General features: G+C 35.2%; 6 protein-coding genes and 2 pseudogenes across 26 annotated transcripts; all 8 read left to right on the top strand.

Moving 5' to 3' along the window:
* The first annotated feature begins 2956 nt into the window (after positions 1–2956).
* Positions 2957–4163, top strand: LOC147569865 (peroxidase 55 pseudogene; annotated as a pseudogene).
* A 3840-nt stretch (positions 4164–8003) lies between these two features.
* Positions 8004–23757, top strand: LOC147569862 (putative cyclic nucleotide-gated ion channel 5). Of its 18 annotated transcripts, none has more exons than XM_086656385.1 (9): positions 8004–8145; positions 18340–18525; positions 18614–18798; positions 19724–20303; positions 20407–20619; positions 20914–21221; positions 21326–21437; positions 22092–22328; positions 22845–23757. In XM_086656385.1, the coding sequence occupies exons 3-9, from the start codon at positions 18740–18742 to the stop codon at positions 23559–23561; spliced, it is 2226 nt and encodes a 741-aa protein (XP_086512511.1). In that variant the 5' UTR covers positions 8004–8145; positions 18340–18525; positions 18614–18739; the 3' UTR covers positions 23562–23757. The 18 variants fall into 18 exon arrangements, with proteins under 18 accessions (XP_086512511.1, XP_086512507.1, XP_086512515.1 ...); XM_086656389.1 differs by having other exon boundaries at positions 8008–8145; positions 18602–18798; XM_086656390.1 differs by having other exon boundaries at positions 8027–8145; positions 18384–18525.
* LOC147569864 (cellulose synthase-like protein D3) lies at positions 10146–11429 on the top strand. 2 transcript variants are annotated; one of them, XM_086656396.1, is made up of 3 exons: positions 10146–10971; positions 11061–11188; positions 11237–11429. In XM_086656396.1, exons 1-2 carry the CDS (start codon positions 10150–10152, stop codon positions 11178–11180), a joined length of 942 nt encoding a protein of 313 aa, XP_086512522.1. In that variant the 5' UTR covers positions 10146–10149; the 3' UTR covers positions 11181–11188; positions 11237–11429. The 2 variants fall into 2 exon arrangements, with proteins under 2 accessions (XP_086512522.1, XP_086512521.1); XM_086656395.1 differs by having other exon boundaries at positions 11061–11429.
* On the top strand, positions 12896–14101 carry LOC147569863 (peroxidase 55 pseudogene; annotated as a pseudogene).
* Positions 23758–24973: 1216 nt separating the features above from the next.
* LOC147569861 (sm-like protein LSM8) lies at positions 24974–27649 on the top strand. 2 transcript variants are annotated; one of them, XM_086656375.1, is made up of 6 exons: positions 24974–25106; positions 25378–25472; positions 25558–25598; positions 25704–25778; positions 27159–27211; positions 27315–27649. In XM_086656375.1, exons 2-6 carry the CDS (start codon positions 25436–25438, stop codon positions 27403–27405), a joined length of 297 nt encoding a protein of 98 aa, XP_086512501.1. In that variant the 5' UTR covers positions 24974–25106; positions 25378–25435; the 3' UTR covers positions 27406–27649. The 2 variants fall into 2 exon arrangements, with proteins under 2 accessions (XP_086512501.1, XP_086512502.1); XM_086656376.1 differs by having other exon boundaries at positions 24998–25106; positions 25356–25472.
* A 2035-nt stretch (positions 27650–29684) lies between these two features.
* Positions 29685–33156, top strand: LOC147569860 (TOM1-like protein 1). The gene is made up of 3 exons (XM_086656374.1): positions 29685–30514; positions 31527–31769; positions 32587–33156. The coding sequence occupies exons 1-3, from the start codon at positions 29993–29995 to the stop codon at positions 33010–33012; spliced, it is 1191 nt and encodes a 396-aa protein (XP_086512500.1). The 5' UTR covers positions 29685–29992; the 3' UTR covers positions 33013–33156.
* A 1988-nt stretch (positions 33157–35144) lies between these two features.
* Positions 35145–41700, top strand: LOC147569859 (inactive poly [ADP-ribose] polymerase RCD1-like). Of its 2 annotated transcripts, XM_086656372.1 has the most exons (8): positions 35145–35407; positions 36009–36077; positions 37872–39164; positions 39640–39881; positions 40226–40323; positions 40665–40829; positions 40922–41020; positions 41347–41700. In XM_086656372.1, exons 3-8 carry the CDS (start codon positions 38026–38028, stop codon positions 41401–41403), a joined length of 1800 nt encoding a protein of 599 aa, XP_086512498.1. In that variant the 5' UTR covers positions 35145–35407; positions 36009–36077; positions 37872–38025; the 3' UTR covers positions 41404–41700. The 2 variants fall into 2 exon arrangements, with proteins under 2 accessions (XP_086512498.1, XP_086512499.1); XM_086656373.1 differs by lacking the exon at positions 36009–36077 and having other exon boundaries at positions 35172–35407.
* A 13052-nt stretch (positions 41701–54752) lies between these two features.
* LOC147569858 (putative transcription factor KAN2) lies at positions 54753–59692 on the top strand. The gene is made up of 6 exons (XM_086656371.1): positions 54753–55793; positions 55911–55987; positions 56568–56613; positions 56752–56920; positions 58074–58134; positions 59208–59692. The coding sequence occupies exons 1-6, from the start codon at positions 55115–55117 to the stop codon at positions 59313–59315; spliced, it is 1140 nt and encodes a 379-aa protein (XP_086512497.1). The 5' UTR covers positions 54753–55114; the 3' UTR covers positions 59316–59692.
* Positions 59693–66527: the final 6835 nt, after the last annotated feature.

Genomic DNA, 66527 nt, shown 5'->3' with positions numbered 1-66527 from the left:
ACCAAAATCTTTTTTTTGTTATAAATTGTTACATGAGACGGATTGAGAAATTTAAGAACCGACAATCAAAAACTAATTTTGAATTAGCCGTGATGGTCGAATCTTTGCCTTCTCAATCCATCTCATGTATCTCAATAGTACATCTTGCTGAATTGAAAATCAACATTAAAACAAAACATTACCAAGCACAAACTACATCATCATAAATGGAATCCTCCCGGAACTGCTCGCCATGCCATTACTTTAACCCGTAGTCTTTTGTTTGTTTTCAATCACATATTTTGCGATTGCTTTGGAAAGCCCATATCTTGCATCGACAGCAACAAGAGAAGCATAACTTTCAGAACCTTCCTTCAGCACAACGCTCACAGTTGATCGAATGATACATGAATTTTCGTCTTTCTCCAAGATCTCAAACTTATCTTCGTAATATAAAAACCCTAGTTCACTAAAACCTGGATGCCCTCGTACCCTTGTCGATTTTCTGGTTGGGGTATCCATCATTTACCCATAAAATGATGGGATTAGTAATGTTTTTTTTTTTGTTGAAAGATGGGACTAGTAATGTTGGCTAACAAAGTAATATGGGGTTTATGTCCTAATTGTCACATATTCTCGTGACAAACCAAAATCTTTTTTTTGTTATAAATTGTTAATAGCGTAAAAAGCATTTTATATTAATAATTGTTAAATAATTTTTATACAGAATTGAAGAAAATGAAAAACTATGTTATCTTACTATAACATTTGTTATACCGGTTAAATCACAGTTTTTTAAAGTATTTACTTAATTATTTTTTTTTTGAAAATGTAAAGAAAATTATGACTTTAACAAAGATATCGTTGATTTGAACTCACCACCTCTTACTTCTAACCAAAAAAAAGTAGAGTTAATTCCTATATGGCCCCCTACTTTGTGACCAGCTTCCTTTATGGCCCCCTTTTTTTCGTAAATTCAAATATGACCCCCTATTTTCAGATAAATGTCATTACTACCCTTCTTAATTCTAAATTTAAAACAATAAAAAAAATTATTTCCACCTCACCCCTCTCTCTCTCCACCTCATCTCTCCCTACACCTCATCTCTCCCTACACCTCACCCCTCTCTCTCTCTCTCTCTCCAACTCTCCTCTCTCTCTCTCCTACTCACCCCTTTCTTCTCCGGCAAGGTGGCCGGCCGGAAAATTTTCCGGCCGGCCACCTTCAAACTTAAAAAAAAAATTCTCTCTCCTCTCTCTCTAATTTTTTTTTTTTTTTTTTAAAAATCTCTCCACTCTCTCTCTCTAAAACTCCGGCGAAGGGGGTTTCCCTTCGCCGGAGATCTGTTCGTGAACAGATCTGCTGTTCACGAAACAAGCTGATTTTGACTCATGGTTTAAGTCTGAGAAACAAACTGTTACCAAGCTCGTGCCCAAACCTCTTTCGCTTACAGAAGAGAGAGAAAATTTCTAGAGAGAGAAAGTGTCCTAGAGGATGAAAAAAAGATCAAAGAAATTCATAAATCCTGATAAAACAACGCTCACTGTTACCAGAAAAAGGTCGATTCTTACAGTTATTAGGGTTTCAGAAGAAGCGTTTCAGAGAATTCTAACCAAACCGAAGTTCCACAACTGATTATGTTTGTTAATTCGTCTTCTTGAAGTTGTTCGAGTTCTGGATTTACGAAAAGTGAAGTGAAAGAGTTGGATATTATAGATCTGTGCGTTAATGGCTTCTTCAGATGTTTCAACAAAGGTTAATTGCAGTAATAGCCGTGGAGATAGTTTAAGTTCAGGTTGTAGTGATCGTAACGATGGAGGAATGACAAAAAATGGAGTTCCAGAAACGCCTAGAAGTCATTCGAATTATCCGATCACAGCTAAAGGTAAAGTACTTCGATTTTTTGCCGGAATGTTAATATTTTTGCCGGAAATGTTAGATTTATGAGGTTGTGTTAGATTATGATGCTGATTTATGAGATTTACTTGTGCTTGTAATGGTTTAGGTATAGAAGATGCTCTTTATACAGAGCTTTGGCATGCTTGTGCTGGTCCTTTGGTGACGGTGCCGCATGAAGGAGAGAGAGTTTTTTATTTTCCTCAAGGTCACATTGAGCAGGTAATCTTCGGTTTAAGTTTTCATGATTCTTTGTTTTGACAGTAATTTAGAGAGAAGGAAACAATCATTTCACGAACAGAGATGTCTTCTGAACAGAAGCTCAGAAGACATCTGAACAAAGAAAATTTAAAAAAAAAAAAAAATTTAGAGAGAGAGAGAGGAGAGAGAATTTTTTTTTTTTTTTTTTTTTTTTTTTAGTTTGAAGGTGGCCGGTCGGAAAATTTTCCGGCCGGCCACCTTGCCGGAGAAGAAAGGGGTGAGTAGGAGAGAGAGGAGAGTTGGAGAGAGAGAGAGGGGTGAGGTGTAGGGAGAGATGAGGTGGAGAGAGAGAGGGGTGAGGTGGAAATAATTTTTTTTTATTGTTTTAAATTTAGAATTAAGAAGGGTAGTAATGACATTTATCTGAAAATAGGGGGCCATATTTGAATTTACGAAAAAAAAGGGACCATAAAGGAAGCTGGTCACAAAGTAGGGGGCCATATAGGAATTAACTCAAAAAAGTATGTCTTTTATTAGTGTTATGAAATATGGCCAACTTTCACTCTCTCATCATCTACCATTTTTACATAAAGCAAAATTACTAAGAAAAGAAACCACTTAATGGTGACAACTATTATTGAAGAGACAATCTCTGACAATCTCTTACTTTTTTTTTTTGTTGAAGCACACAATCTCTTACTTAGCAATGAAGTACTTCCAAACTTTCAAATACTAGTAATTTTCTTTTGTAAACAAGGGGTTGACAATTGGTTTCACAACTCTCAATTTCTGCTTAGTCAGTTCCACTTGTAAATTACTACTACTTCTCAATTTATAGTAAGACTTGTAGAATTATCTATCTCTCTCTTAACAATTTCAATGACATTGCTGTTCCCACAAATCCAATTTGATGGTTTATTGGGTTGTGATGGTTCTATTCTAGTTACATCAACAGGCAAGAATAAAGTCGAAAGGGATGCAGAAATAAGTTTGTCGCTCGCTGGAGACGCTTTTGACATCGTAGAACGAGCAAAGAGAACACTTGAAGAAACATGTCGAGGTGTAGTCTCGTGTTCAGATATCCGTGCTATCTTAGCTCGTGATGTCGTAGTATTGGTAAGACATGTTCATTCATATACACTCTTCACTCTTGTAGTCTTGTAGGCTCAGATGTTAAACTTTAAATGCTAGAAATGAATCAAACTTAATTAAAAAAAATTGTAACCAATTAGTATTAAAAAATGATGGTATGCCTAGCCTAGCAAGTATCTCGGACGAATCCCAACCTGAGAATTTGGGCGGACATGATCTAGTGCGAGAAAGTCAAACGCTTTCTCTCACTAAATCATGCATGTCTAAGTACCCCTGTCGAGATTCTGCCACGAGACAATTGTTGGACATCACCCCTCATTAGTATGTGAGGCAAGTCGAGCCCGTCGGTTTCACAAACTTGACAGGCGTAAGTCTCACACGGTCTAAACATTGTGCAGGTGGATGGCCCACAGTGGGAAGTAGAGAAAGGAAGAAAAGATGGACTAATCTCAGCCGCTGATCAAGCACAACAACTCATTCCACCCGGAGAAACAAACTTGACCAATCTCATCCGTTTATTCAAATCAAAGAAAGTTTCAACCGTTGATTTAGTCACACTATCTGGAGCCCACACTATTGGTTTCTCACATTGTAGTGAATTCGTTAACAGTATAAATAGAAAAGATCCAACGATGGATCCCACATTAAGAAAAGATATGATTGGTGCTTGTCCAATCCCACATATTAATAAAGATGTTGGGTAAGCCCTAGATCAGTATACACCAAACACCTTTGAGAATTTCTTCTTCAAGAGTTTGAGAGACCATAAGGGTTTAATGACGTCCGATCAAGTGTTGTTTTCTAGTTGGGATCATCTCAGCCGTTCGTTGGTTTATAAGTATGCCAAGGATCAAGAGTTGTTTTTCAAGGAATTTGCTAGTTGGGAAGCGTTGGGATTCAAACTGGAAATGAATGAGAGATTAGGCGGGAGTGCATTAGGTACAGTTGGATAATGATCATCGTTAACATCCCCCTGCAAACTCAACATAGGTGAAACAATGTTGAGTTTGGATCGAAGCATAGCAAATCGAGAATAGGATAAAGGTTTTATTAAAATGTCAGCTAGCTGATCATGAGTTGAAACGTGTCGAACTTGAAGCTTTTGGTGTTTAACCATGTCCCTGACAAAGTGAAATGCAATTTCAACATACTTCATAAGATTGTGAAATATTAGAATTGCAGTTAAATAGGTAGCACCCAAATTACCACACCAAAGAATAGGACTAGAGGCAGATGTAATGTGTAATTCATGAAAATTGGATTGAACCCATATAAGCTCAAAAGTTGCATCAGCCAATGCCTTGTACTCAACCTCACTACTCGATCTTGCCACAATGGTATGCTTCTTAGAACACCAAGAGATCAAATTGGAACCCATGAAAACCAAAATACCACCAGTTGATTTTCTATCATCTGGACATCCTGCCCCATCATCATCAGAGAATGCTAGAAGATCATTATCTGAATAACCAGTCAGAGAAAGAGAAGATCTTTTGATGGTGAAAGTACTTAAATAACTTGTAGATAGATGAGGTCAAAGAAGATTTCAGTTTTGTTATAAACCAAGACACTCAACAATAGATGTGTTCTTTTAACAACAAAGAGAATGAAAATGAAAAATCATGTTTATAATGATAACGTACTACAGTTGAGAAAAAAAAAACATGCACCACCGTTCCAGATCTTACGACAATAATAACTTAAAACCATGTAACTTGGGTGTCCAACTTTAAAAAGTTGGCGTTCTTCAGTTTGTTCTTTGAAAAGATCGGAAACTTATACTTCTCACTTAATTCGGTTGGATTGTTTGACGGTCTCTTTTTTCTATAATGCTTGCCACACGTAGTTGAGAAAAGTTCTCTAGAGGTGTCTAATCTCTTCATGTGTTTCAATGCTCCTTATTCTTGCTTTTATAGTTTATTGTTGTAGTTCACAAATCCACGATATATCCATCCCCAAGTAGTTTATCTTTTTCATGCAACAAAAACATGCAGAGCTCGGAATTATAACATCAATCTATGAGCCTCAAACCTACAATGAACTATTTGTACAAGTTGAACATTGACCTTGTTTATCTTGCGAGAGAAAAGTGTGAAATATAAAGGGTAAAGTTGGAAATCAAAATTTAACCGCAATCAAATAAGGGGTCAAATTAACGAGTTGTAATAATTGGGGGCAAGATAAAAATTAACTCTAAGAAATAACGGGGAGAACAATAAAATTACGGTTAAAAGTCGCAATTAAAACCAAGAAAAAGACAAGCCCTTATTAACAGGAGTCAAAAGGATCTATATCTCTTTCTCTCTTGTCTACGAGACGATCTCACTTTTCTTCTTCGAACCCAAGAAAGCAAATCTCATAAGTGTAAGAAACTTTCTCTCTCTAAAATATAAACCCTAGATTATTGGTACTTTTTCATTTTGTTTCGGTGTCACTATTACGTCTCTATTTTTAATTTATTCCGGAATTGTTGTTATTCCATTTTAAAATCTAAACCTTACCAGCAATAACTTTACCTAAAATGAAAACATTTTTTGATCATCTTGTTTTTGGAGATTGATTAGTGTAATTTGGTTGTTGAAATGATTTGATCTTACAGAAATGTAGTCTGAAACCCTAATGTTGTCAGATACTTTTATATTTTTTCCTCTTAGAAAACAGAGAATATAGAGAGATCGGAGGAAAGAAATTTTGAAGAGCTAAAGTAAAATCAAAGAGGGAAAAATTGGTTGAGAAAAATATCTCTTACCTTCTGATTTTAGGGAGAGCTTTCGACAGAGAGAGAGATTGATTGTTGGATACTTCTTTTCAGATTTATATAAGAGGAATAACAGAAATAGTGGACATCATCTATCACCTTGAACAGTGTCTAAAAACAAAATAGAGAGTTATCACCAATCATCACTCGGTTGACATTATCTCTATTACGTACCATCTTCTACCCTGTGTTTCTTTTAGTGAGAGGGAGACTTTAACAGATGTTGTAGAGTGATTAGTAAGAAACAGAGGGTTGATCGTGCATTTAGATTCTTCAATTTTCTTCTTTGTGAGAGAGACAGAGAGTTGAGAAGAGGGAATCATTACAGTGTTATTTTTTGGGTTATTTTCCAAATAGCCCCCAACTCTGTGACCAGCTTCCTGCCTAGCCCCCTACTTTATCAAAAATACCCAGATGACCTCCTTTTTCTGTTGCCGTTATAACTCTGTTAACTAGTCATCACCTCTTGCGCCTCCATCTCATCACCTCTATCTGCCACCTCATCGTCTTCGCCGGGCGAAGGTCTTCGACCGATCAATTTTCCGACCAACAACCTTCAAACATAAAAAAAATTCCTCGTTCTCTCTAAATTTTTTCCTCCCCTCTCTAAACAAATCTAGAGAAGGGAGGTATGGGAAGTGACCAACAATGGTTAGAGGCATTTTCCAAGTTTGAGGGTGTTTATAACCCACCTCATCTTTTTGTATTCTGTCGACTAAGAGTTGACGGCCGGAGTTCAACCGACAACGTTTCTTCTGCTTCTTCTCAATAAGGTATGGGGTTTAGGCTTGTAACTCAACAACTGGAATTAATTATAATTCGTTACATGAAGAAGTCAAACACAAAGGTGGATTCAATGGTTTATGAAGAACCACCATTACATTCTTCAAAATTTTACCAACAGTACAGTGGAAATGATGGAAGAGAAAATTTTGAAGTTTTTTCTCCAATGGACTTCTTTCTGTCAAATTTTTTATGATTATGGTAATCGGCGATCTCAGGTTGACCCTTCCTCATGTCCTCCTCCACCGCAAGTCTCTGGGCCAGACTCCGCAGGAGCTTTGGTAACCACCTTTGTCGTTCGAGATTATACTTCGATTGAAGATTCTGGTACTATTAAGAAAGCTATGATGATTTTAGCAGTCCCAGTAGCTGCACTTAAAGCATAACAAGTTGATCTTACCCTTGTTGTAAATACTTCTGCTGGAAGAACAAGTGTTGACTATAGAAAGCTATGTCTAGTGAAAACCAAGTACTAGTTGTTCACATAATGTGTCGACGAAAGATCTCTTTAGATAATAATGGGTAATCGTTAAACCGATATTAATTTAGATAACTTGTAGATAGATGAGGTCAAAGAAGACTCAAGTTGAACATTTCAGTTTTGTTATAAACCAAGACGCTCAACAATAGATGTTTCTTTTAACAACAAAGAGAGTGAAAATGAAAAGTCATGTTTATAATGATAACATGCTATAACTGAGGAAAAAACAGACACTACCGTTTCAGATCTTACGACAATAATACCATAAAACCATGTAACCTGTGTGTCCCAGCTTCAGGAAGTTGTGTTGTTTTTCATTCTGTTCTTTGAAAAGATAGGAAACTTATACTTCTTACGTGATTGGGTTGGTTTATTTGATAGTCTTTTTTTTTTGTAATGTTTGACACACGCAGTTAGGAAAGTTCTTTGAAGGTGTCTAATCTCTTCATGTGTTTCTATACTATCTGAAATTGCACCTTGTTCTTGCTTTTGTAGTTTATTGTCGTAGTTCACGGATCCACGATATATCCATCCCCATGTAGTATATTTTTTTTCCGGCAACAAAACACAAGGAGAGCTTGGAATTATAACATCAATCTATGAGCCTCAAAACTACAATGAAATATTTGTACAAGTTGAACATTGACCTTGTTTCTCTTGCAAAGGAAAAATATGAAATATAAAGGATAAAGTTGGAAATCAAAATTAAGCCGCAAAGCAATTGAATATGGGGTCAAATTAACGAGTTCTAAGAAAATTGGGGCGAGATAAGAATTAACTCTAACAAATAACCTAAAAAACATTAAAATTACAGTTAAAAGTCTCAATTAAAACCAAGAAAAAGACAAGACCTTATTAACGGGAGTCAAAAGGATCTATATCCCTCTCTCTCTCTCTCGTCTACGAGACGATCTCACTGTTGTTCTTCGAACCCAAGAAAGCAAATCTCTAAGTGTAATAAATTGAATTAGGAGAATCTTTGAGAAGGCAAAAGCTTATTGGAGTTATTGTCAAAATGCATATTGTGATGGACATGTGACTAAATTTTAATTTTATTCCATTCCTTTTCTTAATTAAGGATGACCTCCTCAAATGAAACACCCTCTAACACTCAATGACAATATTGTGATGGACATGTGATGGACAACTATTTTCGGGTCCGGCATAAGTCAATTATATTTGGCTTAATTGATTTTAATTTATTAAGGGGACAACTCCGTAATGTCTTAAATATTAAGAGTAATTATTCCGAGGACCATTAAGAAAACACAATGATCAAAAATAAGAACCTAACTATCATTCATATTCTTCATCTTCTTCGGGTGATATCCTTCTCATCTTTTTTTTTTTTCTTTTTTTGAAACATCCATCTTGTTCACAAATGAAACACGGATGTGGAGAATAATATCATTATGAGAAGTAGAGAGAGAGCGAGAGAGAGGAGAAAACTAGATGGATAAGAAGGAATTAAACCCCTCTTGATGGAACATCTGTTTGGTTGTGCCTGTCTAAATATTCTTATGAAGACATTATTACTCAAGTGATGAAATTCACATTTATCACTTTAGGTTAAAAAGTTACACCTGCCTTTAATGACGAAGGAATGTCTAAGCAAAACAAAATGGGTGACTTGCCTCTATCCAGTGCTCTCCCATCACGTGTACAAAGTGATCTTTTTCACCCTGTTTCGGGGAAAACACTGGAAACCGAAACAGTAGCAGTTTCGAAAACCCTCCATCAGCAGATCAATGCTAGTCTTTCCTGAGAAAAATCCACGAACTGTAGCTGCATTGTTCAAGTATTCATAGCCTCATAGGTGTTAGTTTGGCGATTGTTATTTGTTGCAAAAAAATCAAATCTCTTGATTTTGTTTTTCGATTTCAAAGAGTTCTGCTATTAATGATTTAATGAAGATGACTAAATCTGCTATAGATTAGATTAAGTTAAGTTTGTCCAACAACTCATATGTGGTGCAGGTTCTTTAATAATTTTGTTTGATTGTTTTGGGGGTAATGATCAAAAATGCCTTTCCAAAATTTCTAGTTCTACAAGTTTGTAGGTGATGAAGAAGTAGGAGAACAAGAAGACTAAAGTTTAGGGTTTATGAAAAAAATGAGTTAAAATAAAAGTTCTAATTCTTTTGAGGACTTGAGTGGAAAATAATAAAGTGATGTTCCCTTAAAAGTTGTTGTCCATATAAATTTTTTAATTTTTTTAGTTATCCACATAAAATAGTTGTCCATATAACAAAATTGGTTGTCTATATATTGGCTATCTTGATTTATACTCAAAGTTTATACTATGGTCATCACCACGACTATAAGTATGCCCAACCAGCTTGTACTCAAAGAATGGATTTTTTTGGATAATTGTAGAATGTTGAGTACACATTACTTAATTATTCTAGAACAAAACCATAAATAAATATCTTATGTAATAAATTTCAGTAATTCTAAGAAGAATCCATTTAAACATCTCCAAAATAAGGCAAAGCATTCCTTTTTTATTCACCTAAAGAATAATGCAAGTATATAAACTAAACGTCTTATGAGATGGACCAGATGGTACAGAGAAAAGAGAAGTGGAAGACATGATTGGAAAGACAAAGGTACCACTCCTTCACATGAAAGTTGAAACGAACAAAAGACGCTTTAAAATAAAGTAGTTATAAATTTGTAACATAGAAATTTATTTATGGTTTTGTTCTAGACTAATTAAGTAATGTGTACTCCTTCAACAAAAAAATAATAAAAAATAATGTGTACTCAACTTTCTACATATTAAGACCAACCAACTTTGTAAGGGTTGTGTCACGCAATGCATATGGGGTAATTGGTATATTCTTCTTTCCCTTCCTGTCATTCTTATACATATTAAGACCAACCAACTTTATTGCATGTTTTATCTTTGTGGTTGCTACATCTTTTTCACCCATAAACATCAGAATTTGGAGAGTTCATGAATTATACAGTTCATATACCTCCTACTCCTGATAATCAACCAATGGATCCATCGATTTCACAGAAAGTTGAAGAACAGTACGTTTCAAATTCGTTATTTACCGGTGGTTTTAACAACGTTACTAGAGCTCATCTGATGGATAAGGTGATTGAATCTGAAATCAATCATCCACAGATGGCTGGTTCAAAAGGATCTTCATGTGCAGTTCCTGGTTGTGATGGTAAAGTTATGAGTGATGAACGTGGATTAGATATTCTTCCTTGTGAATGTGATTTCAAGATCTGTAGGGATTGTTATGTTGATGCTGTTAAAACTGGAAATGGAATTTGTCCTGGTTGTAAGGAACCTTATCAGAACACTGATCTGGATGAATTAGCTAGGGATTCTGGCAGGCCACTTCCATTGCCACCACCAGGAGCTGGTGGGATCTCACTATCAAGAGATGATCTAGATAGTGAGATCGGAAGTGGAGAATTCATGAATTATGAGAGATCAGGGAGAATTCCAAAATCAGTGCAATTGAGATCTGGGTTTTTGGGGAGATTGAATGATGAAGAAGATGATGACCCATTTGCAGAAGAACATAAGAGAGCTAAGTTCAACACTTCAACTGTTCTTCAATGGTTAAGTCTATATTTGATTTTGGGTGCCCTACTTTCTACTTTAACCACCCAGCTCCTAGTCTTCATAAGCTCTCAGCTTCTTCTGGTTGCTTTCATCTTGAGGAACACCTGCAAAACGGTGTTTGAGGGAATCTTCTTCTTATTTGTAATGCATCCTTTTGATGTCGGCGATCTATGCGAAATAGAGGGCGTCCAGGTACAAACTTACAATATATGTATACAAGATAGATAGATAGATAGATGTAATATTTTGGTTAGTCCTAATCTCACTTATGTGGATTTCAGATGATTGTGGAAGAGATGAACATCCTTGATACAGTTTTTCTGAGCTTCGACAACCAGAAGATCATATACCCAAACAACGTTCTATCCACTAAGCCAATTAGAAAGTTTCTATTATTATGAAAGCTATTGCATCAAACTCTTATTTATAATTATCATTTCTTAGAGAGAGAGCTCAGAGTTAGTTATAGTAAGAGAGAGAGAGAGGAAATCTGTTATAACATAAAGGTCAAAATAGAAAGACTGACCGGAAGTTTATTATTGTTCACTTTTATCTATTTAACTTAGTTTATATTCCATTATTGTCTCTAACTTTGCTTTACTGATACTGAGCTCATAGAATATGATTTCAAATAAATTTGATATCCCAAATCAAGAGTCTAAATTAACAATAAATATAATTGCGATATATATGTTTGAAAATTCTTTAGCTATAGTAAGACCACAGAGAGTCATTAGGCGGTCATGTTATTTCCAATGGAGGATTGAGACATTATTTCACTATTATAATCATAACTGATACAATATAATTCAAAATAACTAGAAGAACGATAAAGGAGTTGACAGACCCATAAGTCCATGTCGAGATACTTGATACATGAGACGGATTGAGAAATTTAAGAACCGACAATCAAAACTAATTTTGAATTAGTCGTGATGGTCGAATCTTTGCCTTCTCAATCCATCTCATGTATCTCAATAGTACATCTTGCTGAACTGAAAATCAACATTAAAACAAAACATTACCAAGCACAAACTACATCATCATAAATGGAATCCTCCCGGAACTGCTCGCCATGCCATTACTTTAACCCGTAGTCTTTTGTTTGTTTTCAATCACATATTTTGTGATTGCTTTGGAAAGCCCATATCTTGCATCGACAGCAACAAGAGAAGCATAACTTTCAGAACCTTCCTTCAGCACAACGCTCACAGTTGATCGAATGATACATGAATTTTCGTCTTTCTCCAAGATCTCAAACTTATCTTCGTAATATAAAAACCCTAGTTCACTAAAACCTGGATGCCCTCGTACCCTTGCCGATTTTCTGGTTGGGGTATCCATCATTTACCCATAAAATGATGGGATTAGTAATGTTTTTTTTTTGTTGAAAGATGGGACTAGTAATGTTGGCTAACAAAGTAATATGGGGTTTATGTCCTAGTTGTCACATATTCTCGTGACAAACCAAAATCTTTTTTTTGTTATAAATTGTTAATAGCGTAAAAAACATTTTATATTAATAATTGTTAAATAATTTTTATACAGAATTGAAGAAAATGAAAAACTATGTTATCTTACTATAACATTTGTTATACCGGTTAAATCACAGTTTTTTAAAGTATTTACTTAACTATTTTTTTTTTAAAATGTAAAGAGAATTATGACTTTAACAAAGATATCGTTGATTTGAACTCACGACCTCTTACTTTTAACCAAAAAAAAGTATGTCTTTTATTAGTGTTATGAAATATCGCCAACTTTCACTCTCTCATCATCTACCATTTTTACATAAAGCAAAATTACTAAGAAAAGAAACCACTTAATGGTGACAACTATTATTGATATGACAATCTCTGACAATCTCTTACTTTTTTTTTGTTGAAGAGACAATCTCTTACTCTTTTTATTTTTTTGATGAGCACACAATCTCTTACTTAGCAATGAAGTACTTCCAAACTTTCAAATACTAGTAATTTTCTTTTGTAAACAAGGGGTTGACAATTGGTTTCACAACTCTCAATTTCTGCTTAGTCAGTTCCACTTGTAAATTACTACTACTTCTCAATTTATAGTAAGACTTGTAGAATTATCTATCTCTCTCTTAACAATTTCAATGACATTGCTGTTCCCACAAATCCAATTTGATGGTTTATTGGGTTGTGATGGTTCTATTCTAGTTACATCAACAGGCAAGAATAAAGTCGAAAGGGATGCAGAAATAAGTTTGTCGCTCGCTGGAGACGCTTTTGACATCGTAGAACGAGCAAAGAGAACACTTGAAGAAACATGTCGAGGTGTAGTCTCGTGTTCAGATATCCGTGCTATCTTAGCTCGTGATGTCGTAGTATTGGTAAGACATGTTCATTCATATACACTCTTCACTCTTGTAGTCTTGTAGGCTCAGATGTTAAACTTTAAATGCTAGAAATGAATCAAACTTAATTAAAAAAATTGAAACCAATTAGTATTAAAAAATGATGGTATGCCTAGCCTAGCAAGTATCTCGGACGAATCCCAACCTGAGAATTTGGGCGGACATGATCTAGTGCGAGAAAGTCAAACGCTTTCTCTCACTAAATCATGCATGTCTAAGTACCCCTGTCGAGATTCTGCCACGAGACAATTGTTGGACATCACCCCTCATTAGTATGTGAGGCAAGTCGAGCCCGTCGGTTCCACAAACTTGACAGGCGTAAGTCTCACACGGTCTAAACATTGTGCAGGTGGATGGCCCACAGTGGGAAGTAGAGAAAGGAAGAAAAGATGGACTAATCTCAGCCGCTGATCAAGCACAACAACTAATTCCACCCGGAGAAACACACTTGACCAATCTCATCCGTTTATTCAAATCAAAGAAAGTTTCAACCGTTGATTTAGTCACACTATCTGGAGCCCACACTATTGGTTTCTCACATTGTAGTGAATTCGTTAACAGTATAAATAGAAAAGATCCAACGATGGATCCCACATTAAGAAAAGATATGATTGGTGCTTGTCCAATCCCACATATTAATAAAGATGTTGGGTAAGCCCTAGATCAGTATACACCAAACACCTTTGAGAATTTCTTCTTCAAGAGTTTGAGAGACCATAAGGGTTTAATGACGTCCGATCAAGTGTTGTTTTCTAGTTGGGATCATCTCAGCCGTTCGTTGGTTTATAAGTATGCCAAGGATCAAGAGTTGTTTTTCAAGGAATTTGCTAGTTGGGAAGCGTTGGGGTTCAAACTGGAAATGAATGAGAGATTAGGCGGGAGTGCATTAGGTACAGTTGGATAATGATCATCCTTAACATCCCCCTGCAAACTCAACATAGGTGAAACAATGTTGAGTTTGGATCGAAGCATAGCAAATCGAGAATAGGATAAAGGTTTTGTTAAAATGTCAGCTAGCTGATCATGAGTTGAAACGTGTCGAACTTGAAGCTTTTGGTGTTTAACCATGTCCCTGACAAAGTGAAATGCAATTTCAACATACTTCATACGATTGTGAAATATTAGAATTGCAGTTAAATAGGTAGCACCCAAATTACCACACCAAAGAATAGGACTAGAGGCAGATGTTATGTGTAATTCATGAAACATGGATTGAACCCATATAAGCTCAAAAGTTGCATCAGCCAATGCCTTGTACTCAGCCTCACTACTCGATCTTGCCACAATGGTCTGCTTCTTAGAACACCAAGAGATCAAATTGGAACCCATGAAAACCAAAATACCACCAGTTGATTTTCTATCATCTGGACATCCTGCCCCATCATCATGAGAGAATGCTTGAAGATCATTATCTGAATAACCAGTCAGAGAAAGAGAAGATCTTTTGAAGGTGAAAGTACTTAAATAACTTGTAGATAGATGAGGTCAAAGAAGATTTCAGTTTTGTTATAAACCAAGACACTCAACAATAGATGTGTTCTTTTAACAACAAAGAGAATGAAAATGAAAAATCATGTTTATAATGATAACGTACTACAGTTGAGAAAAAAAAACATGCACCACCGTTCCAGATCTTACGACAATAATAACTTAAAACCATGTAACTTGGGTGTCCAACTTTAAAAAGTTGTCGTTCTTCAGTTTGTTCTTTGAAAAGATCGGAAACTTATACTTCTCACTTAATTCGGTTGGATTGTTTGATGGTCTCTTTTTTCTATAATGCTTGCCACACGTAGTTTAGAAAAGTTCTCTAGAGGTGTCTAATCTCTTCATGTGTTTCAATGCTCCTTATTCTTGCTTTTATAGTTTATTGTTGTAGTTCACAAATCCACGATATATCCATCCCCAAGTAGTTTATCTTTTTCATGCAACAAAAACATGCAGAGCTCGGAATTATAACATCAATCTATGAGCCTCAAACCTACAATGAACTATTTGTACAAGTTGACCATTGACCTTGTTTATCTTGCGAGAGAAAAGTGTGAAATATAAAGGGTAAAGTTGGAAATCAAAATTTAGCCGCAATCAAATAAGGGGTCAAATTAACGAGTTGTAATAATTGGGGGCAAGATAAAAATTAACTCTAAGAAATAACGTGGAGAACAATAAAATTACGGTTAAAAGTCGCAATTAAAACCAAGAAAAAGACAAGCCCTTATTAACAGGAGTCAAAAGGATCTATATCTCTTTCTCTCTTGTCTACGAGACGATCTCACTTTTCTTCTTCGAACCCAAGAAAGCAAATCTCATAAGTGTAAGAAACTTTCTCTCTCTAAAATATAAACCCTAGATTATTGGTACTTTTTCATTTTGTTTCGGTGTCACTATTACGTCTCTATTTTTAATTTATTCCGGAATTGTTGTTATTCCATTTTAAAATCTAAACCTTACCAGCAATAACTTTACCTAAAATGAAAACATTTTTTGATCATCTTGTTTTTGGAGATTGATTAGTGTAATTTGGTTGTTGAAATGATTTGATCTTACAGAAATATAGTCTGAAACCCTAATGTTGTCAGATACTTTTATATTTTTTCCTCTTTGAAAACAGAGAATATAGAGAGATCGGAGGAAAGAAATTTAGAAGAGCTAAAGTAAAATCAAAGAGGGAAAAATTGGTTGAGAAAAATATCTCTTACCTTCTGATTTTAGGGAGAGCTTTCGACAGAGAGAGAGATTGATTGTTGGATACTTCTTTTCAGATTTATATAAGAGGAATAACAGAAATAGAGGACATCATCTATCACCTTGAACAGTGTCTAAAAACAAAATAGAGAGTTATCACCAATCATCACTCGGTTGACATTATCTCTATTACGTACCATCTTCTACCCTGTGTTTCTTTTAGTGAGAGGGAGACTTTAACAGATGTTGTAGAGTGATTAGTAAGAAACAGAGGGTTGATCGTGCATTTAGATTCTTCAATTTTCTTCTTTGTGAGAGAGACAGAGAGTTGAGAAGAGGGAATCATTACAGTGTTATTTTTTGGGTTATTTTCCAAATAGCCCCCAACTCTGTGACCAGCTTCCTGCCTAGCCCCCTACTTTATAAAAAATACCCAGATGACCTCCTTTTTCTGTTGTCGTTATAACTCTGTTAACTAGTCATCACCTCTTGCGCCTCCATCTCATCACCTCTATCTGCCACCTCATCGTCTTCGCCGGGCGAAGGTCGTCGACCGATCAATTTTCCGACCAACAACCTTCAAACATAAAAAAATTCCTCGTTCTCTCTAAATTGTTTCCTCCCCTCTCTAAACAAATCTAGAGAAGGGAGGTCTGGGAAGTGACCAACAATGGTTAGAGGCATTGTCCAAGTTTGAGGGTGTTTATAACCCACCTCATCTTTTTGTATTCTGTCGACCAAGAGTTGACGGCCGGAGTTCAACCGACAACGTTTCTTCTGCTTCTTCTCAATAAGGTATGGGGTTTAGGCTTGTAACTCAACAACTGGAATTAATTATAATTCGTTACATGAAGAAGTCAAACACAAAGGTGGATTCAATGGTTTATGACGAACCACCATTACATTCTTCAAAATTTTACCAACAGTACAGTGGAAATGATGGAAGAGAAAATTTTGAAGTTTTTTCTCCAATGGGCTTCTTTCTGTCAAATTTTTTATGATTATGGTAATCGGCGATCTCAGGTTGACCCTTCCTCATGTCCTCCTCCACCGCAAGTCTCTGGGCGAGACTCCGCAGGAGCTTTGGTAACCACCTTTGTCGTTCGAGATTATACTTCGATTGAAGATTCTGGTACTATTAAGAAAGCTATGATGATTTTAGCAGTCCCAGTAGCTGCACTTAAAGCATAACAAGTTGATCTTACCCTTGTTGTAAATACTTCTGCTGGAAGAACAAGTGTTGACTATAGAAAGCTATGTCCAGTGAAAACCAAGTACTAGTTGTTCACATAATGTGTCGACGAAAGATCTCTTTAGATAATAATGGGTAATCGTTAAACCGATATTAATTTAGATAACTTGTAGATAGATGAGGTCAAAGAAGACTCAAGTTGAACATTTCAGTTTTGTTATAAACCAAGACGCTCAACAATAGATGTTTCTTTTAACAACAAAGAGAGTGAAAATGAAAAGTCATGTTTATAATGATAACATGCTATAACTGAGGAAAAAACAGACACTACCGTTTCAGATCTTACGACAATAATACCATAAAACCATGTAACCTGTGTGTCCCAGCTTCAGGAAGTTGTGTTCTTTTTCATTCTGTTCTTTGAAAAGATAGGAAACTTATACTTCTCACGTGATTGGGTTGGTTTATTTGATAGTCTTTTTTTTTTTTGTAATGTTTGACACACGCAGTTAGGAAAGTTCTTTGAAGGTGTCTAATCTCTTCATGTGTTTCTATACTATCTGAAATTGCACCTTGTTCTTGCTTTTGTAGTTTATTGTCGTAGTTCACGGATCCACGATATATCCATCCCCACGTAGTCTATTTTTTTTTTCCGGCAACAAAACACAAGGAGACCTTGGAATTATAACATCAATCTATGAGCCTCAAAACTACAATGAAATATTTGTACAAGTTGAACATTGACCTTGTTTCTCTTGCGAAGGAAAAATATGAAATATAAAGGGTAAAGTTGGAAATCAAAATTAAGCCGCCAAGCAATTGAATATGGGGTCAAATTAACGAGTTCTAAGAAAATTGGGGCGAGATAAGAATTAACTCTAGCAAATAACCTAGTAAAAAACATTAAAATTACAGTTAAAAGTCTCAATTAGAACCAAGAAAAAGACGAGACCTTATTAACGGGAGTCAAAAGGATCTATATCTCTCTCTCTCTCTCTCGTCTACGAGACGATCTCACTGTTGTTCTTCGAACCCAAAGAAAGCAAATCTCATAAGTGTAAGAAACTTTCCCTCTCTCTCTCTCTCTAAAATATAAACCCTAGAGTATTGGTACTTTTTCATTTTTGTTCCTGTAATCCTGTGTCACTATTAGGTCTCTATTTCCAAATGATTTGATCTTATAGAAATGTAGTCTGAAACCCTAATGTTAGTCAAATTACACAAGCAATAACTATTAAAATCGAAGTACCAATTTTTTGATAATTTTTCTTTTGTTTTCATTTTTGTTTCTGGTTATTAATGGTAGGAAAAAGCTTGAAATTGAAGCATTGTAAAATTGTTATAAGGTAGACGTGTTTGGAAGGAACTTGATTTGGATAGGCTGAGATTTGTTGTGTTACAAAAGTCTGTCAATCTGAATCCTTCTTTTTTCTCAAGAAAATCGAGTGAGAAATCTAAAGTTCAGTCTGAAGCCTTATTCTTTGGTAATAAGGTTAGATTCGTCTCAGTTTAATTTCATCGAAAACATGTTTCAACTTCAATTGTTAATTATATCTTATATGTTTTAGTTGTCGATGCAGGTCATATAGTAGATGTAATCGGATGCTTGTAATCGTGAAGTTTTTTGCCCTAATCTATTGACTGCTGTGGATGGAGACGTTGTTTTGATCTTTTGTGCATTATCCGTGTGGTGGATAGGTGTCAAAATGTTCGATCGTGGGTACAAATCAGAGTATATGGGTGGCCAGCGAGAGAAATTTGTCAGGTAAATTGTAGGGTATTTTTCATTATTTTGTAATTTGACGGCATACAAGGGTATTGTTATGTCTTGTTGCAAATGTGAATGTAACAGAGGAAGGCTTTGAAGTGGATGGGTTGCTTGTTCATGTTAATTCATCCTACCTTGTCTAGTAGTAGTAAGGCATCAAATACTGTAACAATTGGATAGTTGGTAACTAACAAGCTCCACATTCCCCACCAAATTTTCGTTGGGAAAGCTTAATGAGTAAATGAGAGAACTCATTGAAATCCGATGCCCGGGCTTGAATTAAAGTATAACTTTGTTAAGAGAATTGTTAGGTACTTTTAAAGTTCAAGGCAACCATATACATGTGTGTGTGTGTGTCGCAAAATTTGAACAGATACATAAAAGCTGAGCTCTACTCTCATCATATTTGAGGAGTTCTGTTGAAAGCTATGTATACATAGACGCGGTATGGGTGTCAGACTGTCAGTATGTGAAACCGGTGTGATCGAGAAGGCCATAGTGTATATGGTTGTATGCATGCATTTTCTTATATGAGGTATCTCATTTTTACTTATGCATCTATGAATGCAAATAATGTTTAATTAGAATTTTGGTTTCTGGTGGTAAAACAATTTTACGAGTTCATACAAGATGCAAAGCAAGAAATCACATATAAGTATGGACTTGACTGCTGTATCCTCTAGTACATGACAAACATAATTATCTGCATAAGAAGCCACGTTGCATATCTTGAGAGCAAAATCTTAGTTTAATTAGGAAGGAATTAGGGATACTTTGTTATTGTACTACTGGCAATCATTTTCTTTCTTATCTGAACGATGGAAAGTTTAAGGGCTGAATGGTTTTACGTGATGTTACTCGTACATTTTCTTTGTTGGAGAAATGGACACTTAATTTTGGTGTGTTTGTCCTTGGCCTTTAGGTTGGACGACTTGGATTCTTTATCCTCTCCTGATGCTAGCAGAATGAACAAATGCGGGTTCAATATTGAGGGGTTGACTCGTGGTGGTCATGCAACCAATAACCCTTCGAGATCTTTTAAGTCCGAAGTAAAGAAGGGTTCGGAAGGGCTTATGTCTATTGGGCGGCATCTTCGTTTTGGAGTAACTCGGGCCATGTTTCCAGAAGATCTTAAAGCGTCGGAGAAGAAGATATTTGATCCGCAAGACAAATTCCTTCTGTTTTGGAATAGGCTGTTTGTTATATCATGTATTCTTGCAGTGTCCATTGATCCTCTGTTCTTTTATCTTCCAGTGTTCAATCACAATTCATATTGCCTTGGTATAGATGTCAAACTCGCATACACAACAACGACCTTGCGGACAGTCATTGATGCTTTCTATGTTATCCACATGATTCTCCAGTTTCGCACAGCTTATATTGCTCCATCATCACGAGTGTTTGGTCGTGGTGAACTTGTTGTTGATCCTACGCAGATAGCTATGAGGTATCTACGCTGGTACTTCATCGTAGATTTTCTCGCTGTTCTACCCTTACCTCAGGTTCTCTCTCTCTCTCTCTAAAAGGAAAACACTATATTTCGGGATGTCAGGGTCGCAGAATGAACTGAAATACTGTTGATTAATTACTTTTCATTATACACAGGCTGTAGTATGGGGATTTCTTCGTAAAGAAAAAGGTTCAGATGTTCTGAGCACAAAACAAGCTTTGCTTTTCATTGTCTTGATTCAATATATCCCCAGGTTTCTCCGAATTCTACCCTTAACATCGGAGCTGAAGAGGACTGCCGGTGTCTTTGCCGAGACTGCATTTGCTGGTGCTGCGTATTATTTGCTCTGGTACATGCTCGCTAGTCATGTAAGTCATTAAGTCCATAATTACTATTAAACAATTAGCATGTCATTGATCTTGTTGCGTTGACCATTCCTACATTTTTTTATATTGTTTTGTTTTATTCTCGCTTTGGATTATAATTGTACAGACTCGACAGCTCTAGCAGGCACGTTTCTTTTTTACTTTTTTTTTTTCTTACACAAACTTGAGTTCCTTCAGCTGAATGCTATATATATGCACTTAGTTGGTTTTGTGTGGGTCGTAGACATAAATTTACATGATCACATCTAACTTGATAGAGGTCTGGTTCTTCAACAGATTGTTGGTGCTTTCTGGTACTTATTAGCTGTGGAACGTAATGATGCATGCTGGCAGAAAGCTTGTATTGGCAGTTTAGGAAAATGTAACACAGATTTCTTGTATTGCGGCAACAAGCATTTGCCAGGTTACATGGATTGGAAGAAGATTAGCGAGTCTATTCTTACGAAGGAGTGTAATGTGGATGGGGACAATCCACCATTTAATTTTGGAATCTATGCTCAGGCTTTATCGTCTGGTGTTGTTGCCTCCAGAAAGTTTTTGTCTAAATATTGTTACTGTTTGTGGTGGGGGCTTCAAAATTTGAGGTACATTACCATTGCAATGAAAGATAAACTGATATACCGGTGTAGGTTTGAGTTATATAATGTTTTCACTATCTTCCACTAAGATGGTGTTGTACTTTCTCTAGTACACTTGGCCAGGGGCTTCAAACTAGTACCTATGCGGGAGAGGTTATCTTTTCTATAGCACTTGCCATTTTTGGGCTCATCCTTATGGCCCTTTTGATAGGCAACATGCAGGTAATTTACATTCTTTCTTCCATATATATATTTTGGTACTTCTAAATCATTTTTTGTAAAAGTAAGCAATTTGACACGGGAGGAAATGCATATTGCAACAAAATGGGGCCGTGTTAAGTTCAGGTTGAAGTTGTCGAAGCCTTGCGGTTTTCTTCAAATCTTGCACGAATCCCTTATGTTGTCTTTATTAGCAACAAAGTGTGTGGCATGAAGTGTCTCTAATTTCACCAGTTCTACATAAACAATTTCTCTGGAAAGCAAACAAAACAAATTGTATTCCATTGAAATGTCGTAAAATCACACTCTTAAGTTAACGGGCCCCGCACTTTTGAAGAAACACCCAGTTCCATCGGAATTAACACTAAACTCCTTAATACATTTCGATTTTCATTCTATATTTTCTAAAGGAAACAAAGAAGAAAAACAGTAATTCTTTTAGGTTAATGAGAAGTCTTTTTTATTACCTAGGAGTAAATTCCGGGAATCGAATGTCGCGTCTTTTTAAGTTTTAGTTATTCTTATAAATTTCCATATTTCCTGTTGTTTCTTTATCATTTATTTTGTATGGAACTTAGTTGCGATACTGCTCAAGTCTTAATCAGCCTGATTCTGCATGAGAATGCTAAGACTTAGTTGTTTTAATATTGTTTGCAGACTTATCTTCAGTCTCTTACTATAAGACTGGAGGAGATGCGGATCAAAAGGCGTGACTCAGAGCAGTGGATGCATCATCGTTTGCTTCCTCAGGATCTTAGGGAGAGGGTTAGACGGTATGATCAGTACAAGTGGTTGGAAACACGAGGAGTAGATGAAGAAAACTTGGTCCAAAGTCTACCAAAGGACCTTCGGCGGGATATTAAAAGGCATCTCTGTTTGGCTTTGGTGCGAAGGGTAAGTTCATTTTCTCTTTTAGATTTCTAGTTTCTCTTTGTTGTGCATCAGTAAACATCATTAATTCATATAGAACTGAAAACGACGAGCAGCAGAGGAGTCTCAACTTTTTTGGTTACCCAGGATCAAATCAAGCAACCGAATTTTCATGTCGCCATTCCTTATTTTAGTACCTGACCAGAAGGGTCGAGCTGGTTATTTAACGTTGATTTTATATTTTGGATACTGTTAGAAGAATGAGAACCTGGATACTTGAGTACTGATTGGAATAGAGAAGAATTATCTTGTTTCGCTTGCACCAATTTGAGTATTGGAACCACAACAGTTGAAACTTAACCTAGTTGCTTAATACGTTCACCAAATAGTTAGAGAAACATGGCACCGAGTATATACCCTATGATCGGATGAAACAGATTGACGGATAACAACCATGAAGTTTTATTTCCATTCACCTCATCATCAAACTTACTACTGGCAAATCATGGGTTCCGCTAATTGTAATTTGTGGTTATGCAGGTTCCTTTGTTCTCAAATTTAGATGAACGGTTACTAGATGCTATATGCGAACGGTTAAAACCTAGTTTATACACAGAGAAAACTTACATTGTTCGGGAAGGAGATCCAGTGGATGAGATGCTTTTCATTATACGTGGGCGTCTCGAGAGTGTTACTACCGATGGTGGGAGAAGCGGATTTTTCAACAGAAGTTTACTGAAAGAAGGTGATTTTTGTGGCGAGGAGCTTCTAACATGGGCGTTGGATCCAAAAACTGGTTCGAGCCTCCCATCTTCTACGCGAACAGTGAAAGCTTTGACAGAAGTTGAAGCTTTTGCCCTAATAGCAGAGGAACTGAAATTTGTTGCTAGTCAGTTTAGGCGTCTTCATAGCAGACAAGTTCAGCATACTTTCCGATTCTATTCACAACAATGGAGAACTTGGGCTGCTTGCTTCATTCAAGCAGCATGGAGAAGGTATTCGAAGAGAAAAAATTTGGAGCTTAGGCGTCTGGAAGAAGAGGAAGATGAAGATGAAGAAGAAGAACTATTAGGACCAGAAGATGCAGGTGAGAGTGAACAGGGTGTTTCATCGACATTTGGTGCGACAATGTACGTGTCTCGGTTTGCTGCTAATGCTCTTCGTGGAGCTCGGAGTAATCTTAACAAGAGTTCAAGTAGCTTGGTTAAACTGCAGAAGCCTTCAGAACCGAACTTCAGCATCGACGAAGCAGATTGAGCTTTTGATGTCTCATGTGTTATCAGACATGATGACCAAATATTTTCCTTTCTCTTTCTTCATAATATTTTATCATACGAATTGATAGAATTTCATTTTTCTTTTACATTTTGACATGAAATTCATCCACAAAGCTCATGTATATTAATTTAAATGTATGACAGATAAGTTACTTAGGCAAGGTTTCTTTCCTCAACCTCAAGTCTTCTCTCTGTCTCTAAAAATTGGATTCTCTCTCTCTAAATTCGTCACTCCAAACCACTTAAATGTAGTCACAAGGGTTGTTTATTTGTTGTTTCGATCTAATTTGATGAGCTTAACTTGTCTGATTCTGAGTCTGTACTTGTTTGGGCAATGTGCATTGTGCACATTCTTCTCTTTCCTAGTTCTTTGTTCGCGAGTCTCATTCTCCCTTTCTGTTCGTCCTTTCTCAAAACTACTATCTATTTTATTTCACATAAACTTCATCAAGGTTTTGTACATAGATGCATTATATTCTATGAAATAAGTACACATATACTATTATACATAATATTTACATGTTCAATTTAGAGTAACTTTAATCTTGTCCGGGGTAGCTGAAAATCTTGGTTCCATCGTATGTGCAATTTGTTTTTGATCCCTATAATTAGGTCAAAGTCAGTTGAATGAGACTAAGAGGGTGTTTGATTTTTGCGCTTATTAAGTGATTTTCACTTATTAAGTGCGGGCCGGTAATTTTAGGTCGTTTGTTTTTTCACTTAATAAGTGAAAATCACTTCTAAGTGGTGGCAAAGTAAGTGCAAAATAGTAAGCTCCAAATTGGAGCTTATTTTTCTGCACTTACTTTGTAAGTGCTAAAAATGACATTTCTACCCTTCTACTAATATTGTAATTACCAATATAATTTTAACTAAGAAGAAAATCTTGAACAATTGATAAATACAAAATCTTTTTATGACTTCCGCTATGACTCTTCTCTATCTTCACTCATCCTTCACCTAAGTTTTCCTCCTACATTGTTTTAACATCTCTTCCTTCACTAATCATGGAACACCCAAACTCCATGATACAACTAAGTTCTTTCACCTTCATAATTCTTAATTATTTACGATTAATATCTTTGACATAGCAGTCGTAAATCACAATTCTCTTTTACTTAAACTAACGAACTTATTATGAATTAGTATGAAATGCTAATGTGTAAATACACTAAGGTTAAAACAGACAATTTTTCATTTTTATAACATTTAGACTTAATATAAAAATTATAATCAAGCACTTAGAACCGATGAAAAACAAACGCCATAGCACTTACATTTGATATCACTTACTAAGTAATTATCACTTAGTAAGTGGTAGCACTTGTAAGTGCTAAAAAATCAAACACCCTCTAAGTCAATGATTTTTGTTATACTGATGACCCCACCTTTGACTGAGAGTACTGAGACCAAGTCAAGGGTTTGCCTATTATAGCGGAAGGCAGTGAAAAAGAGGGGGTTTAGGGTTTAGAAAAGTTCCAGACTTTTCTTTCCAACCCAATTCTGCAACTTCTCAGTTGCACTGGTAAGTTCTCTACTCCAACTCTGTCCATTGCTATAGTTATCTTTAGGTTTACTTGATTTCTCGCTAATACCTCAATCACCATTTTTCTCGATTATAAACTCTCTATATCTCATAAAATGGGATTGAGATTGTATTTTAAATCTTAGATTGTTCATTAATTATAGTAAAAATGAGGGCGATTGTGCAATGTTTTGTTATAGTTTTCTTATTATAAAAGTGTAAAATTATATTTGGTTGATTACTGATTAGGTTTTCGATTTGATTTGTTAAGCTGTTGAAATCAGTTCTCTTGAAGTATTCGTCTCGAATTACATTGTTGAAATTTCACAATGTCAGGTGGACCTGGACTTGAATCCCTTGTTGATCGTAAGTATAGTCCTCTATGAGTTAATAGTATCAAATCAACTATACTTATTAGCATAACTTTGTGATTATGTTTTTTAATTTTCAGAACAAATCTCTATTATAACTAACGATGGGCGCAATATAGTGGTGAGTTTAATCATTTTCTTATATCATATGATGTTAATGGTATGATTTGAAAAACCTAAAGAGAAGGAAGAAATTCTTGATCATTGTTGTTGACTGATCTTGTAGGGTGTACTCAAAGGTTTCGACCAGGCAACAAATATCATTCTTGATGAATCTCATGAAAGAGTTTACTCGACAAAGGTCAGTTTACTTATCTTTGCATGGAATTAGTTTGTGTTATGACTTACGACTTGTTATCTATGTTGTCGAAGGTGTTCTTAGGCGAGCAAGGGTTCGATTCGCGTTAGGTCGATCTCCCCTTGTTTCCCTAGGTCTTGCCTATGTGAGTAGCGCGAGTCGGAAGCCTTCTCGTATTGATTACTCACGTCACTGTTAATACAACATAGCTTTGTTATTGTGTGAGTGGTTTCAAATTTATTACTCAATTCCAACGAGTTATGTATGATTTTCAAGAGGAAACATAAACATAAAAAACATGTTTGTATTAGTAGAAACTAAGTGTGCAACTAAAGAATTTGTCAATGTTACTTTACGGGTTGGTTAGAAACTAAGCAAGATTTATTCGTATTGGCTTTGGTTCGTCTAGAAAATGTAGTTCGAGGAACTATACGTGGAGCAAATAGGCATAAATTAATACGTCTTCTCATAATTTGGTAACTTCAACTCCGTTAACAACCACCTATGAGTCATTTTTGTTTGGTTGCTAACCTTTCTCCCTGATCTAATGTTGGTTTTCGGTAGTCATTAGTTTTCGACTTTGTTGTTAAAATATAAGTTTGTTCAGTTTCACGATGTTGTTAGTTGTACTAAGAGATTCACATACTTGTCCCTTATGCGTAGTTTACCATACGGCTTCCCAAATTACTAGCCTAAGTTTCCATCTATGATCACGATCTATAGTACGAATTGCTTGATTAGTGACTATAAATGGTTTGACTGAAGTAAGGAAGGACAAATATGCACAATTATCAAGTGACAGTGTTTGTAGATGTACTAACAAGCACAAGGTCGATTTACGGTACACACCATGAGGAATTGAAGCACTCAATGCCTAAGTAGTTGATAATTTGATATCATGAATATTGCTGATATATCGAATATGTTCTACAACTGCTACTACCCGATACAATATACAATTATAATACTAAAACAAGAGTGATTTCGATCTGGCCAATAAGATTGACCATATTGGTCACTTTACTATATGTTGCGATATATCAAGTTTATCTATTATATCGGCTATATCAGCGATAATATAAGTTAGACTAAAGAAATTTCTTATGTGGGTGGTTTGTCTACTCTGATTTATATCGGATATTATTCCTGGTACATTGATCATATTGCTTACTGCCCCTTGGCCGATTAATTCGATGCTCTATGTTGCAGACTAGAATAATTATGCATGCCATCGGATGATCTGATTATTCTACTCAACTAACATTATTTGTGGCATAATCGTTAATATTTCAGGGTTTTCTTGTCATCTGGGAATCATTATGTTCTTGAGTTTGAAACTTCATGACTTTTTTTTTTCTGATATAATGTTCGCTTGAGTTGCAGGAAGGAGTACAACAACTTGTATTAGGCTTATACATTATAAGGGGTGATAACATGTATGTTTTCTTTTTCTTCTATTAAAACAAATCAAAGATCATTTCTCGACATTTTACCACTACATGGTATCAAACTCATTTTTATTTTCTTTGGTTCTTGCAGAAGTATCGTCGGGGAACTAGATGAAGAGCTTGATTCGAATCTGGATATGTCGAAACTTAGAGCCCATCCTCTTAAACCCATAATTCATTGATTAATGACAAGGTATGCTTGTCTTTTCACAAGACATGAAAGTAGTGTAAGAAATGTTGCAGATTCAAATACTGAAAAACTTGTTATGTACATTTCTTTAGTATTTGAATCTTTCTGTTTTCAACATTAGCTTTTAATTTTGTACATTTTTGTAGCCTTTGAATTCAAAATGTGAGGTTGAATGTTGAAATTCTCATTATTTTGCTTGTTTGTTTAATGGTATGAATCCTGATCTTAGATGCTTATTTTTACACTTTAGTTACACTTGGTAAGTTTTCTATTGTCTGGTCTGTGTGGGATGGGTTCGAGAATGTTATGTGGGCTTAGCGGCACCTGGTGGGACTTTGGAAGTTTTATGAGCTGATAGGCCCAGTTTAGTCAGTGATTACTGATCATGGAATCAAATCGAGCAGGGCGAGGCTAGGTCGGGCACATCCCATCCCTGCGCACATTACACATCCGGGTCAGTTTTGGTGCCACTGGCCACCGTTAAAACCCAAAAGAGCTGCCCTAACCTGTTCATTATCATTTTTCTTGAAACAACTTATATACATAAACATTCTATTTTGTATCAAAATTAGAGTATGCATAATTTATTTTTACCTTACTAGATGAAAACAAACTACACTCATCTATATAAGAGCATCTCCAATGCAAAACTCAATCTTAGAAATTTGGAGTGCCACATAGGACTGTTTTTCTTAAAAAATCATTTTCAATGCAAAACTCAACTAAGAACTCAAAGATGATGTGTCAAAGGTGGAATAGAGATATCTCAAGAGGACACTCCAGAAATTGAGATGTCCTCTTGAGATATCTCTAATTGTCCAACTCATCAAAATTGAAATTTCAACCAATAGAAATCAAGTCTTCGTACATTTCCAAAATAACTAATTATTTTTTTACAAAAATAACCGTGTTACATAAGTAAAATAAAAAAGTTTAGAGTTTTGCATTGGAGACATACAAGAATTGAGGATCTTTATTTTCGCCACCTAGGAGTGAGAATCTCAATTGGAACTCGACAAATAGGACGAATGGAGATTTTTTTGAGTTTTGCATTGGAGATGCTCGAACAAAATGAAGAAGAGACGAAATGAAGAAAATAGAGGAGAGAAAAATATATGAATATTTGAGACTCAATTCTCTCCCTACTAATATCAAGATATTTAAGAGGGAAAGAGTGAGTGTTTATCTTAAGAAGTTGCTTAACCGTAGAAGCGGGGAGTTATATCTTGAGAAATGGTTAAACTAGCAGAAGGAAATTTAGTGGTGAAAATTTAACTATAGATATTTGACGAATGAAATTTATGATTGCAAGTTATGACATGGTAAAAAAAACAATACGAAAGCCTAAAGTAGGCCTTAAGTACAAACATGTAAAATCTGCCATCCTCTGTCTAACATATATCCCAGTGGAATTCCAACCTAGGTATGTAGATATGCGAGACTAGACACTATTGAGATTCTATTTCGTAGATGTCACTATTGAGTTTCTCAATTCAAAAGACATCTCTAGTACAACACTTTAAAAAAAAAATTTGGGGAGAAACTTACAAACTACTTAGGTGTAGGTATTATTTCTTAGATGGGGTAGTTTTGTATCCAATAATATTAAGTAGACAATTGAGATCTTTAAAAAAAAAAAAACTCATTGATTGAGGTTTACATCTCAAAATCAGATGTTTTTATGTGATCTTAAAATCCAAGTTAAGAGCATCTCCCATTCAACAGTCAACAAAAAACTTAATCAATCCAATTTTTTAGTATGAATTGAAATTTTCTTTTTTAAGTGACACTATTGAGATCCTCAATTCAAAATACTTCTCCAATGCGACACTAAAAAAACTCAACATTTTACTTTAGATTTGCTCTTGTTTATTATTTTAGTATATAAAATGATGATGTGGGTCAATTGAGATACTCAAAACAAAACTTAGCAATTGAGTTGTCTATTGAGTGTCTCAACATTTATTGTTGTCACATCATATTGAGACTCAAGTTGAGTATTTCAATAGTTTGTTTGTGGGCAAACTATTGAACGCTACCCACATTGGATCTCAATTGGGACTTGACACCCTTGGACAATTTAAGTTTGTTCTCAAGTTTGAATTGGATCTACCGACATTGAAGTGGGCAGGCCCGGGTCCCATAAGAGTACCCATGAGCTCGAACGGTTTGGCGTAACTGGGTGAATGCGTGGGGGTTGGGGTTTCTCGATGGGGTCGTTTTTCCAAGCCCTAGGTGGTCCATATTGTCTGCTTTTAGTATTGTGTCCACGTGGCCTTGATTAATATGCAGAGAACGCGTGGTTTACCCGTACATCGGTTGACTTCAATTCGAAGACTGTCATCCCCTACCTAATATCCTCATCACTGATACCTCCTAGACCTAGAGAGAGAAATTCGAAACTTGAAAAGAGAGAGAGAGGGAATAGGACAGTCTTTGGTCCTTGCTTAGAGCGTTGAAGCCTCCGATTATCTAGGGTTTGATCGGTTTGAACCTACCGAATCCAGAAGAAATAATTTAACAAGTATAGATTTTGGAAGAATTTGAATTTGGGAATTAGGGTTAAGAAGATCAACACAATGAGTGACAATTTGATGGATAAAGTTAGTGCGTTTGGTGAACGACTTAAGATCGGAGGTGTGGAAGTTGGAAGAAAGATGACAGAAGGAATGAATTCAATGAGTTTTAAAATGAAAGAGTTATTCCAAGGAGGAACAAACGAAGCAGATAAATTTGTTGAAGAAGCAACTTCTGAGAGTTTAGACGAACCAGATTGGGCTACTAATCTTGAGATCTGTGATATGATTAATATGGAGAAGATCAATAGTATTGATTTTATCCGTGGAATTAAGAAAAGGATTATGATTAAGAGTCCTAGGGTTCAATACTTGTCTTTGGTTTTGCTTGAAACTTGTGTGAAGAATTGTGAAAAAGCATTTTCAGAAGTTGCTTCAGAAAGGGTTTTGGATGAGATGGTTAAGCTTATTGATGATCCTCAAACTGTTGTTAATAATCGTAATAAGGCTTTGATTTTGATTGAAGCATGGGGTGAATCAGCAAATGAACTTAGGTATTTGCCTGTTTATGAAGAAACTTATAAGGTAAAATATACATATATGATCTTTTCAAGTGATTATTTCATTCTATTGCATACTAATTGTTTGGGAGTTTGGGTATTGTTAAATGTTGTTAATTTGTTTACTTATTAGGAAATGACTCTATGGTATTGATTTTTCGGAATGATGACGAATAGACTGAGAACTGTTCAAAAATAGATTGTAAAACCTAACCCGAAATCACAAACACCACAATAGCCTGCAAATGGCAATCAAAATCATGAAATGTGAATTTAGTTACCTGAGTCCAATACCCTTCTATAGTTTAATTACTTCATACCGCGATACACAAAAAGTTTGGTTCTTTAAAGGCAATATCCTCCAGATTATGATTCAGAACTGTGCACTTGATTAGCCAAAATTCACAATATGTACTGGTTCTTGAGTAGTTTGAGCCCACTAACAGTCCGAACTTGGTTTTTTCCCGCAAAAGGTGGTAGTTCAATACTCCATGACGTAAATCAAGCAACAAATAGTGGTGCAATGTGCATCATATGTTAGGACTTGTTGCAGATTCTTTTTTAGAGTTTTGAGTTGCAGAGTAATTCTCGGATGAGAAAATTTTCTTTTTCTTTTGTATTTCCGTTTCTGTTTTCGCTTATCCCCTTTTGGTTTTTATTTTTTTGTTGTTCTTTCTTGTAGCACTTATGCTACTTTATTTTGGATTTATCACCAAGTTAGGAATGAAGGGGTATCTCTACAGCCTAGACAGGAATCACAAGACGAAAAATAGTAGTACTGAACCGACTTCTACTTGACCAATTATCTTTAAAAGTTGAATTCAGCATATCATTATTAAGAAATCCCAAAGTTGCAAGTGGGAACTGCCATTGGGGGTAGCGCCTTTAGGATTCATGTACTTTGAACCCTTGTTTTGTAGCATGTTGTGAAATCTTATTTTACTTCGTAGATTTTTATTGTAGGGAAAAGAATGTTCTATAGTTCCTGGTTATCTGTTGTAACTTTATCTCTTTCTTTTGCCTTTGCCTCATCTTAGAGTCTGAAATCCCGAGGAATTCGGTTCCCTGGACGTGACAATGAGAGTTTGGCTCCAATATTTACCCCAGCTCGTACATTTACAGAGTCAGAAGTAAATGAGACTAGAGCCCAAGAGGTTCACCAGCACCATGTGCCAGAATTATCAGCAGAGCAGACAAAAGAAGAATTTGACGTGGCCAGGAACAGTATTGAGCTTCTCTCAACGGTTTTATCGTCTTCTCCACAACAAGATGTTGTAAAGGTAATTTTATTTGTTAAATAAGTCAGATTTCTCTATGTTTATGTTTGCGATGGGATTATAGGAGTAAGTTCACCACATTAGAAACAAAAATAGGGGAGAGAAAGGGAGCAAGTCCGGGTTTTTTCAGTTGTCAAAAGATAAGGTGATTTCTTCCTTTTTCTATTGTTTTGGATTTAGTGATTTGAGTCTTACTCTACAAGTGGAGTGTTGCTCTAAAATTAATTTCCATTTAGAAAGAGTAATTGTAAATAAATGTGCTCTAGTCGATAATTTACTCGCTCACCTGTCTAGGCAATCATCTGATCTTACTTCACTGAAAAAAGTGGACCATAATGTAAATTGTTTCCTGTTGTCTTCTTTACTGGTATTCTAATCTTCAGACTGGTTTAGTCTCCACTAAATTCAGATATCTCAATCCTGGGATCAAATATCCAAACAAAGTTTCTTCTTTTAGTGGTTGATTCAATTGATTGTCGCATTTTCAGTGCTGTCGTGTTATGCATCTTTCTGCATATTGAATTTAGTCATGATCTGCATTTATTGCTAAAGACTACAAAGCCGGACAAATGATTTGTTGCAGCTATCTGTTGCTTTAACATTTTGGCTTCTAACAATGTTCGTAGCTTAGTTGTAATGTTACTCTTCGATTTCTGATGAGTATATAGTAGTTGGGATTTGTATTGAGCTGGTTGTTTTCCCAGCACAATATGGATTGGCCACCTTCTCTCTTGTGTACATGCAGATTGTATACATACATTCTGCAAGCTCTCTCATTGCTTGGTCTTCTGATCATATTTCAACGGCATTGTCTAAGCAGGATGATGATTTGACGACAACTCTATATCAACAATGCCGTCAATCTCAGCTAACAGTCCAAAGAATCATTGAGACAGCAGGTGATAATGAAGCCCTTCTCTTTGAAGCCTTAAACGTCAACGATGAAATCCAAAAGGTGTTATCTAAGTATGAAGAATTGAAGAAACCTTCAGCAGTACATACTGAACCAGAACCTGCAATGATACCCGTAGCTGTTGAACCCGACGAATCCCCTCGTGTTAGTAAAAAAGAATCCTTGATTAGGAAATCAGCTGGTTCTCGAACCCCAAGAGCAGGAGGTGAGAATGATGACATGATGGATGATCTGGACGAAATGATCTTCGGCCGGAAATCAGGAGCAACATCTGAAGGTGGGCAGGATGGTAAGAAGCCGTCTCAACCAAAAGATGATCTGATCAGCTTTTGATATGTTTGATTCAAGGATAGTGATATCGATATTAAAGGTTATGAAAACTTGCAAACATTGATGCGTTCTCTTGTTCTTTCTTCACAGAAATACTTCAATTGACATTTATGCAACATAGTCATGATTATCTCCTCCATTTGCTTACTTTTTCCAGTGTTATTCTTGGTTTTGGTTTATCCCATTCTTGCTGTCATTTTATATTCCCTGTGTTTGTTTCTAATTAGGGTTATGAAAACATATATACGTATTTGTTTCTAATAAGGGTTGTGGGTTTGGGACATTTTGAAGATAGGGGCCATTTTGTATACTGGCTTCCAGTCACCTCATTTCATAAGTTGACTTTTAGTGAACAAAATGGCCTCTAAAAAAAAGATGATTTTTCCACAACCTTTGAATATTGTAACTTTTGAATTTTTATCCCTTCCTACTTTTTCCCATCCAATAGAACTTCGATTCACTTGCCTAAATTATATTCCATTCTTTATACGCATTTGAAGTGACGACTAATGTTTCTTTGTGGAATTAATGTTTAATCGTGACCTTTAGTCAAACACATGTTAGGAGCCAAGACCTTTAGCCAAACAAGAGTGCAGTAGACTCCATTGAAAGAGTGTACTAGACTCCGTTTGTGATTTGCCCCTAGGGGGAAGGATACATTTCATCCATCTCACCCCACACGGACCAATATGCTATCCAACGGCTTCGTTAACTGACTGATTTCTTGCCTCAGCCAGTTAGCTAGACATGAACAAATGATGTATTTAAGTGACGAGAATCTTCATTCTGCCTATGCTTGGGAATTTCTCAGACAAACCCGTTTGTGGAAGAGAGATGTGGCATGCGGACGTTGTAGGAACATTTGGCTCCCCCAGATGCATAATCTATCCCGTGCTAGGTTTTACGTGGCAGGACTACTTTGTGAAACATGCTTATGGGAGAGATTGGGGCATTTCTAGACAAATTTCCTACAGATGAATGACATATTTTAGAGTCATTTTTTGCCTCGAACTATTCACCTTAAGTCAACTTTAGTCAATGCAAAATTTTGTTAGACGAGCCAAAAGTATTTCTCATAGGATAGTAAAATATTTTCAAAAGGAAAATGATTCTAAACTCTCAGGCCATGTTTGGCGCGCGGGAATGGAATGTGATTCTCATGTGATTTCTGAGAATCACATTCCCGTAACGTGATTCCTGGGGATCATATTACTTTAGTCTGATGTTTAGTTTGATCAGGAATGAGAATATGATTCCTGACATATTCCTAATTAGGTGTTTGGTTTGTATAGGAATATGAATGTAAATATTTGTAAAAATTCACTTTTACCCTTACTTAAACTACATAAAATACACATCAACTTTTTTTTTTTAGCATAAAATATATACATCAACTTTGTAATATATTAAAATCAGTTTTATTTTTTCAAATTTGTAGATATGAAATAATAACACGATATATCAAAGGGTTAGAATTCAAAGATAATAAATAAATATCTTAATAAAAATTTATCTAAAATAAAATTTTGTTCGTAAACCTAAATAGAAATTTATCTAAAATAAATTTTGTTCATAAACATAAAGAGTACTTATTAATACCAAATCCTACAAAAAAAATAAAATTGGTAATTCAATATTTCGTTAAGGATATATTTGTCAATAAATATTAATATATGTGATTCCGGGGGAATGAGAATCACAAACCCACCTCTCCCTGAGTTTGCTATTACCCCTTTTTGAGGGAATCACATTCCCGGGCTCACACTATTGCCGCAAGCCAAACAATGATCTGGAATATGATTCCCGGGAATCACAATCCATTCCCACGCCATTCCCGCGCCCCAAATGGCCTCATATAAATAAGGAAAGAGAGACCCAAATCAACGATTGCGATTTATTTAGGATCTCTCCATCACTAGTGTTTCCAAATAGTTCGATGTACTTTCATTCATTATTACGTCATCCCTTTAAGACAAGAAACTAGTGAGTCATACTTAAAAAAAAATCCAACGGTTGTCCTAACTCCTAAGCGATAAGTATGATAAAAAGGCAAGGCAAACCGGGGCGATTAACCCGAATATAGAAACCGAATTCTCGACCGTCAGATTTCATTAACAGTATTCTAGATGACGACAATTAGTCCATATCATTTCTTTTCTTCCAAGAAACGACGCATACGGTGGACTAAACACGCCGACTATACGACCGTTATCTCTCTTTCTCGGTCTCTCTCTATTAACGCCGTTATCTCTTTCTTGAGTAATCAATCTTTCCCCTCTTGTTTTCGATTGAGACGAAGAAGGTTTTCTAATCGAAGAGAGATAGAGAGAAAGAAAACCCGATTCCTCCTCATGAAAATCTGAATCGTTTTTCATGATTTTCTCTCACTAAATCACAGGTAAAATATTTCTCTTTCGTAAACTCTCTTTTTTTATTTCTCCTTGAGCTTCAGTTTTTTCGTTAACTTTTCTAGGGTTTTCCTTCATTTTTTATCTGTAAATAATTTGGGGGTTTTGTTTATCGGTTTCTTATTCATCTTGATCTAGTTATTTGATTTTTTAAAAGTGAAGTGCTGGTGGTGATTTCTGTGTAATGATGTTTATTTGGATCAGTGTTTGATTGGGGGTTTGTTTTTGAGAAATTTGTCAACTTTTTGTTTTAATTGGTTCGAAAATATTATGGATTGTTGAGTTCGATCAGTTATTAACTTAGGGTTTGTTTATCAAACGATTCAGCTTACTGGATCTGAAAAAAAGGGTTTTTGTTTGTGGGGGAAGGGTTTAATCTTGTATTTGGTTTACTTGAGCTCTTAATTGAGTATCATAAGAGTAAAATTCATCATTTGCTTGGTCTGGAATAAATTGGTGTTAAAAGTTTGTGTCAAAATTTGACTTCGTTTTATATCTTCTACTTTTGTTTGTTATGGGTTTTTAAACATTTTTATGGAGGTTTTATGGATGTATTGTACTTGTGGACTGAAAAAGGGAGAATTTTATTAGGGTGATTTTTGTCGAGGTCAAGGAAGGAGACAGACTTGTATAGAAATGAACACTAACTGCGGAGTAATGGTACGTTCTTCTGCTTGCAATTTCGGCAACACGAATGTTCTTGTAAAACCGGGAAGGATCCGACTACATATTCTGTTTGCCATGTTTGCTGAAAATATACTTGGTTCTGTTTTGGTTGAGAGTCGGGTGTTACTAATGTTGTTTCTATCTGATATAAAAATATAAGACTGTTCATTTGTGTATTTGCTTGGCTTTTATTTGGTTTCCAAAGGGATGAATAAGTTAGTTTGGCGGAATTTATGGAATTTGTAGGTTGAAAAGAAAATTATAAGTTTCTATTTAAGTTAGCTAAAAGGTAGCTTACTAGATTAAAAATTGAAATATTTAGACGCTTTACTCTTTAGTTACTTGGCCACTTTTTGAATCCGGTAGGAATGACCAAGCAATACCATTTTTGGTCTTCACTCTATTGTTTTAGATTTTACTGCAAGTTCTTCATGAAACTATTGGAATGTAGTTTAAGTTATTCCGATGAGTTGGCAACGTGAGCAACTCAATCCAGCTCTTTCCTATAATGAATGAAGTACAACTTTGGGACACCTGTAAGTGAAACACATCACCGGGAGATGTAGTCCAAGCATTCCCCCATTGTGTCCAATTTTAAAGTATTTTATCTTGCGCTTTATTTGTCAATAGATATCAATAAAGATTTGGTGCAAATGGATTGGAAGATTTTTTGAACAAATAAAATTATTGTATTCGCTGTTTTTATGGTACATAAATTGGTGATGATTAGGTTATACGATGTATGGTTTGTATCTCATGCGTATTTGTCAATAGATATCAATAAAGTTTTGGTGCAAATGGATTGGAAGATTTTGTTGAACAAATAAAATTATTGTGTTCGCTGTTTTTATGGTACATAAATTTGTGATGATTAGGTTATACGATGTATGGTTTGTATCTCATGCGTGTTGTTACTCCCACAGAAACACACATTCTGATAAGCTCGAAAGAGCTTTGACTACTTGGAAACTGCTTTTCTATTTCCCTTTGTAATTTGTTGTCTTAGCCTTCCATTTATTTAATAGGATGTGGTGGATCAGTGATATTCCTTTTTCATGCTTCTTCCGTTTGAAGTAACCTGTAGTTCTTTATTGCCTTAGTTGCCTATAAATGTACGGGTGAATTTTAATGGCTTCTAATCTGAGATCACTTTCTTCGAAGTCAAATTATCCGTTTGAAGTAACCTCGGTTAGAGATATAACATTTGATACTAGCACACTTTAGTGGCGTAGTTTGAGGTTTTGGACGCCGGCTGTCACTTCATTTGGTAAAATTTGAGATTTTGCATGTACTTGTTTTTACTTGCACAAGATAGGGTTAAGTCCATAAAATACCACTTGACGTTAGAATCACTTTTATATAATTTACTTGTTTGTTCAGAAGTAAGTTGTTTTTGCAAGTTATATATAGGAACCCATAACAAAGATCAGAAAATATATATAAATGGCTGAGTATCCTTGTTGAGATTCCCTGGATTGTCATATTGGACACATCGTAGCTGTGTCAGATACAAGTATTAAAGAATAATTCTAGTAACTTCTGGGGAGAAGAGGCATTGATATATTATAGGGATAAGGTGACTTGATTCTCTTTATTTGTTACTTATTTGGTGTTCTCAGTCTTCAAGAAAGGGACACAAGATTTGGTTTTGACATAGCTTATTATTATTGTTTCATGGATTGTTTTGTGTGAATTTTTTGTTTTGTTTTCCTTTTTGGTCTTTAATGTTTATCGACTTCATCAATACAAATAAAACATGTATAGGATCTTGACCATTAATATTTTCAGGGAGAGGAACACATTATCTTCATTGGTATGGGTTTTCTTAAGGTTTAATATAGGGGTTGTACAGTAGGGTATTTTTTCGACTTTTTGAAGTTAGGAAACTTGTTGGACTTTTTGGAGTTAGATCTGTGGATAGGAATTGATCTAGTACAGAAAAATGGAAGTGAAGATCGCAAAGGTATTGGCTAATGGCAAAAGAAGTTCGGTTAATCTGAAAAGAAAACGGGCAGCTCATTGTGCTGCTCATTTCACTGGAGCTGCTCGAAAGGGGGCACGACAATCCATAGACTTGCCATCCAGGAAACTCTGCAAGCGGGTAAGGTCTGGTGGATGCAAGAACAGTTGCGCGTCCCATTTCAAAAAATCTTTGCTAAAGAACTACTCAAATTTTATGAAGAGTGGGTTACCTGAACGGTTGATGTTTTATCATAATGGAGAATGGGCTGATTTTCCAGAAGGTTTTGTTGGGTTGCTCAAAGAAGATTTCCGTGTAAAGAAGGCGGCTATTGAGGTGGAGTTTGAGGGTCACCGCGCAGTTCTAGACTTCCTACACATGGTTCAAGTTGATCTTAAGACTGGTTCACAACATCCAATTGCATGGATTGATGAGGGAGGTAGTTGTTTCTTCCCAGAACTATATTCAGGTGATGACGAATCACACGAGTGCTTTCTGGCTGAAGATGAAAACGATGGCCAACGTCTTTCCTTTGAGCCGAATGGGACTCGTGAAATAAAGTTGCATTTGGAGATTGAGCTGACTGCAGCTGATCATCTGAGGTCGATAGAATGCATTGAAGAGTCAAATACTCACGTTAAGAGGCGTAAAGTTGATGAAAGACCTGATAGCAACCATTTAGAGATGAACAAGAATGACATTAGTGGCGAACAATTAGATATGGAAATTAAGGAGGTTACTGGGGAAAATAAGCTGTTGGATTGCATCTCTAATTCACATAACCCTATTTTAGAGTCTTTGCATCGGAAATTGTCATCTGAAAATGTGCAGCACATGTTCATTATGGGTATGGGGTCACCGTTTTGTGCGAAAAACATACTTGAGATTCAGTGCAGTTCAAGTATGTCAGCAAAAGCTCGATTGGAGCTCTTCCAGAAGCAGGTAGAGATCACGAAAAAATATCGTGGCAATGCTAATGTACGGTATGCTTGGCTTGCTTCTTCAAAGGAAGCAGTCTCTAGGATATTGATTCATGGGATTGGGATTGATGGACTTCCGAAAGCTGGGACCAGATATGGCAGCGGTGTTCATCTTACTGCAGCTGACTGCTCTAATATCAGGTTCACATCTTCTGATAGCATCTCTAAATTTCTAGTATTATTAGATGGAATCTCTTATTCTTTTTGTCTTGTCGTTGTCATCAATATAAGTTATTTCTCATCCGCTTGCTTCTAGTGGTGGTAAGCATTTGTCAGCTACCTTGTAGAGATGGCATGTGGTTCAGATGATCTCGATTGGAGGTTGTTAAAAGCTAGAGATTGGTGCGACATGAGAGATCAGTTCTCTTTACATCCTTTTTTGAACGTTATATTTATCTTCTGAAGCAGATCCTAATATGCTGGTGGTTGATCTGAAATTTTGTATGACATCACTAAGTGTTCGACGGGCTAATTTTGTATATTTTTAGTACTGTAACTGTATTATGTTTTTCTTCATAAGTTTTCTGCTCCTGTTCTTTTTAATTCTTGTTATTGTTCTCTTTGTCGGTGATTCACATTTGGAGGAGGCATTAACCTTTTATTTTTTCGCATACAGTGCACGTAATTGTGATGTTGACGAAAATGATGTACGGTATATGTTGTTATGCCGTGTTATAATGGGGAATATGGAACTTGTTCACCCGGGGTCTGAACAATTTCACCCCAGCAGCGAGAACTTTGATAGCGGTGTAGATGATTTTCAAAATCCGAAGCATTATATAATATGGAATGTGAACGTGAACACTCACATCTTTCCAGAATTCGCTGTCAGTTTCAGGGCGCCACCCACTGAAAAAGGTGATAATGTTTGCACTTATGCTGTTTGTTCTGTTGACGTAATGTAAAGTTCATGATAGCATGAGGTTGATGTTTTCTCTTCATATTATGTATGGTCTACGAACTTCCACGTCTGGATCTACTAGTAACTCATGTTTTGGGTTTTATCATGATTTAAATTTCGCGAGTTGGAAGTAACAAGATACGAATAGCCATTTAACTGCCTGAAGACATCTTGCAGCGAGACAGTTGCCAGTTTTTAGTGCTTTTCGTTTCTTTGTTATTTCTGGTATAGAAGATTCATCTTCTTTATTAATCCTATGGATAGTTGTGTTTCTAAGCCGATGTTTGTTAATGGGCTACAGGAATTCCGGATTTGAACCAGAGCATAGTTGACGTGTCGGGAATGACAAACTCGGTTTCTCACCAAGGGCAAATGCAGCAATCTTCCCCTGTTGACTTAGTAAGGCTCTATTATAGAAAGCTTACAACTCCATGATTTTGGATGTTTATCGCAGAACCCTGAAATCCTTGACTTCGATTCTCTCGTTTTCTTGTTTCTGTTATCAGTATTTCTTGATAATTTGATGTATCCAAATTGTTGAGTCGTGCAGAAAGGAATTCAATTAAATAGGAGGGTTTCCTTCCTCACTATGTGGGCCAGTGAATTTTGGTCCTATTGCCAGGCTGCGAGTGGCATCACTTGAAGCTGGAGTGGTCAGAGGGGATCTCCGTTTGAAATATTTGTTCTGCAACTATCTTTTCCGTTTGTTATTAATAAAAAAATGGCTTCTTTTTGTCTAGGTGGAAGGAACTGGAAGTAAAGGATTAGATCCAACTGTTGGATCGTCAGCCCCAAAGGCCCCAAAATCACCTTGGATGCCTTTTCCCATGTTGTTTGCTGCTATCAAAGATAAAGTGCCACCCAGGACCATGGATTCAGTAAATTTACATTATGTCTCATTTAGGGTATGTAGTCATTCTTTCTCCCGGGCGACAAAAATTGCCTGTCACTTATTCAATTGTAAATATATTAAAAAAATTGTTGTTTCTTTGATCAGCGGAAAATGATAAACCGAGATGAGCTCGTGAGAAGGTTGCGATGTGTAGTTGGTGATAACCTGCTAAGGTCTACGATCATCAGCCTTCAGAGAAGCAAGGTAATGTTTAATGTGATTTTGATATAGTTAATGCATATTTTGATGTTGTAGCTGAATATTGTAATCGAGTTGTGTGACAGCTCTTGTTTATATCTTTCTTTCTTGACCCATAATTTTATATGGTTTACTTGCTGAATTTTATTTTACTTTTTCTCTTCCTAATAAATTGCTTGAAAGGATCTTACCCTTAGGATATAGCCTTTAGTTATTGTAAAGTGCTTCCACACCCGCTTCCATTGATTATGTAAAGATGTACAACCGTTGTTTAGAACTTACTAAATCGTTTCTCTGAAAGCAATTGCTCTGATTTGTGTCCGCATTTGCAGTTACCTGCTACTACAGGGAATGTGGCAGTAGTGCCTAAACAGGAGCGAGAAACTTGATTTGGTAGAGGTTGGGAGATCCCCACTGTTCTATTGTAGCGAAGACATGCTTTTTTTGCGGAAGAAACATCTTTCTAGCTTCGGTGTAAGGTGGGGGAAATACTTGCGTTCCATTGGTTTTTTGGGTATGTCTATCTCCTCCTCTATCGTAATGTGTCGACATGAAAATGTGAATAACACCTTCAAAGTACTATTGACATTTTTTTTTTAGTAATTAGGGTTTTTGGAACAATGGGATGTTTTTCTTACTTGTGGTTGATGACAATCTATAATATGTTTGTTTGAATTTGATGACAATCTATTATTCCACCTTAAAATTTCCTCAAAGGTACTTTATCCCCAAACTACATCCCTTCCTTAGAAATTCTAGGATTTAATCACGTCTTACTCTTTACTTGTTGCATGTGTGGGTTCTGTTTAAGAAAAAAAATCATTGTGCTAAAAGAAGTTGATATGAAAGCTGGTTTTTTGGGATTATTTTATTTTTTTTTATTTTTTTGAAAGAGATTTTTTTGGGATTATTATTTTGGTACTTGAGGATCAAATTGGAAACTATAAGTGCAGTCTTACAGCATATTAATTGCAACGAAAAGAAAAACATATATTACAGGAGTAATAGAAGATGGATTATCTTGTTAAAATGAAGAAGAAAATAAAAAACTGAAGTAGGTATCATTATGTTTACCTACTCGTTACCCGACCTTACGAGCTTAATCCACACATAATCTATGGTACAAAATTATGAGAACAAACTTTTTTGCTTTGAGTCACTAAAAGCTACAAAGATGCATCAAGAGGGTGATCTGGACAAACAACAATCTGATACCGTGAAATGACGTCGGTACACAAATTTTACTCTCCCCCCTGAAATCGACCCAAGTTCTTATCTCTCCACTATTTTATTTACAAGTAATTTCGTTGCGAATTTGATTGGACTAAACTTTTGTGGAAATTTTTCAAATATTTGGTAAGCAAAGTTGTCACAAAATTTGACCAATTTCTTTGGGATTCTTTCAGAACACGAGCAAGACAACAAACAGTTTGGATTTCTAAAATTCTGAGACCCTAAAGTGTCGTTTGGCAACACTAAAATAAGTTACTTTTTTGCTTATTTAAATAGAAAAGTGAAAAAGTTAGTTGGTAACGTAAAAATTTCCCGACTTCAATTAAGTTAAAATTTGACTTTCTTTTGTAGTTCAGATTTTTAGTTTTTGACTTCAAAGTAAAGTAACTTTTGTTCAGCACATCCATAAATTTTACTTCACCAAAACTTTTTCTTTGTTTATCCCCGCTCCACCACCACAACTATACATCCACCACACCATTGTACCACCACCACCATACACCTCCACCACCACCTCAAATGCCACCACCACCGCATTTTAACCACCTCCACCGCATCTCAACCACCACTATAGCTCAACCACCACCACCACCATACATCGACCATCACCTCCACCACATCACCCCCACCACCGCACCTCCACCATCACCAAACCATACCTAAACCACCACCGACCTCCACCTCCACCACCATACCTCCATCACCACCATTATCCCATACTTTCGTCGTACATCCTCTACCAACACTATACATCCTCTACCAACACTATACATCCACACCACCATCATACCTCCACTAACACCATCCTCATACATCCACCACCATCCACATACTTTCACCACCACAACCACCGCAGCCACCGAACTATACCACACCTCAATCAAACAATATCATAACCACCATTACGCTTTCATCACCATACCTCCAAGGATCCACCACCATCACCACCACCACCACAACCACAACTACCACCTATGTTGGCGCCACCTCTTTCAAAAGAGTAATCATGAAATTTTCAAATAAATTCAATTAAAATCAAACATCTTTATGAGAAAAAGAAAGATAGAAAAGTAATTACATCGCCAAACTAACTTTTAACTTTTTTACTTATAAGTAACATTTTTGCCAAATTTTGACTTTTTTGAAGCAAAAAAACTTCTACTACAAGCAAAAGTACTTATACTTTCGGTTGCCAAACGGCACCTAAACACCAAACTCGAGAAAATGAAAAGTCATGTTGACGAAGAAAAAGCCTGCATATTGAAGTGTCTAGTTTGACTTTACACATTTGTATCCTTACAATTTATTTTAATTGAGAAATCGACTATGATTTTGTCTATAAAAGATTATTGTATGTCTATGTATTAGCCACTATCAAGGTTCACGAATCAAGCAAGCATTATGAAAATCCCATTTACACACATGGAGTCCTTGACGTTCATACATAGACCCTTAAAACCCTCTTAGAGACCTAAACATCTATTTTTGATATAGTTATGTCTAAGTTTTTAATGATTTTGGATTTCCACATTCATAAAATCGAACTTGAGACCGGATTGATGAATTCTATAATTTCTCGCCTAAATTGAGAAGTATATTTTTTTTCGGAATCAAACTTCATTTAAAGGCCAAAAGGCTAATGAGAATTACATCATGAAGTTGAAAAACAAAGACACAATCAATACAGACAAACAAGTCAAGTTATGCCCACGTGGAGTGCCTCTAGAAATGACTGGTCCAACTACTGGGCTGCTTTTCTGATGCAGTCACCACGCTCATCTATGGGTGGTTTTCTAACCGGTACTTCTTCCACCTTCTTCTCTTATCGCCGTCAACCGTCGCCGTCAACCTCCGCCGTCAACCGTCGCCATCAACCATCAACCGTCGGCGTGTAGAACGAGTCCCCGCCTCCCTGAATGGAAAAGTACGAACTCCTCTTTGTATTGCAGTTGTTCCTTGCCAATTATGAGTTCTTTTCTAGCATTGTCGGTGGTTTCTTCCGTTAATTGCAGCAACTTGCTACAAAATGTTATGAAGAGAACCAAAAACCACAACGTGTGTAGTTTACGGATTGAAATTTCTTGGGATGAATTTTGGGCTATGACTGGTTCCGGTGCATCGGTGGAGAGAGTTTTAAGTTGAAGAAACTCCCAATAGTTTTCCATGATCAAACACTCGATCATGAATATGAAAAAAAAACAACAAAAGGATCTTAAAGATCAACAAAACAAGCCGTAAAAGACCAACAAAGAAACAACCTTTATTAAGAAACGAAAAAGGACGCCGGAGAAGCCAAATTCCTCCTTTAGTTCTCTATTGAGAAATGTTAATTAGGAAACTTTCCAAAGTTTTGTCTGGGTCTCCGTCGTGTTCCTATTAAGGGATAGAATCAAGTTAAAATATCATGAGCATGGAAAAAGTTATACCTATTACACAGGTATTCAGTGTGACCTAGTTTCTGGGATAGATGAACAAAGCTAATTAGAACTTGTTATTGTTCTGGAGTTCTATTTCAGAGACTTTTTATACACGTTTCTAGGATATGCAACCGAAGTGAATAAGAACTCGTTAGTGTTGTGAATCTCCATTATGAAAAATCATGTCAACTGGTGGAGGTTCTTTCATTTAGGATGGGTTATTTTTTGGGAATATATTTGGTAATTTAAGAACATCTCCAATGCAAAACTCAATCTTAGAAAATCGGAGTGCCACATAGGATTTTCTGAGTTTTTCTTAAAAAATCATCTCCAATGCAAAACTCAACTAAGATCTCAAAAATGATGTGTCGAGAGTGGAATAGAGATATCTCAAGAGGACACTCTATTTTCAAAGTGTCCTCTTGAGATATCTCTAATTGTCTAACTCATCAATATTTAAATTTCAACCAATAGAAATCAAGTCTTCGTATATTTCCAAAATAACTAATTACTTTTTTACAAAAATAACCATGACACGTAAGTAAAATAAAAGAGTTTAGAGTGTTGCATTGGAGACATACAAGAATTGAGGATCTGTATTTTCGACACCTATGAGTGAGAATCTCAATTGGAACTCGACAAATAGACGAATAGAGATTTTTTTTGAGTTTTGCATTGGAGATGCTCTAAGTGGTGTTCATTTCTTTAAGTCCTGACAGTTGAATGCTATCTATTCGCTTACGTCTCAATATGCCTTCTACAAATTTATTCTTATCTATAAAAATATTTACGATAATATGTAAAACCAAAGAAAATTATTCCTTTTCCTTTTAATAGAAAGGAAACAAAATTAAAAGTTAAAAATCATTCTTAAATAGAAAAAGTGTCAAAATCTACTAAATGATGACTTTCTTTTGTTCAAGATTTGTTTGGTTATGCTCTAAGATTGCCTCTTCCCAATGTCTTTTGAAAAGATTCACAATGTCTTTACTTTTGGTTATTGTTTTCTCACTTGTGTCTTTGTTTATAGGGTTCAACAATAGAATTGAAACAACAAAAAAAACAATAGAATTGAAAACCTAGAAGTATATAAGCCTCATGAAGGAAAAAAAGTGATTTCCCACTTTAAGTTATTATTAGTGGGTTTTGGTTGGAAAAATTCCTATTAGTGGGGTGGTCAAGTTTCCTAAGAATATTTACTTGGAAAAGTAGATGTGCCATTTTATGTCTTATATGCATGTCTAGGGCATATTGGTAGTGTTTTACAACATATCAGGGTGATTACTCGAATCTGTTATATCATAAGACAATTAATTTTTACTAAATCATAATCATTTTGAGATTTGCAAAACTACAGTGTCACAACAAATACATACTTGTATTTACAGAGTACTAACGTATTTTAATAGAATTATTCTACTGTTGTACAATATGTTGTTCAGACGAAATAGTATGTTCTTGAAACGCATATATGAGGGTCAACTTGGATAGCACATTGTGACCGTTCGATGTGGATGTTCATCCCATAATTCGTATAGTTTTGAAGAAAAAAAATAGAGGGTAATAAATCCACAGACTCAAACAACAATTTCATTTATTGGAGCTACCTGCCTGGATGACCTATTTCAGAAACCCCTTAGTGTACCTAGACAAACAAGAATAAACTTTCGAAGTGGCAGACAAATCTCCTCTCCTATTTCAAAAACCCCTTAGTGTACCTAGACAAATCCACTATCTTTTTTTCCAAAAACACCCACCCCAAATTCAAACGCCTGATCACCAAATCTCTCAAAGTGCACCAAGCCTCATCCCTCGACAAATATCTGGGTACCAAATTATTCATTGGGGCAAAGAAAAAACAAGCCTTTGAGCCTCTGATTAATCAAATCCAGAATAAACTTTCGAAGTGGCAGACAAATCTCCTCTCCCAAGCAGGCCGCACTGTAGTCATCTCGACTATTACCGCGGCGGTTCCCCGATATCAGATGCAATGCTTCGCCATACCCAAAGGCATTAGCAATCGCATAGAGACCATTCAACGGTCATTCTGGTGGGGAAAAACAAAATCCATTCATCCCATTAACTGGGCGGCCATCTGCAAACCGCGGAAATCCGGAGGTCTAGGTCTGCGGAACCCTCGTATCGATAACGAAGCTTTTCTTTGCAAACTGGGGTGGCGTCTTCTCAAATATCCTTCTGCGCCCTGGGCTCAGCTGCTTAAAGCCAAATATTTCCCTAATACGGCCAAACCCTCTCATCCGCGACAAAACCATTCTTGGGTTTGGAAATCGATGGCGGAACCTATCGGAAAACTGACACATCTTATTTTTTGGGATGTCAACAAAGGCACAGAAATAAATATATGGGAGGACTTCTGGATCCCAAATCATAAACCGCCCATACCCAACCACAACAATTGTCTATTCAACAAGGTTAACCAACTGATCTCGAACCATACATGGAAGGCGGAACTGTTACCATTATACTTTAATGACGAGATTTGCAGGGCTATCCTCAGTATAAATCTCCATCCGTTGGCAGAAGATGAAATGGTGTGGACTCTGACAGATTCAGGCACGTTCACCGTTAAATCGATGTACAGGTATCTGAGCTTGGGTACTCGGGACCCAGTAACAGTTGATTGGTCGTTCATTTGGAACATCAAATCGATACCTAAGATTAAACTTTTCATATGGAAGTGCTGCACTAACAGCCTTCCTGTCAAAGACAAAATAGGTAAATACATCGGCAACAACTATAGCTGCGTGTTCTGTGAGCAACGGGAATCAATAACCCATGTACTACTACACTGCAACTTTGCGAGGGCCGTTTGGTTTCATTACAACATCAGAACTGATGGAATGGTCTCGGTGCTAGATTGGATTATGCAATGGCAGTCGCTGGATGATTCAATAGTGTCGAGCCTAGCCAAGATAATGTGGTATATCTGGAAAGTAAGATGCGAAAAGAATTTCGGCATGAAGGACTTCTCGCCAATGCAAACTATTCGGAAGATTCATTGTTATGACACAAGCTTACCTGAGGAGAGGCAACCCAATATCAATGTACTCCAGCCAATCTGGATTCCACCCCCACAACCATTCCTCAAAATTAATGTTGATGCTTCTTTCAGCAAGCTCTCTGAGATGGCAGGGATAGGGTGTATCATTCGAGATGCGGATGGGAACCTGATTACAGCACTAGTAGAACCAGTAAGGGGACAGACAGCGGAGGAATGCGAATGCATAGCTATACTGAAAGCAGCTCTTTGGGCGGAAGACCTTAATCTCACCCATATTATTATTGAAAGCGACAATATCAACTTGATTAACCATATTCACAACGCAACCAAGGTCATCAACTGGCAATCGCGTCACCACATGAAACAGATACAAGCACTTTGCACCAAATTCGAACAAATACAATTTCGCTACACCCCGAGGAAAACAAATACTCTGGCGGACGCTTTGGCAAAGTGGGGAAGGATAAACAAGATCAGTCGGGAATGGAAGTTGAGGGAGCATATGATGTGGGATCTAAAATTGTAATGTTGGTTTTTATGTTTCTTTCTTTCAACAAAAAAAAGACAAACAAGAATTGTTCTTCAAGAAAAAAAAAATTATACACCCATTGGTCAAATCAACAATTAATGAGTACTAGTAATGAGAATGTAACGTATTACTAGTACAATATTTACAAGAATAGACACCTCGTTTGATATTAATACTTGACCGATCAAAAGAACGACAAAATAATAATTGAAAATGTGTATAGCATTTCTCCACACGCAAAGTAAGTTTTTTCATCTGATAAAAAACGAAACTACTTATCAAAGAAAAAAAATAGTACGACCAAATATTTCATATTATTAATGTTCTTTATAAAAATATGTATAGATTTTGTTTATATTATGAATATCACACAATGTACTAAGTAGAAATTATATTACTCCTTCAAGGCTTCAATTGTTTTGATGTATCGGTTCCTTCAATTGTTTTGGCAATTATGGTATCGATACATCAAAACAGTTGAAGGAATTTTATGTCACCTAAGGTTGTGTTTGATATCAGGGAAATCAAAAGAGTCTCATGGAAAGTTTTTCACGGAATTTATTTCATGGAAATAAGAATTCTTTCGTTTGGTAGTCATTTATTATTCTACGGAATTACGAACTCTGTTATTTGGTTGACAACTAACTTCTACGAATATAATATTCAATTAAGAATTTTTATTCACTCTTTATGTAGTCAAAATGACATTTTTACTTTTATGTTACCAAAATTATATTTTCATCCTTATGTTGTCGAAATTACACTTTACCCTTACGTTTTCAAAATGACAACGTATGGATGAAAAAGAGATTTTACTGATATAAAAGGGTAAAGTTGTCATTTAATTTAAAATGTGGGCATGTCATTTTTACAAGACAAAGAATGTCATTCATACCACATAAGGTTAAAAATGTCATTTTTATATTATGAAGGGTAAAAATGTCATTTTGGCAACATAAGGGTAAAATGTCAATTTAATATTATAAAGCGGTAGAAATGTAATTGTGGTTGTTTAAAGTCAAAATGTCATTTTCACAACTTTGTAAACATGTCATTTGATAAGGACAAAAATGGCATTTGCTCAATGTATAGGCAAAAGTTTATTTTGCTAAATTTTATGGGTAAAAATGTCATTTTGAACATATATGGAGATAAATATTAGGTTTCAAGTATCCGAATATATTAAAATGTTTTTATATTGATTTTTTACCTTCCATAGAAACTAATTACGAGGGGAGAGCAAGGAATTCAAAATGGACTATTTCATGAAAATAGATTCCCTAAGAAATTAAAGCCATAAAATTATACTTTGTACCAAACGTGAAAATACTTATTTCTATGGAAACTCTTTTATTTTCATGAAAATATGAGATGTCAAACACACCCTAAAATAATTGTCAATACAAATATGGAATTGAAACCTTTTTAAATGTTAGTACCATCACGAAAAGCCTTTACTTTATTTAGTACGCTGCAACCTACAAATTATATTCAATGTTTTCAAAGGCCTTCATGGTCTCTGGTTTGTCCACATCTCTCACTAATTTAAGTTCTAGGTACTACAATGAAATACTCACCCTTCTAACCTATCAAAAGATATCTTGCAAATAGTCACTTGTGTTTTGATGATAAAGTGAGGTTGTACCTAGTATACATATAATACATAGCTAGATCTAGCTATCTTAATTAATATGTTGGATTAATATTGTTTCTCATTAGGCAGATATCCAAACATTTGATTCTAATTGATAAAATTAAAATCGAAAAAGAGTATATTTAATGGTATAGTATTTGTTCAACACATTCTTAGTATAAATAAACAAAATCACATGGTTGAACTAGTTTGAGAAGTCAAATTGAAACACTAAATCTCAAAACCCTAATAAAATAATATAATTTCTCGAATTTCATGCAAAGTGATTAGCTCAAAAGTCTTAATACTTAACTTAGCCACGGCCTAGGGAAGCCAACAAATGGTAAATTAATGAACATTGTATTCTCCTTTTTAGGTTAAAAGATGCTTTAAAATCCTTGTTTTGAGCGATTAAAAGCCTGTCATTTATACTTCATTAGAGCTAATTAATTATTGAGATGGAGTTGACTATCGATTTGATTAATAAAATTTTAATTAATAGTATATAATACCTTGATGACATGAAGTCCATGGCTATAAATACTAACAATATACAAACATATATATTGTCAGTCTTTGATATTTGTAGCTAACTTGTCTGATTAACAAACAAAATAGAAACAAGGTACACATAAAAAGGCAGGATCTTAACTCCACTGTTTCAGAAACCCTAGAAGAGTCCACTTCTTTATCTTTGCACCATCTCATGTATTTTAGTAATTAAGATTCTTCATTTGGTCAATGGGTCTATTTCAAATAAGTAACATTTTAGAAAAATTTGACTATTGTTTTTTTTTTTTTTTTTTTTTTGTAAGAAATCGAATACGTTAGTCGTTACATGACATTGATACATCACGTAGATGTGATAAGCACGATAACCGCCTAAGTTAAACTATGAAAGATGCCTAAAGTCCAACAAGATGAAAGAGGCACGAACCTGGGACTTCTGCTTTGCAGAGTAATGCACTAACCAACGGGGCTGCATATTGTGACTAAATTTTCTTATTCTCAGTCACCCATAATTTTAACATTTCCAAATTTTTTTTTGAAATAGGGTGTTCTGTTAAAACATAATTTCAAATAACCCATGATTTAACATTTTCTTAGTTTTACTAACCGTACTACTGAATGAATTCTATAGTCAGTGGCCTCAACTAATACTGCAACATATAATCGATTACTCACATTTCATTCCATAGAGTCTAACAAGGGTGGGTCTCAAAACTCGCAACAATCTCATCCAACACCAAAAGAAGGTTTACCGGTTCAAAACAGTAAACCTTGATTAGAAAACATGAACCCTTAAGAACTATCGTGTTAATGCAAGCTAATATAGCGTTGTCGGGCTATCAGTACCAACCCCACACTTACGTTAAAAAAAATGTAAATTTAAATAGAAACTTTTATTTAATGTTTTTTATTAATAAAAAATTCAAAAAATTGAAGAGCCTGAACAGTATATATTTTTTTTCACTAAAGCAGACTGACCTTGAAAAACTTGTAACAGATCGGACGGTCATAATTAATTTGTTCAAAACAAAAATGAGATTCTTTTTTTCTTTTTTAAGCTAAGGTGAAGTTTTCCCAAGTAAAGTTCAAATCAGGGTTTCATTTAAGGGTCTGTTTGGACCAGCCAGAAAAGGATGGAATATAGTAAAGGGAAAATGATTGTTGATAACAAACAGTTCATTTCAACTTTTTTTTTGGCCGACACAGATTCTGCCCCATTTTAACGGTGGCGTTAAATCCTAGGCCCAAATTTTAGCATTCTTTGGGCTCATAAAAAGAGTTGGCACAAATTCAAAAAACAGCCCCTCTGGTCAGCCAAACAAGGACTAATAATAATATCTTGTTCGAAATTTTAACCTTACCTTTCTCATGAAATAACATAAGCTCAAATTAAGAAGTAATGGCCACCAGAATTAGGTTTTTGGTATAGGAAGAACACTATTTAATAAAGACAGTGCATTAGAAATGTAAATTTATGTATTTGCTCTTCCTTTACCAAATTAGTTTAAGGAGGGCGTTATAAGGATCATTTAATAAATAGTGCCAAAATAGAAGGACTTAGATAAAAATTAATAATAAATCTAATATTTTATTCACTTGTAGTTTCTCTCACGTAAACAACCAAAACCCTAATATCGTCACTACTATCAACATCACCATTGCTATTAAAAAACTTGCAAAATTTACCATCACTATAGTCTTAGTTTCGAGCTTTTAATGATGCCTCAAGATCTCATGAATGAGGAATCACCATTAATGAAGGAGACAACCTACATCAAGAAAGAAGATTCCTTTGACTTAAACGTAGACATCGACTTAAACAAAACCATCGACTTAAACAAGGACATCGACTTAAACGAAGTTATCGACTTAAACAAAGACATTTATAATTAAGATAATATGTCTCAGGTAAAGAAATATCATTTCTGGTCTTCCTCTATGGTTGAACAAACGTTTTAGGGTTCTAGGTCGTTTTTTTCGTAAAGAATTTTCGGTTGGATCGACTGAAAAAGACAACAAATTTCGGTAGGGTCGGCTGAAAAGGACAACAAATTTCGGTCATAATGGCTGAAAAAGACGACAAATTTCGGTTGAGTCGATTGAAAAAGATAACAAATTTCGGTCGGTCCCGCTGAAAATAGTAATAAATTTCGGTTGAGATGGCTGAAATTAGTCTTTTTTTCAACCGCTCTAGCCGAATTTTTTAAAAAAATTTCAGTTGTTATTCATGAATTTTATTTAGGCTAAGCGAAATTTTTTTTATGTAAATGTCACTTATATATTTTTCGAGTTACATCCTTGTTTATATTCTTCATTGCAATATTGATACTTGAAATCTTCAAAAGTTACTTTAGTTAGTGTAAAACCCTAAAAATCTATGGAGAAATCAAGCAATAACAAGAATTACAAACTCTCTATAGAGATGAGTATTGTGTTAGTCATCTAGGGTTTAGGTTTCTGTCTCTATATCTCTCTTTTTGATAGAATCAAACAGATTTAGGGTTTTTCCCCTTTTCAGGTGTTTATCTCTCTTCTCTCTCTTCGATTTGATCGAAGGTTTTAGGTCGAACAAGATTCTCTCTTCTCTCTCGAAGGTTTTAGTAGAACAGGAGGATACTTTCTTCTCTCTCTTTTGGTCCAAAATAGTTTGATGGGAGGGACCAAAGTATAAATTTGAGATATTTAAAAAAAATGTTTAGCCCTCCCTATTCTAAAAAGAGTGCTCTCTCTATCTAATGCACTGCCTTTGCCAAAAAGTGCTCTTCCTATACCAAAACCCCAGAATTATAAGACTGTAATTTTGATTTACTTTGACTGAGTGAGTGGTAACATATATTCACTTTGGTTGATTGGTAACATGTATGTGTCTATTGTAGATACTAGGATCCAAATCTTATTGTTTTCAAAAAACAAAAAGCTTTGCAAGAAAATAGATCATATTAAACTAAAAATCTAAGGCCGTATCTAGTTAGTGGGAAAATATTGTGATCATCGAGAATATCAATCCAGGAGTTGGTTTCTAGTAATCTGAATACTTATATAGTTCTATGTAATGTTTCGGTAAGAATAAATTAGTGAATGAGTTATTTAATTGACGATTTCGATGGGAAAAAGTGTAGGTGTGATCTGAAGCAAACTAAGACTTAAACATTAGAACGGACATCATTTTAAGACCCAAAACTGAAATCCATTAGGAAATACAAAGAACATGTATATCTTGTTCTCAAAAATAATATATTGACCTACCACAGGTTATTGATAAAATCCCGATTGACTTTGGTGGACAGAGAGAAAAATCAGATATATTTTGCTCTCTCAATTTTATCAACCCACCCAATCCAATCGAGATTCTATTTGCTTAAGAGCATCTCCAATGCAAAACTTAAAAAAAACTCTATTTGGCTTATGTGTTGAGTCTCAATTGAGATTCTCTTTCCTATGTGGCTAACTTGAGTGTCTCTAATTCAAGTCCTTCTCCAATGCAACACTCTAAAAAACTCTAATAGATACACATGTCATACATACATTTAATAGGAAAAAGTGGTTGAGAAAGAAAAGCTTTCTATTGGTTCAAAAATTAAATTTGATGACTAGGACACTTAAGACTCTCAAAAGAGATCTCAAAAATAGAGTTTCTAGTTGAGACATCTTAAAACTTAATGCTTCCACATCAACTTAAGATCTCAATTGAGTTTTGCATTGGAGAGGTTTTTTCTCAAAAAAAACTCTAAAGTCCTAGGTGGCACTTAAGATTTTAAGATTGAGTCTTGCATTGGAGATGCTCTAAGAGTCGAATTAAATATCACAGTTGTTTTGATTTTATTTGAGAATTTATTTTCAAATAAAAATAAGAAATGAGTGGATGACAAAGAAAGATGAGGGAATTAAATGAATGTGGGTTTATTGAGAGTGATGGGAATCTCAAGTTGTACAAAAGAAGAGAATTGTTGATTTGGATTTGGGAATTGGTGTTGGGTTTCAATCTATGATAGAATACTTACTATAAAATATAGTTAAGTAATCATACCACAATCTACCTAAAGATTAGGGTTTCATCAAGTCAAATCTTTCAAGTAATTTAATTAGGGTTTTGAGAAAAGAACAAAGACCAAACTTTAAACTCAATAATAGGAGAGAGAGAGAAGGTGAATGAAGGGTACATCTTACTACCCTAGTGGTTGAGAGACAAACCCACACGTTAAAGCTTACACTAAAAATTTTTACTTTTTTCTCACAGAAAACAAGAGAGGGGATAGAGAGATTTATTAAAAGGAATCAATCAAGTCCCCCTTTCTCAACAAAAAAAAAAAAATCAAGTCCCCCTTAACAATAGCCCTATTTTCTTCCCTTTTTCTTTTCATTTTCTCTTTCCCCTCCTCTGCCATTCTATTTCTACCCCCACGTCCACAAAAAGTAAAAATACTCATCTCTCTCTATCTCTCTCACTGTCATTGTCTCACATATACTTCAAACAAACAAGCAAGAACAACTATTTCACTTCACAAACTTGTCATATCCTCTCTCTCTCTCTCTACTTTCTCTCTCTACTCTCTCTCTCTATCTCTCCCTATATACCCAAACTCAAAGCATTTTCTCTAACAACCCTTTTATCCTCAATTTCATTCCCTCAATCTAAATCAAACCTAACTTTCTTACCTCAAAATCCATAAACAAATTGGAAGAATACTAGTAATATATATATACATATAGAGTTAGAGATTTTAGAGAGATAAAGAGAGGATTGATCAAGTAACTAATGGAACTTTTTCCAGCACAACCTGATCTATCTCTTCAAATTAGTTCCTCAAATAGTAAATCAACAACTAGTTGGAGTTTAGATGAAGAAAAAAATGATCTAGGGTTTTGGAGAAGAAGAGCTTTAGGTTCAAATAATAACAGTGTGGCTTCTACTACTACTAGTACAAAATCAGCTGATACCACTTGTTTTGAGCTCTCTTTAGCAAATCCAACTAGGGTTTCATCAGAATCTAACTCTAACAATCTTCATCCTCTTCATAATCATAATCTTCATCATGGGTATCATGGAAATCTTATCCAATCTCATCTTCAAAACCAAAATCATAATCCTCATCATTATCAACCACCCCATCATCATCATCAAGTACTACATCAAGCATATCAACACCAACAACTTCATCATAATCATCAAGCCCTAGATTATCTAAAACCCATAAGAGGAATTCCAGTTTATAGAAACCCATCTTCCTCTTTAGCTTTTCTTCAACAACAACAAATACCACCATCTACTCCTACTACTAATTCTTCAAATTCTTTTCACTCACAAAACCTAATGAGATCAAGATTCCTCACAAGATTTCCAGGTAAACGAAGTATGCGAGCTCCTCGAATGCGTTGGACTACTACTCTTCATAATCGATTCGTTCACGCTGTTGACCTCTTAGGTGGCCATGAAAGTAAGCTTCTTCTTTTTCTTTCTTTCTTTCACAAAGAACACTCAAAATTAGATCAAGATTATTTTTTTGATTGATTCAACATCTGATTTTGTTTTTTCTATATATTTTGGGGTTTAGGAGCCACACCCAAGTCAGTTCTTGAGCTAATGGATGTTAAAGATCTAACTTTAGCTCATGTGAAATCCCATTTACAGGTATAAAAATCTCTCATTTTTCATTGTTCTTATAAAAATTTCCTTAATTTTAGTCTTCATAAGCTAAAATATGACATGGTCAAATAGGTCAAACATCTCTCTAATCTATTGTAGAGCTAGCTTAGGACTAGACCATTACAAGAATCAATGTTTCTCATCTACATAGGGTTTTTCAAAAACTCTATTTTCTCTCTCTGTCTCTCTAAATTTTTTGTTTTTTGTTTATTTATTTGAAATTTGTGCAAGTTAACAAACATCTTTTTTCCTTGGGTTGGGACAAGAAGAAATAAAGAAGGATAAATGAGTCAATACCATAAGACAAAGGCCTTCTCAAACTCATTTTGGTTGAGTAGTAACATGTATAATCTTCACGTGACAGACCAGAGTTCGAATATTAATTACCATTTTAGTAAAAGGCTTAGTCCTAGGATTTTTCAGACCCAAGTGGAAAAATAGAGTTTATTTTTATATATGTTTGAAAATAGTACAAAAATAGTTAACGTTTTTGTTTTATATACGATCAAAGGTTCATTTTTATGAAATAAATCGTGTTATTGAAACTAATATACTTGTTTTGTAGATGTATCGGACGGTGAAGACCACAGATAGGCCTTCACATTCGTCAGGTACTTCATACGGTTATTATAGATCTTGTGTGTTTTAGTGTTTGATTATCGTTAGTAGAAGCATTACTTTAATACTTTATTTTATAATTACATATGCGTACTTGTACTATAATTTTTTCTATTTTTTTTCAAAAATAGGCAATTCAGATGGATTCGAAAATGGGTCAGCTGGAGAAATATCGAACGAAATCGCTCTTGAAACTCAACATCCTCGTGTGTCTGAACTCTCGTCATCAGGACCACGGGAAAGTCGACTAACAATGAATCAAGATCAAGATTATTGCAGTGTTTGGAGCAACTCTTCTAGGTCAGACTATATACATTCTTGAATTATAATGTGTCCATTAGTTTTTGGGGCATATTTGTTTGGATTCATGTTAGTTTTTGGGCATAAGACAAGCTGAATAAGTGATAGGAAAATGAAGGGGAAAAAACTCAATATATGTATCTTATAGCCGGCCGGTTGGATCTTGTACTGGTTTGAATTCCTCTATTTGGATATCAATATAACCAGAGTTAAGATAAGATTGAACATCAATAGTTCCATTTTCAGTACTAAAGAATGAAGAATCTAAAAAAAGAACTAGAAAAGCTTCCATGATAAATACCCATATCTATATTTGGTCTATTGGAGGCAAACCAAATATTGATTTTCTCTCCACTTTTGACACCTAAATCCAAGAAAACGAGTACAGGGTTTTGTATCTACCAATAGGTCCACGAGTTCACCCGAAACGCGTCAAAATTACTAATTAAGCTTGAGGTCGCACCTACCTATATCCCAGACTCAGCACGTGATACGAAGCGATGCGGAACTATTAAGTAAAGTACTCTCATTTTCCCTCTATATGATGTGTATGCATGTATGCTCATATGTATGTCTTGGAATTTGTATGTGCATAGTCACAAGTACATGCTCATATGTATGTCTTTGCATTTATACTTAGCTTTCTTTTTTATTTGAGATTGATCAGATGAACACATTTGTGTCACTATTTAGAGGTTAAGAAAGTCTTGAAGCATTTCCTTTTTAATTACCATTCTGCTTAGCCACACACAAGTTATGATATTCTAGCATTAAAGCACATCAACCTTAAATCATGAAGGTTTCTCTTTCTTCTAGATATTGTGGGATCAAGTGGAATCCACATAATAAGTTTTAGATACACAAGGCTTTATGACAAAGATAAGTAGCCTTTGATGAAGGCATGAAGCTCCCTTAACTTGTTGTTCCTTCTTATGGTTATCACATGAGAAGGAGAGTGATTCATCAACTTTATTTTCAATCTAGCACATATATATATATGTGTGTGGGTTTGTGTGTGAGAGAAAGAGAGATAAAGCTAAAGGGTTTGTACATAAAAGATATAAAGATTGTTTTCCTTTATCAGTTTGCTTTTTAGGTTTTCATGCATGGCTTCCACTGATAGAGTTTATTCTCTTTATGTAATGATTTGCAGTAGAGAAGCTTGGTTGCATGGAAAAAGAAGGGATTATGGAGGAAATGAACCCCCTTTTGAGGTACCCATTTGAAAAATCCATCTCCCCAAACAAATTTAAAAGCTTTGGATTTCTAATCTTGTTCCCCACAAATGAAACTTTTTTTCCTAATTAAAGTTTGTTACCAAGACAAATATATCTAATTCCCTCTCTTTTTCATCAAGGGAGTTAGGAGGAGAAGAGGAAAAGAAAACAAAAGACAAAAACCTTTCAAATTGGTAGTTTTGGTTATTTGCAAGGTCTAGGGCAAATTTCTTTTTTACTCTATAGTAATTTAGTAGTAGTAAGTTTAAGGTGCATGAGATGAAAATAGGTATATAGATACACTTTTGAATATAAAATTGCTCCTCAAAAGTAGATGATTTAAGTCAAACATGAAGTATATTTATAATAAATCAATACCCTAACTTTATAATAGAATGAATATAGATATCTATCTTTACTAAAGTAAATCTATCTGAAAGTACATAAATTCAAAGGTTAAGATTCAATTTGGGTTTTTAATGACCCTCAATAAAAAGGATATGGTTAATATAATAAAAGAAAAAAGATAGGCACTTTTTTTTTGATGAGACAAAAAAGAAGATAGGTACTTGATAATGGCCTAATGGGTACATAATAAGGTCATATTTTATAAATTCTCCTAGTACAAAATTAGTGTTTATTTATGAATTTTTTTTAATATCTTAGTTCTCGACTAGTTCACTCCACTTTTCTGATCTAAGAATGAGTAATTTACTTTTTGTTTATTTGACTTTAGCTACAACCAATGTGAGAAACGTTATTTCGTACAAACACTCAAAATTTCGTTCAATTTTGATATTTGTGACTTTGATTTTGGTTGTTTATTTGCTTATCTTAATTTGTTGTCGCAACCATTCTTCCATGTAAACGGTCGACCAATTCCTCTACATCAGAAGCTAGAATATGACACTAGAGAATAATCAGAGAAAGTAGCATAGACATTTGCGTTTCTGTTAGATTTTTTATATTTTAATGATAAGTTATTTTTTTTTAAAATTTTAGATGGAGTAATTAAGATGCAAATCTCTTCCCTGATTTAAAACCTAAAATAAGTATTTTTGTAATTGCAGAATGATATTGACCCAAAGTGTTTGAGCAATAAAAGGGTATCAGAAGATTTGAACTTAACAAGTCCCAACAAACCAAACTTGGAATTCACCTTGGGCAGACCACATTGATGATAATGATAATGAAGATCTTCCATCTATCTATCTACTAGTACTGTTGTTGTTGGACTGACTTACTACTACTCATTTTGAAATCATTATAATTTCTGAAGAGTAGCAGCAGCAGATGGTGATAAGAATCAGGTACCCACTTCATCAATATCATCATAAAAGAAGGAAGAAGTTAGAGAAAGAAAAAGGTGTAGAGAGAGAAAGTGTAGAGAGAAAGTGTAGAGAGAAAGAGAGAGAGACATTGAGACAAAAATGACAGAAAGCAGAAAAAAAAAAAGAAAGTAAGAAAAGGAGAAGGCTGACAAAAAACATGTCCTTCCCATCAACCTGTAAGAACTCATCAGCCTACATATATAGTTTAATATTCCCTACGTAAATATCAAATCTAATCAATTTTAATATTATTTTTATGCACAAAGAGAGAGAGAGAGAGAGAGAAAAAGTTAGAGAAATGGAGAAGAAAAGCTTGATCTCCCTTTTTTTTTTTTGAAAAAGCTAGAAAAAATTGATCTCTAGTTACTTAAACTATGACAATGTAGAAGCTTTCAACAAAAAAAAAATGACAATGTAGAAGAGATGAGAAGTTGATCCTTTAATTTAACAAAGCTAAGGGGATGGACATTCCAATTTTTGTTCATTTGGATTTAATTCAACCGTCTACGTCAAATTCAAATTCACATAGACTCAAAAACTTTTTGGCATTCAAACATATTTCTTTAATCAATGTATTAATGTACTGGGAGAGGAAATTGATTTCAATGGGGGTGTGCCATCTTTTAGCTTCCTAAACAATTTGATTTTATCAACGTGGGTCTGGGCTCTCATTATTCATTTCCTTTTTGCCTTGTTTCTTTCCTTGCCTTTTACAAAAAGACAAAAGAAACCAAATTCTTCCCAAGTAGGAAGGAATAGGAGTTCTAGAGAGGAATTTTGCTTTACTTCTAGGTTAAATTAAGTAGTTTTAGGACCTTGATTTAAGTAACTAAAGTAACAAGATAAAATGGTTAGTTCTTTTTAACCCCAATTAAAACCACTACCCAAGTTTTAGCAAGATCAGCCCAACCCTTACAAATGTTCTCTATAGTTTCCTCCTAACTAAACACATTAATGACAAAAAAAACTAAACTTTAACTGCACCAAACTTTGAATAAGTCTTCAAGATTAAGAAGCAATTCTCAAAATTTATGTTAACAAATTAAGGCCACTGTCCTTATGTTATTCTTATGGGAATAATCTCACATGGAAGAATGAGTAACCAGCAACCAGGAATACAATGTATAGGTCTTCTCCACTCATGGCCAATTGGTTTTGAGTTGGATGACACAAACTTAACATGGTATCAGAGATAGGCCCACACGTGATAGACTTAAAAGTATTTCACGTCACCCGAAACAAAAAATATGTGCTAGGCTAACCACGCCACACGTGAAGGGGTCTGTGAGAAAAGTCTCACATGGGAGAAAGGGTAACTAACAACCAATAATACAATGTATAGATCCTCTCCACTCATTGTCAATTGGTTTTGAGTTGGATGACCACAAACTCAACAGTTTATCCCTTTGAGGTTTGAGTATAAGGTGGCGTTAGCAGTTATCTATATTTTCCCGATTTTTCACACCCACACTAAAACTCAAGGAACGGATTTTTGTTCCCAGTGATCCAGTGAATGTTATCGGGCGCTCTCTTAAGCGATATGGCACAATTAGAATACCCTCACTCAGGAGTTATCCTATGTACTGAATTTTAACTCCTTAAGCCTTAACCGTTGTCAATATTGTTCCCACTTTTGACAATCAGACCAAACCCAATAAGTGCAAAGTTTTATTCTCGACAAAGACTCCGCGGACACATCAGAGCTAAGTAACGTGGAACTTTTGCGCAGTTACACTAGGTGCATAAACCTGTTAGAAATGAATTCAGATTTTTTTTTTTTTTTTTTGAATTGTTCAGCGTGTCCCGAACCCTTGACCTCTAGGGTGGAAGATTATATCTCTTACCACTCCAACCAAGGATTGTTGACAAATGAATTCAGATTTAACATTAACTTGGTTCTTAATTAACAATAACTACAGACTAATCAGTCTAATCTATTCTTTGGAAAAACAAAAAGGAAAAGAGTTGAAGCAAATAAAGAGAAACAAGAAATGAATGTGTCAATAATGGTTGTATGCCGTCCCAATTAGGGCAACCCTTGTCCAATCCGACAGGCACTTTTCATTACTAAGAACAAAAGTCCCCTACAGTAATGGCATCTTCCTCAACCTTATACATGTGATCATGTTTCGACTACTACTCATACATGACCAATATAAATAGTTTCAAATTATTCTTTGTCTCTGAAAGATTTTTTCTACTATAACAACACTGTTTAATCTACCCAATTTTGCTCTAATTCTTTTTAAAATATATTATATACCGGAACAGATCCATGTAGGGGCATGGGTCCTCCACCCTCCCTAGCCCGATCCGCGAAAAAAACAGCCCTAAGACAACTGAATATTAGATGATAGTGGGGGCGGATTCAGGATTTTGTTCATAGGGGAGCAAGTCAACTCCAATAACATTTGACTAGGCTAACTCAAGATTGTCATCTAGCAACTATCTCAATGTACCCCAGACGCGACTACGACTCAGCCTAATAAATGAGAAGGGTCCTTCTACCACTGATCCTAAAGGCACTTGGTAACACATAAAGGGTCACAGGTTTTAAGCCCAAAATAAAATTCAAAATAGCGATTAAGGTTCAATCTTCCTAAAAGAAAGGATTTTAGTCCTTTTCCCTTTTGAAAGAAACATTGTTGATACATAATGTGCTATGTATGACACATATATAAAAAAAATGTAATAAAGTATGAAACCTTAACAATAAATAACACGTTATTTATGAAACAAAACAAGAATCAATAAACAGAAAAACGCTGTAACTTTGACATCTAGACATACTTTAACTATACTAAATGTGTTTTTTTGTAGAAATATACGTAATTGAGACTAAATAACGTGTATATTGCGTAACAGATAGTAAGTTTGAAATCAATCGAAATAATCTGAGAAAAAAAAGAAAGAGAATTTTGGGGATTGGTTTTCAAAAGTGAATTTTTTTTCTTATATACACGTTATTTAGTATCAATTACGTATGTTTCTACAACAAAACGATAGAGATCTGTTTTTTCTAGAGATGGACTCAATTTAGACTAAATATCCATTATAGTTATTATTTTGGCTTAAAATCCTATATTAATATTAGGATGGACTAAATGTGTGTTTAGGTGTAGATTTTTGGACTAGAAACCCAAAATTAATACATAATTCTTTTCGATTTTAATAAGTTAAAGTTTAAGGACTTTTTAATTTCTTAGACATTTAAGTTACGGTTATTGTAGAAGAACAAAAACTAAAATCACAAAGAAGTAATTACTGATATTTGCAGGTCGATATTTCATCCATGGATAGAATCTTTAAGAATCAGATTGGGGCCCACCATTGTAGGGTAAGGACATCCATTAATTATATTACGAAAAAACATAGTAAATTTTTATTGATATTTTAGTATTATAGTTTTTCTTGATGTATTGTAGATCCCCTCTAAAAGTCAAAAAATCAATTACATGTAAAATATTGGCATCACAAATACAATAATAGTATGATAGAGACTCAAACCCTTAGCTCTTGCGGATAATGAGGCGAGAAACACGCAGGGTTGAAGGTCTAGTAGGTTATTGATAACTAGATAGATAGATAGATAGATAAAAGAGAGAGAATATTGTTGCATGAAAAAAGCTCTTTCCACTGTTGTCCCTACTATAAGTACAAGTGAAGTAGAGAGAGAAAAAAAAGAGGGAAAATCGAGCTAATGATTTTGTAATCCATTACTTTATGATTGACCCCTCCTCCCCCTTCCCTGTACTCTGACCCTGACACTACCAGCCCTATTAAAACTCTGTTCCCTCACATCAGCACTTAGACCTAGACACCTACTGGCCAGCCTCAGTTTGCATCCCCTAATCTCATGGCCAAGCAAGCAATAAACCCTTTCAAAAAATAAGAAGCAATAAACCAATCCTAGCAAACTAATTTATTTGAGCAAGCATACTTTCAACAAAAAAAAAAAAAAAAAATTATTTGAGCAAGCATGAGACTACCCTTGTTGTGTATGGGGCTCCATTCCAATAGTGTAATTTTTTTTTTTTTTGTTGAAAGTTCCAATAGTGTAATTGAGATCCCATAAGATTGATGGGTCAGATAATAGATTTCAGAGTTTTTTCTCATAGTTTTCTTAAATTTACGCAACTGCTAGATTAGTGAATTGTGTATACAATCTAAAAATTGTGTAGTTACAATTTCAAAATTTGAGTGAAATTGAATATGTTTTGATGACAGAAATTATAACTTATTTGATTTTTCATGAAGTATCCAACTATTAACTTATTGTACTTTGAACCTTAGGTCGAAAAGATCTTATGTGTATCCTGCTATTTATTGAATGTTATTGACCGGACTTTATCTGAACCATTGGATTTTTAGGCATTTGTAATGTATTGTCTTTGAGAAATAGGATGCAATTGGAGAAGATGGACCCAACCTTAACTCAAAAGGAGAGGGAATTTCTTTTCACCCCTTATTTAAGTTCAATTTCAAATTTAGCCTTAATTTCTAAATAATTTCCTATTTGCCTTGTACTTTTGTGCATAATAAAGTTTCACCTTTTTTGTTGCAAATAATAAAATCAAGGATTCTTTTTGAACAGTTTGTTAAGAGGGAGAAAACCCCTGTTAGATTACCATATTAACTCAAGCATTTTCATTTTTACTGAGAATTAAGCACGGGACCTCTGAATTATTGAGTGAGTGTTCAACAACGACATAAGTAATATTGGACAATCAAATCGACAAATTGCTATACCTAAAAATCACAATTTTTTGCTGTTGTTTTAGAAAAACAAAAAAGATTTCCGGAGTATAAAATTTAAGAAGGAAGTTGTCAATTTTGTCAAATCTTTTGAGGAAACAAAACTTCTTCTTCTTATTCACCTCCTACCAATTTCGGTCACCTGCTGTCACATTTTCCGACCACCACCAAGGTCTCTCTTTTTCTCGCATATACTTTTTTGTAAATATCTCTGATCTTTCTCTTCCTCTCTCTTTCGATCTCTCTGGCCTCTCTCTTTTTCTCGCATATACTTTTTTATGACTATCTCTGATCTTTCTCTTCCTCTCTTTCTCTCTCGATCTCTCTAACCCCTCTTTCCACCACCGTGTGGTTCCAATCGGGAATCGCGACTGAGACCTAGGGTTTCAACTGAGCAGCTGAGTGAGATAGATATGTTAGAGAGAGAGAGAGATCAGAGAATTTTGATAGAGAGAGAGGGGGGAGAGATATCATAGAGATTTAATAGAGAGATCAGAGGGATTTGACAGAGAGATCCAAGAGATAAGAGGGATTGGAGTGAGATATAGAAAAGATTTGAGTAAGAGAGAGAGACCGAAGAGAGGTGTTCTGAGACTCTGAGGTGACTACAGGTGGTGGTGGTCAGAGTAGTGAGAGATCTGAAACAAAAGAATAGTCGACGGCAAAGGCAATTTGGCACCGACACTTACCGACATCAAATAAATGGTGGTGGGGGATTTGGAGGAAACAAAAACTTTCGCCTAGAAACTTTCACCAAAATTATGCACTTTGCAAAATTTTCTTGTTCCTTCCGAGTTTTAACGAAATAAGTCAGAATAATACTCAAAATGAGTAGAAAGATGAAATATTTAATAATGTTATTCAGGTAAAAAAACAAATAAAGTCTAAGCTACTTTTTTGCCATTTTGAATGACTGAAATTATTTTTTTTTTTTTTTTTCTTTGAACTTTAAATTTATATAACTATTTTTTGAGATGTTGGATTCTATGAAACTTATATATTTCGAAAGGACTTTTCACCAACTTTCTAGCAAGATCTATATTCAATACCTTTTAAAAAAAGTAAAAACGACGTCTTTTTTCTGATCGTTTTTCTGCAAATTAGATTTGCAAAATGTAAACTGCAAGCTTTGTAGAGAAGGTAATCTCAGGTTGTAGCTCGATTTACAAATAGAGGAAAAAAAAAACTGAAGTTTATTCTTCAAATCTGGAAAATATCTTCTTCATCATCAGATAAAACCTTATTACGGTTGCAATTTTGGTTGTGAATCATCATCAATAAAATTCATCATCGTCATCATCAATAAAATTAGAGTTTCGGTTTCTCTAGAGTTTGTCACCATCTACACCAGATTCATCATTATCACCCAAATAAGAGTTTTCTAGTACCACCAAATCGGTTATTAGGCGAAATTTGATGTTGGAGAAGAACTGAACCGAGAAAAATATCAAGACGGGGAAGAAGATTTGAACTAGAAGAAGAAGAAGAGGATGATGAAGAAAATTCGAACTAGAGCGAGTGAAAAATGAAGCTGAGTATAGAGAGGAAGAAACAGAACAAAAGTGAGACAAATATCAAGATGAAGAAGTAGACTTGAACTAGAAGTAGAAAAATATTCGAACCAAAGAAGATGAAGAACCCTAAAAATTTATGGGTTCTTTTGAGAGAGAAAGTGAAATTTATTGGGTGAGGGTATTTTGAGACTAAAAAAAATAAAAAATGAGCTGATTACTAAAATACTTATATATCATACTTATAATATTTTGACAACTTTTAACTAATAGAATTTTTTTTATTTTTTTTTGTTAATATGAAACATTTTCACATGAACAATCATTTTCCCCAAAATAGTGGCCCAAACATTGAGAGACCTGTTTGGGGATTGATAGAGACCAGGCTACACTCTACTCGACCTGTCCCTGACTGCTCGGCATTCAAGGCGGGCTCTTACTCCCCTCTCCCAAGAGAGCTTTTTGTTTTCTGTTTTGTTTGCTCAGTGGCAGCATGAAACGTACCATTTTCTTCTGCCCTACATTTTGACCTTACCTTTCTTTTCCTCTCTGCTTTTATTTTTGTCAAGAAAATGGGTGGGTACGGATCAAGTACGAAGCACTTCTGATCCTGATTCATGAAACAGAGTAAATATCATTTGAAATTTGAAACCACCCAAAAAGTTCTGAAGAATTTAACTCTGAATAAAGACCCCAAAACCCTAAGATAGAAATTCAGCAAACCAGCATCTGATCTGGGTCGTGGCCTCAGCAATTCTGGAGAAGCCCATATGCCCATATTCTATAGCGAAAC

The sequence above is a fragment of the Eschscholzia californica genome, unplaced genomic scaffold (genome assembly GCF_041429995.1).
Source record: "Eschscholzia californica isolate CP2 unplaced genomic scaffold, dmEscCali1.0.p SCAF_1, whole genome shotgun sequence".
NCBI lineage: Eukaryota > Viridiplantae > Streptophyta > Magnoliopsida > Ranunculales > Papaveraceae > Eschscholzia > Eschscholzia californica.
This window is presented reverse-complemented; position numbering and strand designations above follow the sequence as displayed.

What these genes read in the sequence shown, in the direction of transcription:
- LOC147569862 (XM_086656381.1), top strand. Translation starts at nt 18,740, where the DNA reads ATGTTCGATCGTGGGTACAAATCAGAGTATATGGGTGGCCAGCGAGAG. An exon ending in CTGTTCTACCCTTACCTCAG is followed by an intron (nt 20,304 to 20,406) that starts GTTCTCTCTCTC and finishes CATTATACACAG; the next exon opens with GCTGTAGTATGGGGATTTCT. An exon ending in TGGGGGCTTCAAAATTTGAG is followed by an intron (nt 21,222 to 21,325) that starts GTACATTACCAT and finishes TACTTTCTCTAG; the next exon opens with TACACTTGGCCAGGGGCTTC.
- LOC147569860 (XM_086656374.1), top strand. Translation starts at nt 29,993, where the DNA reads ATGAGTGACAATTTGATGGATAAAGTTAGTGCGTTTGGTGAACGACTT. An exon ending in TTTATGAAGAAACTTATAAG is followed by an intron (nt 30,515 to 31,526) that starts GTAAAATATACA and finishes GCCTCATCTTAG; the next exon opens with AGTCTGAAATCCCGAGGAAT. An exon ending in CACAACAAGATGTTGTAAAG is followed by an intron (nt 31,770 to 32,586) that starts GTAATTTTATTT and finishes TTGTCTAAGCAG; the next exon opens with GATGATGATTTGACGACAAC.
- LOC147569858 (XM_086656371.1), top strand. Translation starts at nt 55,115, where the DNA reads ATGGAACTTTTTCCAGCACAACCTGATCTATCTCTTCAAATTAGTTCC. An exon ending in GTTTGGAGCAACTCTTCTAG is followed by an intron (nt 56,921 to 58,073) that starts GTCAGACTATAT and finishes AATGATTTGCAG; the next exon opens with TAGAGAAGCTTGGTTGCATG. An exon ending in GAAATGAACCCCCTTTTGAG is followed by an intron (nt 58,135 to 59,207) that starts GTACCCATTTGA and finishes TTGTAATTGCAG; the next exon opens with AATGATATTGACCCAAAGTG.
- LOC147569864 (XM_086656396.1), top strand. Translation starts at nt 10,150, where the DNA reads ATGAATTATACAGTTCATATACCTCCTACTCCTGATAATCAACCAATG. An exon ending in GCGAAATAGAGGGCGTCCAG is followed by an intron (nt 10,972 to 11,060) that starts GTACAAACTTAC and finishes TGTGGATTTCAG; the next exon opens with ATGATTGTGGAAGAGATGAA.
- LOC147569861 (XM_086656375.1), top strand. Translation starts at nt 25,436, where the DNA reads ATGTCAGGTGGACCTGGACTTGAATCCCTTGTTGATC. An exon ending in ACGATGGGCGCAATATAGTG is followed by an intron (nt 25,599 to 25,703) that starts GTGAGTTTAATC and finishes CTGATCTTGTAG; the next exon opens with GGTGTACTCAAAGGTTTCGA. An exon ending in AAAGAGTTTACTCGACAAAG is followed by an intron (nt 25,779 to 27,158) that starts GTCAGTTTACTT and finishes CTTGAGTTGCAG; the next exon opens with GAAGGAGTACAACAACTTGT.
- LOC147569859 (XM_086656372.1), top strand. Translation starts at nt 38,026, where the DNA reads ATGGAAGTGAAGATCGCAAAGGTATTGGCTAATGGCAAAAGAAGTTCG. An exon ending in GCTGACTGCTCTAATATCAG is followed by an intron (nt 39,165 to 39,639) that starts GTTCACATCTTC and finishes TTTCGCATACAG; the next exon opens with TGCACGTAATTGTGATGTTG. An exon ending in TCAGCCTTCAGAGAAGCAAG is followed by an intron (nt 41,021 to 41,346) that starts GTAATGTTTAAT and finishes CCGCATTTGCAG; the next exon opens with TTACCTGCTACTACAGGGAA.